This window comes from Lactuca serriola, chromosome 2 (assembly GCF_051521515.1).
Source record: "Lactuca serriola cultivar US96UC23 chromosome 2, Lser_US96UC23_V15, whole genome shotgun sequence".
NCBI lineage: Eukaryota > Viridiplantae > Streptophyta > Magnoliopsida > Asterales > Asteraceae > Lactuca > Lactuca serriola.
In genome coordinates this window covers 15,444,903-15,516,991 of record NC_136409.1, presented here as the reverse complement: position 1 = coordinate 15,516,991, position 72,089 = coordinate 15,444,903, and the positions used below count along the sequence as shown (strand labels likewise).

General features: G+C 35.6%; 3 protein-coding genes and 1 long non-coding RNA gene across 8 annotated transcripts; 2 read left to right on the top strand and 2 right to left on the bottom strand.

Annotated features, from left to right (window-relative positions):
• The first annotated feature begins 9,235 nt into the window (after positions 1–9,235).
• On the top strand, positions 9,236–11,046 carry LOC145085986 (uncharacterized). The gene is made up of 2 exons (XM_079023699.1): positions 9,236–9,428; positions 10,288–11,046. Exons 1-2 carry the CDS (start codon positions 9,314–9,316, stop codon positions 10,839–10,841), a joined length of 669 nt encoding a protein of 222 aa, XP_078879825.1. The 5' UTR covers positions 9,236–9,313; the 3' UTR covers positions 10,842–11,046.
• A 2,652-nt stretch (positions 11,047–13,698) lies between these two features.
• Positions 13,699–16,571, bottom strand: LOC145085985 (uncharacterized). 5 transcript variants are annotated; one of them, XR_013700262.1, is made up of 7 exons: positions 16,223–16,571; positions 15,291–16,023; positions 15,154–15,211; positions 14,616–14,668; positions 14,255–14,317; positions 14,115–14,173; positions 13,699–14,022 (listed from the first exon to the last, which is right to left on the bottom strand). It is a non-coding gene; the product is annotated as an uncharacterized LOC145085985 (long non-coding RNA). The 5 variants fall into 5 exon arrangements; XR_013700263.1 differs by having other exon boundaries at positions 15,154–15,552; positions 15,945–16,023; XR_013700264.1 differs by having other exon boundaries at positions 15,154–15,549; positions 15,945–16,023.
• Positions 16,572–20,042: 3,471 nt separating this feature from the next.
• Positions 20,043–24,262, top strand: LOC145085984 (small nuclear ribonucleoprotein SmD3b-like). The gene is made up of 5 exons (XM_079023697.1): positions 20,043–20,330; positions 22,183–22,235; positions 22,352–22,418; positions 22,521–22,577; positions 23,975–24,262. Exons 1-5 carry the CDS (start codon positions 20,172–20,174, stop codon positions 24,023–24,025), a joined length of 387 nt encoding a protein of 128 aa, XP_078879823.1. The 5' UTR covers positions 20,043–20,171; the 3' UTR covers positions 24,026–24,262.
• An 11,717-nt stretch (positions 24,263–35,979) lies between these two features.
• Positions 35,980–42,450, bottom strand: LOC145085983 (disease resistance protein UNI-like). The gene is made up of 3 exons (XM_079023696.1): positions 39,850–42,450; positions 39,139–39,659; positions 35,980–36,323 (listed from the first exon to the last, which is right to left on the bottom strand). Exons 1-3 carry the CDS (start codon positions 42,424–42,426, stop codon positions 36,245–36,247), a joined length of 3,177 nt encoding a protein of 1,058 aa, XP_078879822.1. The 5' UTR covers positions 42,427–42,450; the 3' UTR covers positions 35,980–36,244.
• Between the last annotated feature and the right edge of the window lie 29,639 nt (positions 42,451–72,089).

The window sequence follows — 72,089 nt, the reverse complement described above, 5'->3', positions numbered from 1 at the left end:
AGCACCAATAGTATGAATGCCTCAAATGGAAATCACAAATCACCACAAACTTGGAACTTTGAGAGAATAGTCACTACTATCTTGAAATCGGCCCTCTTACTTTACTCACCTCAACAAGTGTCAACTAGTGGTGATTTCAAGAACCAAAGCCTCATTTATATAGTGTGGTGGATTAGGGTTACATCCATGTAAACCCTAATACCCATGTCTCTTCATTTCCATGAGATCCATGGGTTAAAGCTCCATGGAGTATCCATGGACTTTCCCATGCAAGCCTAGCCCATTCCAAATAAGCATTAGCCCACACTATATAAATATAGAAGCCCATATTTAATTAGTAATATCTTTGATCTCTAAATTAATCCTAGATTAATTATAGATCAATACTAATTAAATAATATGATCTTATATTAATATATTAGAACTTATAATATATTAATAAATCATAACTTGTACTATTCTCAAAAGATTATCCATAAATTGTTCGGGTGAAGTGCAACCTAAATGGACCATGTCGGGTCAGGTCAAGTACATACCAAATACAGTTATGGACTTAGACACTATATCCAACATAATCCTCCTTATGACTCCGAAAGTTACATGTCAGTTTTAATACCGTAATCAAACGTTTAGAAATCTGAACACATAAAATTTCCAGATCCGGTCGGCAACAGACCATAGATCCGATCAAACGATAACATCATAAAACATCAAATCATTTAGCACATAAAGCAATTTAGGCATCTTCCTTAAATGAGCTGGTGCTCATGTCTATTTAGGTGTACTTTCCTAAAATTTATTAGACACACTCCTCACCATCATTGCTTAGCATTCTAAGTTTAAGTCTAGAATAAATCCATATTCCTAGTTCGCTTAAACTAATGCTCTGATACCAACTATGAAATCCCCATTTTGACGGCCCAAAATGACCGATTTTTGTTTATGCTTTATAAAAATTAGAGTACCTCTTTTAATAAAAATGTTGTGGAATATGTTCCCAGTAAAACATGATAAATATGTTATCAAAGCATTTCCAAAGAAAAGTATTTTTATTCATTTTAAAACATTTGGGATGTCATCGTCGATACAGTAACATAAGCATAAATAGAACTTACATTCATTATCACTACTGATTTATATCTCCTTAATCTCTCAGTGTAATGTGACTTCATATCAACACATGTGATATAAATAAACTGAGTGGGTCGGGTTGGGAAACCTGGGGAGTACATAGGGTTTTCAACCCACAATAATATAATTATTATGTTAAACATCAAACAATCAACCGAATTACTCATCCCCGTTATCTTCTTTACTCTTAAGGATCTACCCTAAGATTCAACTATTCCTTGTTTATTCATTCCTAAGGAGTATCCTAAGGAATCGGCACTAAGTCTGCATAGTCGCCAGGGTTTATCTCGTTTATTGACAGTATCGTTTTTGAGAGTCCACTCGCAATACCTGTCAATGGGTTTTTAGAGTACACCGAGTGAACACATCGCTCACAACACCTACAAGTTGCGAGCCTGCTAGTATTCCACTAAAATGTCTAGAATAGTCTGTGGTTGTCATCCATACTCTGCTAGATGACGGGGCCATCGCTTGGGTCATCGTTTTGGCTCATCGTTTTGACTCATCACTTTGGCTCATCGTTTTGGCTCATCACTTTGCACCATATTTTATCACTCATATATCATCGCTCATCATTCATATCATCTTTCATCGCTCATCATTTATCTCATCTTTCATCGCTCATCATTTATCTCACCTCTAATCTACCCATGTTTTACCCAACAAATTTTGTAGATATAAAATACATATACAGTTTAGATCATTTAAGAACATGTATAAAACGTTTCATCCAGCATAGACAACAAGTATTCAGATAATATACACACATAGCATGTAATTTATATAAAATACGTCATATCTATGTGTAAGATGAAAGTAACTATGCACTCACTTGGTAAGGTGGTGATTCCGAACTCAGACAACGCTTCGTTACTCTTAAAACAATTTCCTTCAACAAAACCTAGTATCAATACCACTAGGGTTTAGTTTAACATTAACCGCGACTAATTAATAATCTAGCTATTATTACTATTATATAAGCATTAAACAACACTATTATATAAATCATAATAATATCCCAAATAATTATTTTAAGGTCCTAATAATGTTACTACAATTAATTAGAAACTATATTAAAAATAGCGTAGGCGTAACTCACTTACAGTGAATTTTTATTAAAAAAAGGGCTTCGCTGGAGCAGCGTTTCCGAGCCGAAAGCTTTTCTTCTCGGAGCCGTCAGGTGCTCCGAGGCTTCCTTCTCGTGCTAGGGAGGTTCCATAGACTTGGGAGGGGTTTAAGCAGGCTATAGAGAAGTTAGAGAGAGAAAGAAAGGTTATGGTGTGAAGAAATTATGAATGATTCATCCTTTATTTATAGAGATTTTATCGTAGAGTAGCCCCTAAGCTTCGTCCATATCTTCCACGTACGAGCTTCGTTTTCTACGTTCTTTATATCCACGCGTTGGTATTTACGAGTACTACAATTTTCATTTAGATCTAGTCGGCTAATTCTCGTTCTATCTCCGATTTGCAAAACTGTATCGAATTAATCGCGCTCGAAGAGTAGGGACTAAGTTTCATCCATATCTTTCGCAGACAAGCTTTATTATTGACGTTCTTTATATCCACGCATTGGTATTTACGAGTACTACAACTTTCATTTAAATCCCGTCGGCTAATTCTCACTCTATATTAGATTTACAAAACTGTATCGAATTCGACGCGCTCGAAGAGTAGGGACTAAGCTTCGTCCATATCTTTCGTATACGAGCTCCGTTTTCGACTGTCTTTTTATCGTTTAACTCCTATTAATGATATATTTATTTCTTGTTTAGATTATTTTGGCTAAAAATCGACCGATCTAAAATTCAAATTTTGGGTTGTGCACTACTATGCTAAATCTTAGAAAAAAATCATAACTTCCTTATACGAAGTTAGATTTAGATGTTCTTTTTATGCACACTCTCGTTTTAACATATACTATGAATTTCATTTAGATCACTAAGGCTAAAAAGTATTTTATCGTAAATTCACTTTTTACGATTCCGGAGTCGTGCCGGTTTAGCTGTAAAAATTCGACGGGTCATAATTTCTTTGTTATAACTCGGATTTCAATGTTCTTTATATGTACGGAACCCTTGTGACATATACTATAACTTGGTCAAGATTATTTATTCTAAATTATCTTATATAAAAATGTCATTTTTGACGCTCATTGTCTCTAAATTGACTAGCCCGAATCTGCGGGCGTTATACATAGATAGACATTTCCTTAAGCATTGTTAATAATTGGTTTTTTGTTGCATCAAAATCGATATAATTAAAGCATTTAGCTACCTATTCTCAATAGATTCACATGCATATCCTACAACAAAAATGCTCTACACCAAGTCTTAGGTCTGTTAGACATATGATAGTCATATTTGGCTTAACTTGCTTATTACTTCTATTTCTCTTTTGAAATCACCTTCTACATAACTCATGGAAGATTCTCAAAACAATTTCTTGAACTCCAAACTAGAATTGGATTTCCTAAATTTGGCATAAATATGCTTAGCACATTGCATGAACATGTGGAAAAATGTATGTAACTAAGTGCAACACACATTAAGAAAATATATAAATTGTAGCTAATGCTTTTTCATATAATAATAAATATAAAGGACTACGTTGTGCTAGTATGCTATCTGTCTACAACTCTTGTATTATCAGAGTCTCAAAGTATAGTTAATGATCATAAACCACGACATAGTCTTTTAAGCAGAATTTAAGTTGGATAGGGGACTAAAACATACCATTAACTATGGGCTTAATCTTGTTCTATTTAGTTGTAGGATCATGAATTTAATACTTAACTTCACTCCCATTTTTTACTTTGGCAATCACCACAATGATATATTACAACTTTAAAATCATCGACCATATTAAAGAATCTTTGTAGAAGTTGTCATCGTTTAGTAAAATGTTCAAAAGTATATCCTTACACTTGTTGAATGTCGTAATGAACTCTTCTTTGACTGATACACATATATCCCAATCCAAGTCTACTTCATTTAATCTAACCAATGGCATAGTTAATCCAAAAAAATACATCGTGGAAATCGCCATATGATGAAAGCAATTGCTATCACTTACAAATCATGTAATACAATTATATTTCTTCTAAATTTGATGAACTCTAACTATCAATGCACCAAAACTGAATAAAATAAGTTTTTGTAAGTCACTTTTCTTCCCATACGTTTTTTCTTAAAAAGATCAACTATTCTTACTTGGATTACTCAAAGCTTTTAGTTTCTTCTTAAACCCTATTTCGTAATGATTAAACTCCACTACCTAAGAAATCCAACATCTTTAGTATAGAGTTAATATGAGTTGATGTTTATGCCTTCTCAAGGTCTATGTGGGGAAGGATCTGCTATAGCCACAAATCTCCTACATGCCATCACCGCAGTGGTTAACCTGTTGTTAGGGTGAAGATGTCCTTCATGTCTAGAGGAATTTGTGGCGTCTGCACCTCTTACTCCGCTTCTAAAACCTGACAATGGAATCCGTCCTATTGTCGTGGGCACTATATGGAGGCGTTTGGTCTAGAAGGTTGCTATGAAAGGAGTTGGTAAAGAAATGGCGCAATACCTTAATGACTTTCAATTTGGAGTAGGTGTGTCGGGTGGTGCTGAATCTATTCTTCATAGTGTTAATAGGGTGTTGAGTGCACAAAATGATGACGGATCTCTTGCAATGCTTACTGTGGATTTCTCAAATGCCTTCAATTTAGTGGATAGATCTGTCTTACTTCACGAGGTCAGGATGAGGTGACCTTCCATTTCCTTATGGGACGAATTCTCATATGGCCATGCAGCAAGGTTGTATTTGGGAGATAAGCATATTTGGTCCACTACTGAGGTCCAACAAGGTGACCCTTTGGGACCACTTCTTTTTTCTCTTGTAGTGCACCCACTTATACATCAAATTAGAGACAATGTAAGCTTCTTCTTCATGCTTGGTACCTTGATGACGGGACAGTCATTGGAGATTCAGAGGAGGTGGCTAGCTTATTGGACATCATTAGGGTGGTAGGCCCAGGATTGGGGCTTGAGCTGAATATCAAGAAAACTGAGCTATTTTGGCCTTCATGCAATGGAAGGAAGCTTCATTCAGGTTTATTCCCTACAGACATTGGCCGACCGTCAGTGGGGGTGAAGCTTCTTGGGGGAGCTGTTAGTAGAGACGTGAGTTTTATTAGCGGGTTAGCCATGAAGAGGGCTGCCAAGGCTGTTGATTTGATGCACCTTCTACCACAGTTACATGACCCCCAAAGTGAGCTTCTTTTGCTTCGATCTTGCATGGGCATCGCCAAACTTTTCTTTGGTCTGAGAATGTGCCAACCCGCTCACATGGAAGAGGCTGCTCTGTGTTTTGATAAAGGGTTACGTGAGTCGATTGAAGATATTGTGGTTTGTGGGGGTCCGTTCTTTGGGGACCTTCAATGGTGACTGGCTTCGTTACCAATTAAATTTGGTGGTTTGGGGTTGTACTCAGAAGTAGAGGCTTCCTCATATGCTTTTGTTGCCTCACGGGCTCAATCGTGGGTGTTACAAGACCACATCTTACGAAATAGTGGCATATGTGGTATGGATTCAGATTATGTTTGTGCTTTGGCCTGTCTTCATGATACGATTCCGGGCTTTGACTTTAGCGGTTTCACTAATAAGGACACCGCCCCTTCAAAAGCCCACCATTCATTGGCGAGTGCCCTTTTTAGTAAAATTGTCCAAGACATGGAATTTCACTTCGACATGACGATTAGGTAGAAAGCTATTTTTGAGTGTCTAAGGGCCCCACATGCTCAGGATTTTCTTATGACTATTCCTATTGACGGTCTCGGCCAGCTTATGTCGCCAGTGGAGTATCGTGCCATCCTCAAGTATCGCCTTATGATCCCTTTATTTCCGGCTGACGATACTTGCCCTGTTTTTCGTAAAGCGTGTTTGGACTCGTTTGGGGAGCATGCAGTTCATTGTAAAGAGCTCTCGGGTTTCAAGTACTAACACAATCTGGTTAGGGATGTTCTATTTGACATGTTTAGACGCGCTGGGGTTTCAGCCAAGAAAGAGGCACCTGTGAACTTTCTGACTGACCGATTGGAAGGAAGATCAACACTTAGACTAGCTGATGTTTTAGTATTTGGATGGGCTGGAGGAAAACATGCATGTGTGGATCTAACAGGGGTCTCCCTTCTTGTGGGCTTGGGGAGTGGAGTTTTCATAGTGGGGCAAGCTGCTTTAAAAGTTGCATCAAGCAAAGTGGCAAAACATGAGAAAGCGTGCATGGAAAATCAACACACGTTTATACCCTTTGCATTTGATACTTTCGGTTTCCTTGCGCCAGAAGCTGTGGAGTTACTCAATAGAGTCCAACGGGTCATGCATTGTAATGTTATGACTCCAAGATCTATAGATGTTGTTTTTAAAAGAATTAGTTTTATCATCCAAAAGGGGGTTGCGACACAGCTTGTTGCTCGTTTACCCGCTATGTCTATGTAATTTTCAAGTAAAAACATTTAAATATGATAAAAATCTCACAAAGGTCTAATGAACGGAAAATGGAGTGGGCTAAATTCACTTTTGTAAAAATAAGCCTCTAAAGTTTAGAGTATAAACACACAAAACAAATTTTTGATGGGATAATGACTTGATAGGGTAAGATATTTTTTGAAATGTATACATTTAGTCCTTATTCTTTTTTTCTTGTAAAATAAACCCTTATACTTTGTTAATATGTACACATTAGGTCATTTTCACAGGATTCTACAGGTTTTGCTGACGTGGAAGAGTTTATTTTACAAAAAAAAGACTAAATGTGTACATTTCAAAAAGTATCTTACCCTATCAAGTCATTTTCCCTTTCTTTTATTTTGTTGAAATGAAATACCCAGGTGGTATCCACATATCCACAATGAGATTTTTCCAACTTTTATTCATCATGAAAAAGAGGGAGAACACTGATCTCCGACGACTCCTTTGTGTGTTCCTACACATCACTAGTAGCAAGGAGGAATGATGACAAAAACAACAAGGTCGACGGGGGAGACAGGAGGAAGTAGAGACGGTAGTTGGCTGCGAGGAGCTGCTCTGGTAGCCCCCTCGTCGGTTATTTCTTCTTTTTCTGGCAACATATCTCAAAGATGGAGGCAACGAGAGACAGATCGGAGAAACACAATATGTAACAAAGTAAATTTTAAAACAAAATTTTCATTTTTGCAAACATCAAAAACCATCATTTAATATTCCAAATTCAAACGTGAACAATGTTATCATAACAAAATACATCCCATGATCATAAAAACAGTTTCTCCGACAATGTGTACAATCAAAGGCTTCCACAACTAAACTTTACCCCTTATCATCATTCCTCAGATGGTAAAAGACCATTTTACCCTTCCTTGACCCAAAGTCTTCATGTTGACCAAAACCCTAAAAGTCAACAAAAGTCAACCTTGTGAGTACGCGGGGCGTACATCGCCAACCCATGGATCGGGGTCTCCACCCAGTACGATGCGCGTACTGGGAGTTACGCCTAGCGTAACCATCAGACTTTAACATACTTCATTTCTGGTCTTAATCGGTTAAGCCAATACTCCAACTTCTAGATCCGACTCTGTTTATGCGTCTATACCCATAAAGTCGAGACCTTTAAGCCTTGGCATGGCTATAAAGGCTCCAACACTTCTTAACATCATTCTATTCCAACTCAAGGACCTAGATCTCATGCATGGTGCAGCATTCACGTCCAAGATATCATTTTTATGAATCTACAACTCCAATAGACCAGAAATATGATGGATCTAAGCTTATGGAGACCATTTGCACAAAAAGTCTCCACCTTTGGGACTAAAACCCTAGAAAATGGTACTTGAAGCATATAACATGAACCATATGTCAAGATCCGAACTTTTTACCTGATAATGAAGCTTCAACCTTTGCAAAGCTCAGATCCACACTTGAACACCACTTCTAGCCTTCCCAATGAGCTCTTCTTCTCCTTTGCTACCTTGGAATGACACCACCAAGCTTAGAATACTCACAAAATGGCCTAAGAACGAATGCACACTCTCTTTAGGGTTTCTCTCTGAGGTATGGTGGCTGAGAAGTCCAGCCACACATTCCTTTTATAGCCCTCCAAAAGAATTAGGGTTTTTAGGTCTGGACCGGTTACGCCCAACGTAACCTTGGGTACGCCCAGCGTACCCGAGGGTAAACGCGTCCAAAAGAAGCACACGAGTACGCGCAGCGTACTCCTGGTACGCCCAGCGTACTCGCCTAACATGCAAACCCTAAAATGGCAATATATCAAAGATGCAGGGCTAAATAGAAGGATACCTGGATTTCGGGCTGTTACACAATAGGTAAAGGGTGTTTGGCTGTTGTTGTTCGACCGGAAGGAAGAGAGACAAGAAAGAGAAGGGTCGCCGCCCTTTTCTTGTTGTTGGATGATCACCCACCTCCGATGACTAAGCTAATTAATTGCTATTTAGTGCCACTTGTGCTTCCACATCAGCAAAACTTGTAGAATCCGGTGAAAATGACCTAATGTGTACATATTAATAAAGTATAAGGGTTTATTTTACAAAAAAAGAATAAAGACTAAATGTGTACATTTCAAAAACTATCTTACCCTATGAAGTCATTTTCCTTAAAAGAAAACTCGTATATGATCGGTATACCGAGTATAGCCGGTCACAAGGACTGCATTGTTACAAAAAATAAAGTATAAGAGTTTATTTTACAAGAAAAAAAGAATAAAAACTAAATGTGTACATTTCAAAAAATATCTTACCCTATCAAGTCATTATCCCATTTTTGATTGAGTAAAACGTTAAAATCTTGTAAACTATAGGGTTTTTGTCTCATTCCCCCATAATAAACTCCTCTAAGCCGATAAAACCAAGAACTAAATCGTTATAGATTGACTATGATATACTTTTTAAACTGCCAAGAAAACTCAATGGATCACACCTGGAGATTAATGATAGTCTAGGGACCATCACCAAATACGTAATATAGGTTCTAAAATACAAAGTTATCGAATATTTTAGACCGTTGGATCAAGATATATGACCGTTAAGTCAGACGCTCCTCCTTTTCATCCCTCTTAAAAGACTCCAAAATTTTTGAAACTGCAAACCGCATAATCACACAACAAAGGCCAAATCTTTATCCTCAGTGTCTCTGTCTCTCAACATGTCAAAGATGATGCGCTCAGATCGGAAACCACCGCTGGCGTTAAGATCTCCGGTGAGGCTTCGTCCCCGCCGCCCTCTTCAGTCAACTGCAAATAATCTTCAAACCCCGTCAGGTATTTTTCAGCAAATATCTTCCTTTCATCGATTTTATGTTGAGATTGATTGTTTGGTTGTTAGAGGATTCTAGTTTTTTGAAATGAACGAAATCCATCTAGATTTTTCTGAAAATGTCCAGATGAACTTTTCTCTCTTTTAAGGAGAAATAAATTCGTTTGGTTAATATAAAAGACCTATTCACAGTTCTTGAATCAAGATTCTTTCTCATATTCATCAGTTTTTCGGTCGAGGTTTGTTATATTACGAAATACGAATCCCTTCCAGGTGATTGTGACAAATGTGTCTAGGTATTCTTTCCCAAAAAAATTGTCTAGGTGAACGTTTGTCTCTCTTTTAAAAGAAAAAGTTGCCAAGAATTCATTTGTTTTGGCATAAAAAAATTCCTTTAACAGCTTCATGAATGGTGAAAAGCTGTTCGTTTTCATGGCCTTTATGTTAAACATCGGTTGATTGACATTAGAGATGTATGGGGTTTGTGAAAATGTCCAGGCTACCCTTTTCCTTCCCTTTTATAAACAAACATATACCAAGAATTACTAAAACTTGCTCATCTGCATTGATTAATTGCTAGAGATTTCTGGGCTTTCAGTATAAAAATCTATAATCATGAGAAAGAAAGTATTATGTAAAATGCAGAAATTGGCCTATGCAATATTAAAGACACTTTAATTTGTATTCTACTCCCTCCTACCCATCAAAATGGCAATATTAAAAGATTTAATACTATAAAACCACCTCTTCATACGTCACTGATTCATGATGCTAATTGCTTTCGATCAATAAGATTATTACTTTCAAACCACAATCTTTAATGTATTTGGAAACTAAAGTAAGTATCTTTTCTTGATTCTATAGGTTTTTCAACAAAATCCCGTGTGCCCAAACAATCGATCAAGACAGAAGAATCTGAACTCCGCCCAGAATACCACACAATTTCTTCTGAACTAAAAGCTCTAACAAAAATGGTTCAAGAAAATCTAAGGGGGTCCACTGATACAAATCAAGTTTCAAATGCTGCTTATCATGAAAGTCCTTTATTTGAAAGGGGAAAGTTGTATGAAGAGTATTCTGCAAGAAGAAACGAAAGGCTAAAAAGAAAAAGAGGCGAATCTGAGGTTGAGAAAAATACCCCGTGTAAACAATATCTTGGGGTTAGGAATGAGTCAGCAAAGAAAACAGAAGTCAAGAAATTTGAGAGTTCAAGGAAGATGACAACCCCATTGGTGGATAAGAAAGAAGTGGGGTCCACAATGAAGAAAGAAGTGGGGTCCACAATGAGGTATTCATTGAGAAGTAATTGCAAAGAGAATAAGAAACCGCCTTTGGGTATGAGTTTTGATAGATCGATGGAAGGAACTGTGGAAAAGAAAACTATTACAGTTAGAAGAACTGCAAGAAAAGGGTATTAGCGATTCGTTTGTGTATCGATATCAGTATCTGTGTTGTGTTATTGTTACTGTTATTGTAATGGGTTTGAGAAATGGGTTTGTGAAGTTGCAATGATTGATTGATGTTGGTAGAGTTGAGAAAGAAATAGAGTATTTGATGTCATTAACTTTTGAAAACATGTGGTTTTCGACTTTATGAAAGGATTTGGTTTGAACTTTGAAGGTATATGTGATTTGTGTTTTGGTAGCAGTTCCATTTTAAATTAATGGTTGTCAAGATTAGAAGATTAGAAGAACATCATGTTACAAATGTAAAAAAGATAAATACATTACAAAACTGAACGAATGAGACGAAAGCCATTTTTCATCATGTTAGACATACATAACATGGGGATTTTTATTGGCACACCCACGTTGACTACTTTGACGAAAGAAAAAGTCTTGTTTCTAATTAATTTTTCAGTTTTAATCATTTTATTGATATAACATCCTTTAAAATATAATGTTACATATATAGTCCTTTTTTAAAAGTTGATTAAAAAAACTATCAAATATCATATAACTTCAAAATCGCAAGTATCGGATTTTAAATATTAATTAATTGTTTTAAAAACGGATCATAAAAAATATATAAACAATGTTTAAAATATATATATGATGAAAATTGAAAGTAAGCTATATAAATATAATATTTGAACATATAATAATGACATGCACAAAAACCTTAACACAATTCAATAACACATCATTGTGAAACAACACAATTCAACCACACATAATACAATGTGTTTAACCCGAATCATACTGTATGTAATATGTTTCTTATAAATAAACTCCTTCAATCTATTTAATTTGATTGTACTGTATGTAATTATATTTGTTTCATACTCAAAAACATAGATACACAAACTTTTTGATAGAGATATATTTTGATAAATAACTTGTGTAAAAACATATTTTAAGTCAAACAAACCAACTACTATATGTAGTATAAAATTATATAAAATATCTCATTTCACCTGTTAAATCATTAGATAATTAAACATATTTTGATTACCTATTATTAGGCCTCTCGGAATCTTATTATTAGGCCTCTCGGAGTCGGCGGTGGTTTCAAAAATGGAATGAGGCGGTGCCTCACAGAGGATGGTACCTAGCACCAACGGGTTTAGCGGTTTTATGGGTTTAATACTTTCAAACAGGTTGGTGAACCCGTGAGTATTGAATGTCTTGTATTGCATACATGTGACTTTGCAATCAACAATTGAATGCATGGACATATAATTGATGGGAAATGATTCGTACACAACAGTTTTTTACCATACACAACAATTTATGCATTATAGAGTTATACAGTACAACATTTTAAAACATCAATTGGTGTGTATGGAGAAAAATTGTTGTGTACAAATCATCTCCCATAATTGATTCTTTTTATTTTTTGGAAAGGGAACTTCCCTAACGAGGGTTTCCGGGCTAGCTTTCGCGCACCGACTAATCCCCCGCTGCAAACATAAAGCTTTGCCTCATGCCCTGGAGTCACTGCAGGCGAACCTCCATGGCCACAAGGGCTGAGTGGTGCCAGGATTTGAACATGGGTCAATAGGTTATCCACCATATCTTCCGCATGCCTTACCAAGTCACCACAACCCAAGTGGTTCCATAATTGATTCTTCTACCAACTTTATTTTGAATGCATTTGACCTTTGACCATATTGACACGACTTCCTTTATTTATTTATTTATTTTTATAGGTTTATAAAGATTAATACACATTTCACTCATTTATAGCGTGTTTTCTCTGAAAAATTTATAATTCGGTCAATTTTTTCAGTTATCTTCAAAGCATTCCTGAGAAAAAGCTAAACAAATCGGTTCTAACCAAAGACCCAAATCCACATAAGATTCAAGTCAAGATATTCCATTTTCTTTCTCCAAATTTTCAAAATCCAAAATATCAGCAATACCAAAACTACCTACAACAATATTACCCAGTGTAACAATCTTACAACTGATTTAGGCTTGAGAAAAATCAGATTCATAGTCTATGGAATAAGTTTTCTCAAATGGTTCCAGAAACTCAATTCCAATCTTCTCAGCCCGAGAATTTCCAATTTTGTGGTGCTCAGAACGTAGAATATGACAGTTCTAGTGACGACCTGGCTCCCGAAAGAAACAAAAAAGAAACCAACGAGGAGTTGCAACCCCTTGCTGAGAAAAAACGCAACTATACACACCGCTAGAAGCGAAAGAAATGGGTCCAACACGAAGACTAAGCTTTGGTCAATGTTTCTAAACATAAAGAACACATAAATCAACAAAGGTTGGATGCTTTATTAGGAGAGGGTTCTAGAGCATTTTAATGTTCAAATGGGAGGATCATATCGATCACGACACCAAGTAAACTTAAAATGTAAAGACCTCCAAAAGAAATGTAACGCTTTCAACTGAATCTATAACCATGAGATGAACAGTGTGACTAGCGGGAGATCTGTGGTTGATGTTTTACAATCTTCACTAAGCGAGTATCGGAGGACTACTAATCATAAAGATTTTCCTCATTAGCAAGCTTGGGAGTGGTTGAATGACAATGCGAAATGGGCACTGGTTACAAAAGTCGGTGAAGACTCCCCACCTCCATTTACAACACAAACCAAACATCTTCATCTAACACTTACACAACATCTTCTTATGCATAGTATCCTTCTGGATTCCCCCAAGAATAAGAACAGTCATTTAATGTTGAAAACTCACCGCCTCAGAGAAAAAGAAAATGAAAGAAAGCGACATCGACATTGTTAACACAAAATGAAATATTTGATCTCGTCAAACAAATTATCGACATCAACACTGCAACCAACACATAGGCAGAATAGAATGGTACCGGGAACAAAAATTACGCATTTTAGAAGCTAATGAAGAACATAAAGCTCAACTGATGAACCAGGAGATACAGAACCAAGATATGAAGTATTTTCTTCGACTAAATTAAAATAAGAAGATATTAAATAGATTACAGAGTAAAGATATCTAAAATCTTTCAAGATTGTTTAAAGCAGCACAAAAAGTATGTTTTCTTCCATGTATTCCAAAATTTGACCTTTTTACCCCTACATGGCTATTCTGGTGTGATGTTGTTTTAGTGTCCTTGTTTGAAGTTTTCTTCCAATGGATTTTTTTTGTTTGACACATGTTCTTTGCCCTTAAAAAAAATTAAGAAAATAACAAAACAAAAAATAAAAACTGTCATTTCCCCAATTCAGACACATGTGTTAAAAAGATGTTGAACTGTACCCTTTAATTTACTAGCAGATATCAACTTTGATGTTGCTTCATCATATACATGCTCCAACCTATATCAACAATAAAACTTAAGATTAAAAGCAACACTCTACTCATACTTTTGCATGGCATAATGTAAATCACAATGGTACCTCTTCATAAAAACTACCCTAATATCTTCTTCTAATTCTCAACTTCCATTGATGCTCTTCCAACTTTATCCAACAAGAAAAGGAAAACTTTAAGTTAACGATTCCACTTTATCCAACATCAAAACAGATATGGGAATGGAAATATAGCAAAAAAATAGACACAGTAGATCCAGATCCATATAAAACAATGTTCAATAAATGTGAACTTCTCAATTTCATATAAATGCAACAATGCTCAAAGAGTGGACGATGTGTGTAAGGGTGGGGGAGGTTCTTTCTCATAAGAGTAACAATCAACGACGATCTCGGTACCAGCGAATATTATTAATAAAAGTAAAACATCAGCAATTGCTAATCATACCTTATTCTATTTCAACTTTTCCCCAACTTTCATCTTCGTGTTTCTCATTTCCCCTATCAAAGATCTCAACTTGTAAGTAATTTAATAGTGAAAAAAATGAGATTTCAATCAATAAACACTCATTAAAAACGATTTACAACCAACTTAGTAGTGAAAAAAATGTATTTTGAATCAATCAAACGAGGAAGACAATAATTTAATACTTGAAAGCATTTAACAATGGGCCAGTAGAAGAACTTTAACTGTTATTTAAAGTAAAGTTGGTAGCTACCTAGAGGCATAACCAAACCAATGAGAAAACCATAAATCAAATCAAAATAAAGTAATCCAACCACAACCTTGTTATGACCTATCATCCCACATTAATGATAAAGCAGCGTAAGTGATTAAAAACACATTTAAAACAAAGTAAACCCCATTACTCTAGAGAGTTCCCGCACCAAAACAAAAAAAAAACATAAAATATGCACCCAACTTGGAATTCATAGTAAAAATTTAGAAAGTAATATCTCAGTAGACAAAAAACATAGAAATATACCCAATGCAGAATAAGTGATGTATTTCTGTTGTTCTATGAACATAAGCTCTAAGAGAACCTTCAAACAACAATTTTACAGTTAACATCCAATTCTAACTGAAAAATTATACATGGTTTTAAACTCTAAAATACCTTACCCCTAACAAACATTTCATCGAACAGCTGACATACACTCTTAAAGTATCAAGACTGACTGATAAGAATCTATAGAAAATTTGTTAAAACCAATCACCTAAGCAGTTGAAAATCTAAGAACAAAAATTCCATTTGTTACTGCAGCTAGTGCTCTTGAATTTCCTGCTTTTTACAAGAGTCGATCATTCAACCACCCCAAAATAGAAAACAAAAAATTATACCAATAATCTTGCTTCTAGAGAACCAGCTGCATGCAGACACCTTCTAAAATCAAACAAAAGACCAAAATCAGAACAAAACAATGACAAAATAAACGTTTCGAATGGGAAAAGAAACCTGAAGAGTCCCTTTACAAATTCTCAAATAGTGAAGTCGTAGATGAGAGAAGATTGAGGAAACTGGTATCAGTTCATCGAACCCACTATCAATTCCCAAAAATATGAAATAACCTTTATATTGAAACCAGATAACATTTTGATTGAGAGAAAGGGATTTATATTTAAACCAGATGACACTGTTCAATTGAGAGAAAGGGATAAGACAATTTCATACTTACTTTTCGTGTTCACAATCACAAAGAAGAGGAGGGGAAATATAGGGGAAGGGAGACGATATATGGACCGAAGATAATTAAAAAAGAAAAAGAAACTGGATACCTGGACTGTTAGTGGCAAATTGCCTTCTCTCTATTATAGAACAATATGTCTATCACTTTCTGCATTTCTTCCACTGAATCTGTAAATAGTATATGAATGAAACAAATAGAATCACCAAAAAAAACCCTAGTGGTTAAGGCGTTTTCTTTGATATCTCTTTCAAATCAAAACCCTAAATTAGAAAAAACCACAGTACAGATCTGAATAATAGAAATCATTTACAGTCATAACCATTTACTTTTAAAGCAAAATAATTAGGTTTAGAAGAAATGCATTACCTTTTTTAGTGAGGACCATAACAGGGATGCTCAAAACTTGGGCACCTGTTGGTAGCGGAAGTGGGGCAGCGGCGATGGTGGTGTCGGTGACGATGAGTGTTGGTAGCATTGGAGAGTGAGATTAGGTATAAAGAGAAAGAGAGGCAGCGATGGATCATTGTGTGGAATCATTATCGAAAAACTGGTGCGAAGGCAGATAAATGTTGGAGATGATGGTTAGATACGATGGGTGGTGGAGGTTGGAGAGTATATTATGGTTCACTGGTGCGATCGTAGTCTGGGGAGAGAGAGAGAGAGGCAACGAGATAGGGGTGATGGACACCAGTGGTAACGACCATAGGAGATTTAAGCTCAACATGTATAAGGTAATACCGTAATACATGTAGGGCCGCATTCATTGAGATTTTAAGCTTAATATGATCGTACATTATGTTCAAATATTTATAAATCTTAAAATTCAAGAAAAGTTGAATATCCTTAATAATATAGTTAATATATATATATATATATATATATATATATATATATATATATATATATATATATATATATATATATATATATATGTTTGTTTATTTCACTTTCTTTTTATCTTTTCTCTCTTTCCAAAACGAATCCAAACGTTTGGAAAATAGTAATAGAAGGTAATTGTAACATCCCGTATGAAGTAGAGTAATTAAATAAATAAATAGACAAGATAATGAATAAATAGTAGAACCAAATACTGAATTTGAACAAAAATAGGAACAAAAATAGTAATTAAATAAATAAATCCCGTTTGAAGTAGAGTAATTAAATAAATAAATAGAAAAAAACACGTACATAAAAGTAAGCACGAAAACATAAAAAAAATTATGTCGAAATATAGACGAAGTCAAATCTATACTGATACGTAAAAAATGTAAAAAAAGAGTTACGTGTAAACATAGACAAACTCTAATATAATACATTTTTTAAGTTAACGAACGAAAGTTATATATCTTACTCGAATGTTACTTAGGAATATACATAAAATTAAACACAAAAATGTAAAAAAAAATACATTGAAATGTAGACAAACTCGAATATAAGATGTTTTTTAAAATTTAACAGATGAACCCGTCTCATACGTAGGAAACGTACATAAAGTTAAGCACAAAAACGTAAAAAGAATAAAAAACTACGTTAAAACATAGACAAACTCGAATTTTAACCGACAAGTTTATAAAAAAACCATGTAAATTTTTTAAAAATTTAACGAAAAAAACTTCTAAATTAAAGTCGAAACGTTGACTATCTAGAACTATACCGAAAAATATATCAAATAAACATGTAAAAACAGTTTTTTTAGGTTAACGAACAAAAATTATTAATGAAAATCAACTTATATATAATATGTGCTTAAATACGAAAAATTTAGAAAATAGTGGGTGAACGTAATATTTTTCAAAGTTTAAAGTGAAGGGTTCAAAATGATATTTTAAAAAGTAAATGAGTGGAAAAGTCACAAACTAATAAAAATACAGATATAGAAAAAATTACATAAATGGTCTCATGGTTTATCCCTAGTCACAAACTCAGTCACTGTATTTGAAAAAACCAAAATACACTCACACTAACAAATAAATAGTAACGACGTCAATAAAAAGGTCATTCATGCAAGTTTTGAAAACCAAAGGGACAATGTTCGTCAAAAAAGTTAACTAGGACTGAGTTTGTGACATATGATGAACAACATGGACAATTTTTAGACTAAGAGAAGTGGTAACATTCATAAGACATTGCCACATCAGCTTTTTGAATGTCATCTCATTTTTCTCTATTTAACACATATTCATAGCATTTAATCGGAAATGATAACACTTCGTGAAACAAAACAAAAGGTCAATAAATTAGCGGTCAAATGTCTATGGACCAATCAAATTAAACCAACACACTCTCTCTCGTCTAGCCAAAATGGTATGAGAAGTGATTTATATACAACAGTTTTTTGCTATACACAACAATTTATGCATTATATAGGTGTACAATACAACATTTTAAAGCACCAATTGTTGTGTTTGGACAAAACTTATTGTGTATGGATCAGCTCCCAAATGGTATTAGCGAACCCTTTAGGGGCCGTAACACTCTTAGGTAGTGTTTGTTTTTTGTCTGCAGATCTGCGTGACCTCTTCTGTTTACGCCGCGCAGACATTAGCCTTTGCAGACTGTTTGTTTTTTTGAAGACTGCAGACCTAAAAATGTATGCGCGCCTTCTTCTTGGTGCAGATGTGGACCAGAGTCTTTTAAGATCTTCAGACATCTTCTAGCCTAAAAAACATATATATATATATATATATATATATATATATATATATATATATATATATATATATATATATCTTTATTTTTTTAAGTTTTTTTTTTTTTTTTAATTTATATTTTTTCCAACTTTATTAATGATAAACAATTTGAAAAAAAAGTAAATTACACGAATGGTCCTTATGGTTTGGGGTAATTTGCGTGTTTGGTCCCTAACTTATTTTTTTAACTCGGAAAGTCCCTAATGTTTGTTTTTGTTATACGTTTGGTCCCTACTGTTTGTTTTTGTTACGCGATTAGTCACTGTCTTATCTAAAAAAAACTGTTATTTAAATAGGAAAAATTGTAGGATAGCTAGGGTAAAGTGAGGGGGGTTGGGGTTGGGGTGTGTTTATTTAAATATTTTTAAAAATCAAGGGCAAAATAGTTTTTTTAGGTAAGAAAGGGACCAAGCGTGTAACAAAAACAAACAGTAGAGACCTTCCGAGTTAAAAAAATAAGTTAGAGACCAAACGCACAAATTATCCTAAACCATAGGGACCATTCGTGTAATTTACTCAAAAAAAAATTACAAAACTTAAAAAAAAAACATTCGACGATACAAACATGATATTTTTGACAAATTTATAAATAAAAATTTATAATAGTCGTTGAAGTTTTTTATATAAATATGAAAAAAATCATAATATATTCTTATATTTTTTTGCCAAATTTTGTAAATATTATTTAATACAGTATCGTCAATTTCTTGAGAAAATATTTATGGTATGTTTTTAATGGATTTAATTGAAAAAATCGAAGTTTATTTCCATCCATTTATGTATCAAAATTTTTTTGATCACTAATTATAATGTTTAGTTATAACTTTGCAACCAAAATTATTGGTTTTTATCAAATATATACGTTAATTCATACTATTTTTATTTTTATTTTTTATATAATAATACATAAAAGTTGATATAGATTCGTTAATTATTTATAACAAAGTCATAAAAAATATTAAAAAAATCACTTTGAAGTTTAAAAAAAATCAGTTTATTTGGATTTTAGTTTATTTTAGTAGCTCGCAGATGTTAAAAAAACAAACAGTCTTCTTTTTTCAGACTGCAGATGTTTGGTCCATCTCTTCTACTGCAGAGGTCTACAGATGTGATCCGCAGACTGCAGACATTTTGTCTTAGAAAAAACAAACAACACCTTAGCGATCATAACAAACCTTTCTAACACTCCCACTCCACTTAGTCTTAATAGTTTTGTCGATTTAAAATTAAAGTAGTTACTTCCTTCCGTCTCAATATTATTGTTCACAGACAAAAAATATACAGATTAAGAAAAAACATTAATTACCACTAACTTTATATAATAAAATGATAGTTTTGTCATTACTTTGCATTTAATGTTCCATTAAATGTTTAGTTGGTTAAGTAATAATGAGCGAGTATTTTGGTAAAAATATTATTATTTTAGAATATTTAATTTGACACTATGCATCCAAAAATAATTTCCTCGGAACAAAATTAAAAGTCTCAAGTGCCCTCTATCTTGGTGTTTTTGTTTTGGAAACACCCTTCGAGTTCAGGACAGATTCTCTCTCACTAGTCACTACAGAGATTCTAGAGAGAGAAAGGTAAGGAGAGGAAAGAGAACAGGTTCGGGTCGGGTCGTGATGAGTCGGAGCTTAGGGATACCGGTGAAGCTGCTACACGAAGCCGCCGGTCACATTGTAACGGTAGAACTCAAAAGCGGAGAAGTGTACAGAGGAAGTTTGGTCGAATGCGAAGACAATTGGAACTGTCAAGTCGAAAACGTTACCTTCACCGCCAAGGTTACTACCATTTCCCCAATTAATTTCAAGTTTTTACTTTCCGTGATTCGGTCTATTTTGTTGAATTTGGTTTTCCATTGATCTTGTGCATAAACTATAACGAATCAATGACATTATATGAAAACTCTAAATGATAAATCCATGTCTCTCTTCGTTTATAGTTCTCGTAATCTGATGTGAAAATCATAGGAAGCAACCAAACGCTGAACTAATAGGGTTATATTCCTAAACCCTAAACCCTAAGTGTTAGGTCAAAAATGTGTTATTTTTCTCTAAAAGAAGATTTACTGTTGACATTAGTTAATGTCTTGAGACATGGTTTATCTTTCTTGTTTGGTGATTTTATACTAAATATTTCCAGTTGCCTCTAACTATAAAAGTTGAAGGTGGGTAAAATTTTTGTAGCAGTTAACAACTGATTCAGATGAAATAAAACCACAGGATAGAGCAAATCATTAAACTTCAGTTTTTCATGCTCTAGTTTTGTATGATTTAATCTGCAACTTAGAGTTTAGTCCATGATCTAAGTTTGCACATCTCTCAAGAGCCACATTCTTTTGCTCCAAAATCCATACTTAGCACTTTAACGACACTGTCAAAACTCAAAACTTACTGTATACAGTAATCCCTGAAAAACTTGATTAAAAGTTCCTGCTTTATAAATTCTGTAAGCTAGTATTTACAAAACCTTTTGCTGCACATCTCATAGATTGGTAGATTAAAGAAAACACATGATTTTTTATGGTAAAAACACATTATTTTTTGTTCTGTAGGAAAATGCAGAAAGAACGACTTAATGCAGACTGAAAGACTGTATACCTGGATCTAGAATCTGAACCTTGGTCATGATTCTTAAAAAGTGTATGCTGCTGTTTCTTTTTGATGTAATGGACTTAACGAGGGCATGATAAAATCTGGTTAGGTATATATGAGTTTATTTTATTTAATGCAGAAAGAGCGGGGAAATATCAACCCATTTATGTGAAAATAGGCCATGTGGGTTGTATTATATTGTCATGGGTAATTTTAGAGAAAATCTACTAAAAATGGAACATGTCGAACGGGTTAAAATTTGCTCAAGGCATAATCAAGTGTTTACAACCTCCTAAAATCATTTTATCTAAAAAATTTGAATCATTATTCTAATAATAGTTTTTGAAATTTTGTTTAATATATTAATTATTTATTAACAAAATACATGACCATCAGGGATTTACTAACTTGCTATTAAGCAACCTTAACGTATTTAATCCTCGTAGCTTATAAAAATTTAGAAAATTCAGAAAACCAAAAACTATCATTAAAATTCACAATATTAATCCACCTCCAGTCCCCTCTTTTGTTTGTGTGTGTGTGTTTATGGTGTAATAGGAGTCAGGGGAATGAAAGAGATCAGTGCTCTCTTTCTCTCTTATTTATATACTTACCAATCCTTGAAGTGAAATACCAAAGATACCTCTTATTACGTTCCCTTGAAGTTTCCATTTTATAGTGAAGTACTTTGATAACATTCCACAACTTCCATGTTAACCACTGAACTCCCCCCAAATCTTATAAGTAATTTATTAACAGCACTCCTGAAATGGACCTTTCCCGAAATAACAGCAATCTACTTTGGCCTCTGTTTATGAATTTAATTTTCCTAACCATTAATTATAAAAATTAATTTAGCTTATTTATAAACTTAATGAATGAATTTAATTTTCCCTAAGTTTGTACAACTTTGCCCTCATTTATTTTTCTTTTCCATTTCTCCAAGTGCGCCTTGTTTTCTCAAATGTTTTTTTTTAACATCATTTTGTTCTTTCCCTGGAAACAATGAAACCATGATGCTGGTGTGTTGATATGGCAGGATGGAAAGGTCTCACAACTTGAACATGTCTTCATTCGAGGCAGCAAAGTTAGGTGGGTGTGTGTGTCTCATTATCCTCCAAAATGATTACTTTTCATTTCATTTCCATTTCAACAATAACAATAACAATAACCATTACAGTAACAGTAAATGTGAACAATTGTTGCAGGTTTATGATCATACCAGACATGCTTAAGAACGCTCCTATGTTCAAGCGATTGGAAGCTAGAATTAAGGTTCCTTTCCGTTTCTGAGCGCTCTCATGTCGTCTATTTTCTATTTGAATTCTTTATTTTTTTGTTTTATTTTTTAAATAATGAAAAATTTCTTGCTTAAAGGGTAAAAGTTCAGCACTTGGTGTTGGTCGAGGCCGTGCTGTTGCCATGCGAGCTCGGGTAAGCATCTGTATTCGAAATTTTGGATACGGATTCGGATAATGAAACTGGATGTCCGAAACAAAAACATTAATTTATTCACTAGTTACAACAAATTGTATACAAACTAAATTAACATTTTAACATAAACATAAACAATAGTAAATCCAACTAAAATAATAACTAACAATAAACTTTAAAAAAGTAAATTTAACATATCGTAATTCATCAAGTGAATAGTTACAACTTGTAGGTGCGAATGTAGGAAATAATGCGTTAACCGAAGCATAAATATGTTACCACCTTTGTTGAACATAAACATGTACAAGAATAGGAATATGCTCCACAAAACAGAATCATATATAATTAGAATAAACAGAACATGTATACAATCATGTACAAATGTACATAAGCATTTGGATTAATACATAATCATAAGTCATTACCTTTTTGGGTTATAATTAAGGGATTACTTCTCCTCCTTTGTGGATAGAAAGCATCCAAACATTAGTATAAAATATGAAAAACATCAATAAGTATATATAACAGACTAAAGTCTTCCTCCTTTTCATTCACAACTAATAAAAAATATATATAATTAAATATAAAAAAATAATTTTTAGGATATCGGATATTCGAAATATCCGGAATTTCTCAAATCACTATCTGAATCCAAATCCAAGAAATCAATATCCGAAAATCCAGGTATCCAAAATTAATTTTGGATCGGATTTCCGGATGGGATATTTGGATTCGAATATTTTTGAACACCCCTGTTGGTTATACGACTATCTTCACTGGGTGACCCAAAGGTCCCAAACCAACCCAACACAACTGTTTGTTAAAAAAAATGTTCTCTCTCTCAGTCAACCCAAAAATTTCAAATTTCAAATGTTTTTGGTGTAGTAGCATCCCAAACAAACCAAATGTTTTATTAAATGTCATTTTTATTTATAACCAACTTTTTTTTAATATTTAAGATTATATAAATAGATAAACAATTAATTTTACTTTTTAAAAAAAAAAAAGATATTATTAGTTTTGTGAGCAGGTGGGTGGATTTTTTATTTTTGAAAATAAAGTATAAGTTATAATTTATAAAGTTTGGTTGTGAAAAAAAAAAGCTAAGAGCAAATGAGATGGTGACGTGTGGCATGACCATATGTTTTTATGGGACACAACATAGGATTGCATAATCATATTGTTTTTCTTATTATTATTATTATTATTATTATTATTATTATTTTTTATCTTTCTTGGTGAACGGTTCATCGAAGTATACCAATGAGGATAGTTATAAAGAGCTTGAAAAGAAAGTGGTTTGTTTTAATATTTTTACGTGTTCTTCAATGAGCAAATAAAGGCTATCAAATTTAAGAATTTTAAAGAAAGGTTATTTCTCTTGATGCTGTGTGCAGGCTCAGGCAGCTGGTCGTGGAGCTGCTGCCCCTCCTCTTAGGGGGAGATGAATTGATCATTAAATTAGTTTCTTTCTTGTTTAGATTTATGTTTTGAGATGCAAACCTTGAAAGTTGAAACTAAATATGAATGTAATGGACTGGAATCAATAGTTTTAGTGTTGATCATACATGCTACAATGGTGGTGATCGTGTTTTTAGCTCTTTATTTTGGTAATTTGATACAAAATGTGTCAGAAACTTGGTTTTAAAAGTATTAAATACAAAAAGATGCACTGCAATTGATTAGTTTATCATAGCATTATGCTTTCATTTATTCTTATTAGAACATTTTGCCTTAAAAAATCTACCTAATTATGGCAAATACATCAATTACTGAAATGATCTTTTGGTTTGTTAAGTTGTACTTTGAGACCAAGTTCAAAAACCTGGCACCATGACTATGGTTACGATTCTTGCAAGGTTTATTTGTTTGATTATATCTTTACTTTTCTTGCAAGGTTTATTTGGTCAATATTACATCTGTTAATTGATTTGTTTGTTTGATTTCAGATCAGTTTTGGTTTTTATTCTTGCAAGGTTTATTTGGTCAAGATTATATCTTTTAATTGATTTATTTGTATGATTTCGGATTGGTTTTGGTTAACAAAAAAGAAGAGAAAAAAAAAACAAAAACAAAATAAACTCTTAGTTCCCCCTAGAACGTTGAACATGTGTGTGAATAAATTAACTTTACACTTTTTTTTTTAAAAGCATTTTGATAAAAATATAATAATATTGTTTGTTAGTTATGATTTTTATGCAAACCATGAATGAAAAAATAAAAAGTTGTTGAGTATATAAGATATGTTTTATATTTTGACCACACTAAAAATATAATTTTAATGATATAAAAGTTATAATATGTAGACAAAATTGCAAAAATGGTCCAGTGGAATGTATTTTTTTTGGGTTTTAATTAAAACCTTTATTTTTTTGGATTAGTGGTTATTTTAAGCTAGTTTTGTTGTGGATTTAATGTCCTTTTATTTAATTTTTATGTTTTTTTTAATTTAATTTAAATGAAAAAGAAAATAATTAATTAATTTGGGCCTATATCTCTTTATATATATATATATATATATATATATATATATATATATATATATATATATATATATATATATATATATATATATATATATATATATATATATATATACACACACACGATACTAAAATAGTAAAATGCAGTTCTTCATAATCCCAATATTTCATTTACATACCCAAATTCAAACACCCTTAAATCATCTTCTTCATTCAGCATAACATCTTCATCTTCTTTTTCAACACCTTCATCTTCTTCAAAAATCCAAACCTAGCTCATCTATTACCCATTTTCTCCTCACATACGTATATACATATACCACACAATTGGAGATTTGGTTCCCAGTTTACAAATCCAGAAGTTTGCAGAACCATCTCCATCTACGCACCAACCATCACCTCAATTACCCTCATGTATCAACCTCCATCGTTTCTACAAACCTTACACCACCAGGCATCACCTCCTGCATCATCATCTTCACATAGCCACCTCCATTACCTTGTTCTTGATTCGTTTTTTAGACTTGTTAATCGATTAAAAGAGTGGGAATAATAGAGCGTAACACGCCACCAGGTTCTGCAACGATTGCAAAAAAGATGAGGGGATGAGCAGATCTATTTTTTCTCTCTGTATACACTTTGACGGAAAAAATTCTATGTCGTTAATCAATCGCTAGGACCGGTTCTAGATTTTTTTTGGGTTTGGAAGGCTAGAAGTCAATTACTCAGAGATTCAAACAAAGGATGGGTCATACAACTTTCAAATCAGATGGGAATTTCACTATAGTTGTTTGATGGGTGAAGAAGAAGAGATTCATCACACGGCTTGTTTTTTCCTGATGCATACCATCTGCTTCTTCCCAAAGTTGAAATTACTCAGTCAATTAACTTCCTTCTTGGAGGAATTAATCAACAAGCCACATACGATACCAATTTAGAGGGGTGGTGCAGATCTAGTTTTTTCCCTTTGATTCGTCATCCTTAATCTGGAAAGGCAGCAACTTTTCTAGGTTCAAATGCAGAGATTTATTATTTTTTAATTATTTTTTTAGATAAAAAATGAAAGAAAAATAAAAAATAAATGCCCAAGGGCATTACAGTCATTTCACTATTTGAAAGGATAAAAAACACAATGAAACTAGCTCAAAATGACTACGAAGCTAAAAAGAGTCGAGATTTAGACTAAAATCCCAAAAAAATACTTACCACAGGGACATTCTTGCAATTTTGTCTAATATGTATTATTCGTAACTTAGTTTTAATAAATAAAACAACAAAGGTTTGAAAATTGAAATGAAAAAGAAGGAATTACAAGGTTTAACATGAATTTTATAGAAATAAAGGGTGTCTAAATGATAATTATTATAATTAGGGTGTGAATAACTGCCCCTATTATCATTTTCTGTCCTTCGTTTTCGATGCATCCTGACTAGGGATGTTCGTTTGGATGGATCGGTTTGATCCGATCCAATCAAGTAAATTCAAATTGATTTCGGTTTTCAAAACATGGATCCGAATTGTCCAAACTAAATTCAAATCCAATCCGATCCGATCCAATTACAATTCGGTTGGATCGTTTTTTATAATTCGGTTTTAAAAAACCGAAACATTTTAAAACAACATACAATTATAATATTACCAAACTTTACACAAGAAGCAAAAACAAATCATTTAGTTTTGATTTGAAATTTATAAACAATTAATAAGAAGATATATTATAATTAAATATTTTATAGATACAAAACTTTCGATAGAAAATGAATATAATGTTTTTTTATTGAGTGAAACGTTTTGAACCTATTTGAAAAAATAAATTACAAAATTAATAAATAATTATATATATATATATATATATATATATATATATATATATATATATATATATATATTATAAAGAGATAAATAAGAAATGTTTATTTGGTTTTTTTGGACTATTCGGTTCTTATTTTCTAAACTAAAACCAATCCGAAATCCAAAATACTAATTCGATTTTGTTGAAAACCAATCCAAAAATCCGAATATCCGAACCAAATAGTCCAATCTAAATTGTCGAATTGGATAATTCGGTTTTATCCGAACAGTCAACAGCCCTAATCTTGACCACAATAAGGGCTTGTTTGTTGTAGTCTGACTGGGACCGAGTCAACGATTTGGGCTGACTCGGTCAGACGGAAATGTGTTTGATAATCGCTTTCTCACTCAGCAATGTCTGGCCCATATAATTTCTCGGTAAGACATTGAGATGTTGTTGACTGAAAAACTGACTTTCATACCCTCTCTTTTCTTTCTTCCCATCGTGACCTAGAAGAGAAACAACAACGAAATTGGCGGCCATCAACAGCTCCCTCTATCGTCGTCGTTCCTCCCTCTTTCGCCGCCATCGACTACCGGCCTCACTCTTCCCTCTGATTCGAGCTCCCGCGAGAAAGACATCAAACATGGTAGGTCCTCGTTTTTTTTTTTTTTTTTTCTGTGAAATCAGAAAATTGTCTTTCTCCTCCTCGTTTTTTTTGTCTGTGAAATCAAAATATTGTTTTTCCTTCTCCTTTGTATATGATTTGTGAAATCATAAATCAGAAATTGGCTTTGAAATCAGTGAACTTCATCAATTTCAAAACCATGATCATGTTCTTCAATGTGCTTAATCCCATCTCTAACCTTTTTCCTATTATCACCATATCTTGTGTCTCCCTTTCCCAAGTTATCATCATATCTCAAGCAAGTTCTGGGAGGGTAGTTTTTAGATATTCTTTTGGAACAGAATTATGCCGTAAGTTTATATACGTGAACAGTTTTATATTAAAAAGGATACACAAGATATGATTGTGGTCAAGAGTCTTTTTAGATAATAATTAGTTTTGTGGTTATCTTGTATGGTGTATATCCGATAGTTAGTTTTGAAGGTAGATAATTATCCTGTATTGTATACCCTATATATGTACTTGTTAGTTATGTGAATAATAAGCAGAAAAACCCTTCATACGTATTCTGAGTCTGTATGGTATCAGAGCATACCGTTTGAAACCCACATCAAAAACAAATCGAAGCACGAATAACCTCGAATCGCAATGACTGATAAGGATACCACCGCTCCTCAAGAACCTCGTCTCATCGTCCAAGATGCTCCTTTTCCGACGGGGATCATTCTGGTCGAAACCAATTATCAGTTGTGGTCCCAACTGATGGAGATGAGGATTGGCGCTCGAAACAAACTTGGGTTCTTGACGGGAACCTCCAAGAAACCTGAATCCGGCGCGAAACAGATCGAAACCTGGCTAATGGATAATAATCGAGTCAAGAGTTGGCTCATCGATTCCATGAGTCCAACCTTGATCTCGACGTTTATCCGGTTGAAGACGGCAAAAGAAATCTGGGACGCCGTGGCGAAAACCTTCTACGATGGAACGGATGAAACGCAGTTGTTCGAGTTAAATCGGAGATCGTTCAGCACGAAGCAAAATGGACGGCCACTCGCAGCATACTATAACGAATTGGTTGGAATTTTTCAGGAGATTGATACCCGACTAATGGGTCATGAAGATGAAGTTGATCAGATCGTATCCTTGAAAAAAATCTTGGGACGACTCCGAGTGCACATCTTCCTCGCGGGATTGGACGCTGAATTCAATCAAGCGAAGGGAGAGATCTTGCGTAAGGACCCTCCAATGGACCTAGAAGCTTGCTATGCTTTCGTTCGCAAAGATCAGCAACAACGATCTACAATGGAGGACGTGAAACGCGAGACCGACAGTGTCGTGAACTTGGCTACTCGGAGTCGCACCGTGAAGGAGAAAGAAAAGGAGAAGAGTTCCAACAATAAGAAGAATAATTTTGTGTGTACCCACTGTGGTGAAGAGGGACACTCAAAACAAAGGTGCTATGAACTAGTTGGGTACCCCGAATGGTGGGACTTCTCAAAGAGGCCACGAAGGAAGGTGGGACAGACATCCATGGCTACAACAAAAGGTGATGATGGGACTTCGGTTGCGGCACATACCGAGTCATTTAGTGATCACGGTAAGCCTACTATATCCCGATTTTTTAGTCATGAATGGGTCATTGATTCCGGCGCTACGGATCACATGACAAACGATCCTTCTATATTGGAAATTAAAACCCAACCAACACAAAGTTTAATTAAAACGGCAAACGGAGGATCGGCTGATGTAATTTCCGAAGGTTCAGCAAAAATTTCGGAATCAATGAATCTTGAATCAATCCTTGTTGTCCCATCCTTATCTTCAAGTTTGTTATCTGTTAGCCAAGTTATTGACCAACTCAATTGTTATGTCTCGTTTTGGCCAAATAAATGTTTCTTTCAGGATATCGCGACAGATCAGATTCTTGGCTATGGTACTAGGAGGGGCAGGTTGTACTATCTCGAAGAAGAAAGATTAGCGGAGGCGTATAACGTAGAAGGAAGAAACGAGTTAGCGTGGTTATGGCACCGTAGATTAGGACATTTGTCGTTTGGATATTTAAAAAGATTAAAACCTGAATTATTTTTGAATAATAAAACATTTGATTCTAGTTGTGATATTTGTGAATTGGCTAAGCATCATAGAGTCTCATATCTTCCCAGTGAAAACAAAACAACAATTCCATTCATGAAGATCCACTCGGATGTTTGGGGTCCGGCTAAAATTGCAACCCCAAGTGGGTATCGTTATTTTGTAACTTTTATCGATGAATTCTCACGTATGATTTGGGTGTCATTATTGAAAAACAAGAGTGAAGTACCGCATGTGTTCAAGGAACTATATCAGATAATTAAATCTCAATTTAAATGTGAGATCAAAGTGCTCCAATCCGATAATGGAGGTGAGTATGTTAATCAGGAAATGGAGGCATTTTGTAAGGCAAACTCCATTCGACATCAAACATCATGCGCCAATACTCCTCAACAAAATGGGCTCGCGGAAAGACGGAATAAACAAATACTCGAGATTGTAAGAGCATCTCTTTTCGACATGAAGGTACCCCGTCAATATTGGGGAGAAGCTGTGCGGAGTGCGGCATACCTAATGAATCGGACTCCTTCAAGAGTCCTCAATTTCAAAACACCTTTACAAGTAGTACACGAAAAACTGGAATTAATCATCGGACCCAATCTCGAACCAAGAGTATTCGGGTGTTCGGCCTATGTGCATAGTAATGATGGAAAATTGGAACCACGGGCCAAAAAATGCATGTTCATTGGATATGCTGATTACAAGAAGGGGTACAGATGTGTTGATCCGAAAAGTGGGAAGGTTTATGTTACTCGTGATGTTAGCTTCCATGAAAAAATTCCATATTTTACACCTGAATATTTCCCTCAGGGGGAGAAATCTAATGAGGGAAATATACAGCCCAATGAGTTGGGTCCATCCGGAAATGCGATTTATGAAGATGGACTAAGCGAGAATGGGCCGAACGACATAGGTAATGGCGGATCCGATTCAGGGGGAGATGGGCAAAACGGTAGTGAAGCCCAAACAGGTAGTACACCAATAGATAGTACAACGAGCCCGATACCAAGCGAGTCTGATCCAAGCGAGCCTGTTAACGAGCCTCATCCAAGCGAGTCTGATCCAAACACGTCGCAAGGTATGCTTTTTAATGAGAACTCTAACGTGTATGGTGAAGTTGTGGGTGAACAGGAACATGAGACACCTGCGTCTAGGTATCCAGTTAGATGTAATAGAGGGGTACCACGTAAACAATATCAACCGGATCTAACATCGAAGTCTCGATATCCGATCAATAACTTTGTCTCGACGGCCAAGCTAGCCGACACTCAACGTTGCATGGTGGAAGAGTTATCATCCGTGGTGATTCCGAAAAACATACAAGACGCAATGAAACACCCTGAATGGAGAAAAGCGGTGTCTGAAGAGGTTGACGCTCTCAAAAGAAATCAAACGTGGGAAGAGGTGTTACTCCCAACTGGAAAGAAAACCGTAGGGTGTAGATGGGTGTTCACTGTGAAGCTCGATTCAAATGGAAAGGTAGCTCGGTACAAAGCAAGGTTAGTTGCAAAGGGTTACACGCAAAAGTTCGGTATTGATTATGAAGATACCTTTGCACCAGTGGCTAAAATTAATACTATTAGAGTCCTTGTGTCAATTGCGGCAAATCAAGACTGGCCACTTAAGCAGTTCGACGTGAAAAATGCTTTCCTCAATGGTTATCTAGAAGAGGAAGTGTTTATGGATCCTCCTCCTGGAATGAATTATGGCGGCAAGATGTGTAAATTGAACAAAGCACTATATGGGCTGAAGCAATCCCCTAGCGCGTGGTTCGGAAGATTTTCAAAGTTCATGAGAAAGATCGGGTATAAACAATCAGACGCAGATCACACTTTGTTTGTGAAGAGTTACGGTGATAAGGTCACATCCCTAATCGTGTATGTGGATGATATGGTTGTTACGGGCAACGATCCAGACGAGATTAACACACTACAAGGTTTGTTGAGTCGCGAGTTTGAATTGAAGGATCTCGGGGACTTACGGTATTTCTTGGGAATTGAAGTTGCTAGATCTAAGCATGGGATAGTAATGTGTCAACGAAAATATGTTTTAGACCTTCTTGCAGAAACGGGAATGTTGGAGTGTCAACCGATTGATACTCCTATAGAAGTGAATCATAAGCTTACAGAATCGACAGGTCAAGTTCCAACCAATAGAGAGAGGTATCAAAAATTGGTCGGAAAATTAATCTATCTTGCACATACACGACCGGATATTGCATATGCGGTTAGCATTGTAAACCGTTTTATGCATGCTCCTAGTGAGAGTCACATGAAGGCTGTTTTCCGGATTCTACGTTATTTGAAGTCGTCGCCGGGTAAGGGTTTGTTCTTTGGCAGAAATGGAAGCGTAGAAGTTAAAGGGTATACGGATTCTGATTGGGCAGGAGACAAGTCTGACGGTAAGTCCACGTCAGGTTATTTTGTATTTGTTGGTGGTAATCTTGTAACGTGGCGTAGTAAGAAACAGAAGTTTGTGTCGCGCTCGAGTGCGGAGGCAGAGTTTCGAGGTATGGTTCACGGTGTATGCGAGTTACTTTGGGTCAAACGGGTGTTAAAGGATCTGGGCATAAATGTGAAGGGTACTATGGAGTTATTTTGTGATAATCAAGCGGCTGTGAAGATAGCGAGTAATCCAGTTCAACACGATCGGACTAAACATGTTGAATTGGACCGGCATTTCATTAAAGATCATCTTGAGAAAAAGACGATTAGTTTACCGTATGTGAATTCGAATGAGCAGTTAGCTGACATGTTAACCAAGGCTGTGTGTGTGCGAATATTCAACGACTCTTTGGACAAGCTTCGAATGATCGATATACATTCATCAGCTTGAGGGGGAGTGTGGTCAAGAGTCTTTTTAGATAATAATTAGTTTTGTGGTTATCTTGTATGGTGTATATCCGATAGTTAGTTTTGAAGGTAGATAATTATCCTGTATTGTATACCCTATATATGTACTTGTTAGTTATGTGAATAATAAGCAGAAAAACCCTTCATACGTATTCTGAGTCTGTAATGATAACATTTCTAGATTATATGTATATGAGTGAAAGAATACTACAATATGCAAGGGTAAAGAGACCCTTATCCTTAACATAAAAGTCTTTTTTATATATAAAATACAAAATACTTATGTTGGAAACACTCTTTCTTTGTTCTTGAATTTGACATAAATATTGCACCATAGCCTCCTGGAACAATGTTACCTCTATACCCCATATCCTCAGTGAACTTCCCAAACACCAAAAAATAGAAACAAAAAGAATGAAATCTGAAAGTTGTGATGATATTGTTGGCATGGAACGAAATCTGAATATATATATATATATATATATATATATATATATATTTGTGTATAAGTTATGTTGGCAATGTTGTGATTTTTTTTGTTTATAAGCTATGAAATCTGATTTTTTTTTTTTTTTTTTGGTGTATAAGCTATGTCGGCAATGTTGACCTTAATTGTTCTATTATTATTTATGATGATGTTAATTTCAATGATAGATAAATTGCTTTAAATATAACAGAAGGGTAAAATAGTCATTTTTCATCACTAAGCACATTCAGTCAGATGTACAATCAAACAACAACATTTCTTACTCAGTCAGGATTTCTTACCCAGACAGACCTTTCCCAGTCAGCACTTTCTCAGTCAGCAACTATTGGAACTCAGGTTGTTTGGTTCCTTCTTCTCACTCACGTTATGCACAATCGCCGGTTTTCTCCACTCACAACCATTCAATCGGTTTCTCAACCTCTTCCAGAGCTCACAGTACCCCATGACTTCGTCTTCAACCTCTTCCACGATTATTTAACTTGCTCTGCTACTTCGATCAATTCTTTTCCACGTTATTGTAAACCTTCTAAGCGGCTCCCATAGTAGACTATATAATCACAGGTAGACAACCATATCAAAGATTATTCTACTTCTAAATTGTAGGTCTTCTCACTCTCTCTCTCTCTCTCTCTCTCTCTCTCTCTCACACACACACACACACACGGCCTCCCGCGACACTCACAAAAGCATGAGGTTTTACCGTTCAATTTGGGATTCGAGCTTGAATTTTTACCGGATGAACAATATCAAAGGCTCTGATTATGTATGAGGCCTCCAGCTCCATAGCCTTTACATCAAGAGTATCCCGTTAAGAATTATGTAATTTGTTTGATCTTTTAGTTCAAATAATTCACTAATCAATACGAATTGAACTATCTGATAGTTTGTTTTGTCTATCATTTTTTTTTTCACAATTGGGTGTACTTGAATTGAATCATACAACTTACTATGTAAGGAGTTCATGAGAAAGGCTGTCCTTTACTCTCAATGAAGCTTGATATTACTTAAATTCCATTTTTGTTTTTTCATGGAGTTATCTTATGTTTGTAACATTCTTGCTTTAGATCTTGAAAATGACAGTAGTTTTGTTCTTCTTTCCAATCTTTAGTGGTGTAATGTGGAATGATGTGAGAGAGTAGAGAAGGGAAATGAAAAGTAAAGATGTTTGTAAGGAACCTAGGTTAATTTAGTTGGATTCAGGTGAAAGGAAGTGTGCATTATTTTTTTTGTTGATGATATTTCACATCCCCAAAATAACAACTTTACATGAAGCTGCATGCCTTAATGAAATAGATGATACAACTTCCAAAGGAGCATGCTGCATTCTTCACATAATGTAGGTCATTAATGGAGTTATCTAATATTTTTTTTACTATAGTTATGTGGATCTATTCAAATTGATTACTTTTAGGTACATTCATAATTTCAACTGATAATTTATAACTTCCTTGTTTTTTTTTTCATTGCAATTTTGGAGCAGCCAAAGTTGGTAATAAACAATATTGAAGTCTTGAAATGCTGCTTTAGTGGATGATTCATTAGTCTCTTGATAAATATACCATGATAGTCTGCCATGGAGAATAACAGTTGTATGTGCAAATGAGATGAGTGTGAATGTTATTTTCATAACTTCTAATAAACAGTCTTACATATATTTAATCTTTTTGGCTCTAATAAGTTAAAATCATATAGGATATTGAAAACATTGAAGCATGTGAACAAATTTTGCCAAATCCTCCAATACATTTTGTAATTTTTGTGGTTGATGAATTCTTTCGCAAAATTGGATGAACAGTGTTACTGTGAAGTTCAACCTGGAATCATGGATTATTTCCTGTTGGTCGTTTGATAACTCACAATAAAGGCATCAAATGTAATCATTATAAGATAACTCACTAATACATTTTCTAATTTTTAGGGTGGTTATTTCATAGCTTTGCTTTCTTGATAAGATACAGTTTTTTTGAAGTGCAGATGAAGATGACTGGTCTCATGGTGGTTCTTCGATAAGTCACACTAAAGGCATCAAGTGTAATTGTGGCATTTTAAGAAAAACTTTGTGACTCATAGGGCTTCATTAAACTGTTGGTGAGTTAAAATATAATCATGTTATTTATGCAATATATAATCATTTTAAGTATTTTTTTAATTATAATTTAATTTGTGGATTTAATTATAATTCATGTTGCATCCCCCACCCCACCTCCGAAAATTTTCCATTCCCCCGCGTCTTAAATTTCCAACCTCCCCACCCCCGAATTCCTAGGGTACCCTCGCTCCTGCCCCCGATTGATTTTAGGATATTTGTTTATTGGGCTAAAAGAAGTTTTTTGAGCTTAAAAAACTATTTTTTTGGGTTAAAAATAGTTATCTATAATGTAATTTTCCTTGTTAAAAAACAAAAATGTTATCACATTTCAAAAACGTTATACCAACAAATTAAAAATATGATTTTTTGTTGAATTTTAGAAGCTCAAAATCATTGCTATTATTATTATATTTATATAATTAATATATATATATTAATGGGGTCCCCATTGGAGGTTTGGGATGGGACGAGGCTACCCACTCTTATCACTGCCACAAAAATTAAAACGGGAGTTAACCTTGCTCTTGCCGCAGACCCCACCCTTGCCTTCGAATTTTTAACAAATATCCCTATATGGAATCGGGACATTACGGGTTCAGGGTCACACGAGGCTTTTTTACATCCTAGTGTATGTACTGTAATTGTCCCAACTCTCCCTAGTTGGGTTTTTCTTTTTAGTTGTACATTTTCAGCCTTTAAAAAAAAGGTCCTTGACAAAACCCAAGTTGTATTATTTATCTTATTGACAACTAGCAACCCTTGAATTTAAAAATACATTTTTTTTCTTGCATTTATCGGTAATCAAAGGGTAAGATAATGGAGAGGTAGTTGGTTTCACCAAAGGTTTAAATCTTTAATTGTATAATACTACGAAATAAAATAAAATATCCATATTTCAAGTAATTATTGTTTATTAGTCACCATGTAATGCATCATCAAATATACATACAATTATATATGCAAATAATTAATGATTCTTCATTTATCGGTGAACCCATTCACTGAACGAGTATTAAACTAATTGATAATTGGATGTTAAGTCCTGCACTAGTAGCTTCCAATAAGAGTACAAATTGGTTATATGGGGGTTCATTGTACATGATCATACAGCACATTAATAATTTAAAAATTAATACATATAATTACTTTATTTTTGGATGTTTGGGGATGCTACAGCACCCCAATTGTCCAACATAGCTCCGCCTCTGATTGGAAGTCATTCATCTGCTGTTGATCTCTTTAGTTTCAAGTACCTTTCACTTGTTCTACTGCATTTGATGGAATAGTACTTGACGATGCAGCACTGTCTAACATTTGTATCTCTCTAGAATATTAATTGGCAGGGCAACACAAGAAAAATTAAGTCAAAATCAAACTATATAACAAAGATTAATTATTTGTTACCAACATACATAATTACAAAGACACTGCTTTCATATAGGAAATTCAATTCAACTAAAACTAATGTTGGGATTATAAAACATATGTTTAACACAAATCAACGAGGTGGATTATAAAACATATGTTTAACACAAACTTTGAAATAATTCATATTTAAAATGTGCCATTATAACTTTAGCAGATATTTGGTTAAAATCATAGCTGCAAAAGAAAAATGATCCAAAAATAACAAATTAGATGCAATATTTTGACATGAAAAACATATTTGATTAAGATCGATGTTTGTTTACCGGAAAGTAGAAAGGATATCCCGTTTCCATAAAATAGCAAAACCTAGAATGCTTAAAAAAGGTGAGTATCGTGGGCAGAAATTGAATCAAAGCTTGGTAAACTCAATATAAAAAAATATATATGTATTTATGTTATTATATATTTAAAATAATGATAAAGTTTTATAAAAACTTAATATAAAAATTATAATTTCAAAGTTAATGATAACAGAATAATTATTTTTAATAATATTTATTTGTTAAATATTTTTTATTAGTCACATTCCTGTCATTGTAAATTTTTTATACAACTCAAGTCCATATACTTATTTATAAGGTTGTTATTTGGTCGGTTTTTTTTAGTTTTCGTTTTACCGGTTTTTTAATGTAGTAAAAATAACCATAATCAAACGGAATAAGATTCGGTTTAATTGATTTTATTTTATTCGGTTCGGTTTACCAATTAAATCGAATAAAATTTCATGGAAAAAAACATACTAACTTTTACCAAATGAAAAACATATTATATTGAAAAACATATTATATTGAGTTTTTTACAATATTTTGTTTTGAATTGTGATTACCAAATGAAAAACATATTATATTGAGTTTTTTACAATATTTTGTTTTGACGTGTGATACAACTACTTAAGTTGTACACATATATTAGTATAAATCTAATCGTATATAAAAAGAAAAGAAAATAACAAATGTTAATTGACATTTAGCTCATTGAATGTTTCTTTTTAATACAAAATATAAAACAATTATAAATTTATAATGGCTAATAATTAAATAAGGAGTTATAAAGACCTTTTTAATAACTAATGTTATAAAATGTTAATTTATAGATATATACTACAAAAATATATATTAATTATAGCTTATTTGATGTTTTGTCTTCAGTTTAACTAAATAAAATTTTTTAACCAAAACCAAACCCGATAAAATATTCTTGTTGGTTAACCAAACCGAATTAACAAAAAAATGAATAACCTAAACCAATAAATCAAATATTAATTGGTTCGGTTTTAGTTTTTACCTATGCTTATAATATCAACATTATGACTCGTTAAAGCACTTGTTTTAGTATTAACATGGTATCTATATGTACACCTTATCAAAATTAAAATGAAAAGATGGACGGATTCAAACTTAGGCATCATTAAAAGAAAAACAATTGCTTGTAGCATTTTCTATTGATTTGTTTAGGGGATGGGATGTCAAAGAATCTTTATCGTCTAAAGACATAGGATGAACTTTCTCACTATACATTGTTCTTTCCGTTTGTCAAACTATACAATTTCACTTTATAGATATAAACTATTACAAAAACGTTTTTTATTCATTTGCAAAAAACTTTGGAAAATAAAATAGGTGGTCTTATGAAATGCCAATTTTATGTTAGTTAAAGTGTTAAAACAACGTCCGTTATATGGCTTCTTTCAGTATCGTATTTTTAGAAGTTGACAACTTTTTGTTGTTAAAAAATAGGGTAAATAGAGAAAAACATAAATAATTATATATGTATGTATAATAAAACTTTTACATTATTTTTATATTTGTAAAAGTCCTTATATTAATATCGACATTTTTCACACACAATCGAGCAAATATATAAAGCTACGCAAAATGGTCCGTGACTTGTTCCGTATTATGAGATGACACCCTCATCTTATGCATGAACACCATTTCCTATGGCCGGTGAGTGTGTAGTGATGGTGGAGTTACGATTGGTGATAAAGGAGAGAGAAGACCTCCTCTGTTTATCTTTCTCTTCTTCCCCTCTGTTTTCTCTCTTCCCCTCCCTTTCTCACTTTTTCTTGCGATGTAACCACCAATTCAGGTGGAGAATGGAGTTGATATTTTGGATGATGTGGAATGGTGTTGTGTAAGGTGGCACGCCTTCAGGTGTTATACATAACCACTAACCTAAAAATTTTTTGTCGGTCTTATCTCTTAAAAATCTAAAATTTTGTTTTATTTGAAAGACTAGTATTATTATAAGAGTTTTTTTTAACATGAAAGAAATATAAGTGTTGTCTAAATATACATGTATAATTGGTTATTTTTTTTGTACTTTACACTAAAACATATTAAATTGTTGCAAGTAGAATAAAATTTTATGATTAGTTACATTTATAGCGGTTTATAAACTGAATTTTTACTGAAAAACTAGTTACGTTTTAAAGATTATATAAGCTAATTAAATACAAATTGGTTTATTATAAGAAATAATGTTTTGTGCCATTAATAATAAAAATATTAGTTATTGTACATTATACAATGCACGCATTGCAACATTAATTCAAGAAAGGATTTATAGCGAATTAATTAGTGGTTAGTAATGTTGTTTTCTTATTATGATGCATGTGCACATCAACCTCTTATTTGAAGTGTACAGGTGGAAGTCACATTTACGTGCAAACGCTTAATTAATTAAGTAGAAAGTAAAATTGAAAGCCATACCTCTCCACCAAATCATTGTTTGTCCAATTTTCTCCGCATTTAGATATCGAGATCTTCATGTGGGGCATAAGTGCTTTCAGATCAAAAGTGGTAGGGGTTAAAACATTTATAAACCTTGTGCAGTCACTTATTATTACGCTTTCAACAGCTAGAAAGCGATGCATTAGTAGAGGAGCCTTATTTTCATCTGTTATCCTCCACACCTCCGTTAGATTCCCTAATTCCTTCACCTGGATGCTTCTCAAGCTGCTGCTGACTCCTTCTGGTTCAATTTTATCAGCACTTTCCATGCCCATGTTGAATAGCACTTTAATCGAACCACATTTTTCGACTTTAAGCTCCTTAAGATGATGAAGATATGGCAGGGGATTGCTTGGAAACAGATTCACAAGCTTATTACAACCACTCACTTCAATCTCTGTCAACTTAACCTCCTCAATCCTACTAAATCTAGAAGGCCATATGTCCTCCAGATCCTCCATATGTTTGATATGTAATTTCTCCAACTTAGGAATCACAACCTGAAAAAGTATCAAAGCTTTCTTTATCAATTAGCATCCAAACAATAACTCATGCAATCAAAATAAAAGTATGTTATTTTAGAATTCCGCAAGTTATTTAACAGTAAGGATAACGTGAGAGTGCAACTTTTTTTTTTTTTTAATTGAAAATATTATCTGAATTGTATGAGCATAAAACATATAATATTACCTGTTCCTTCAAGATACAAGATGTTGGCAATTTATCCTTGGGAAAAATGCTTGTGAAGTTTGGTAGCCCATGCAAATATAGAAACTTCAGCTTAGGGAATGTAATTTTCTTGTCTCCACCATCCTCAATCTTTATGAGTTCTTTCATATTAGGGCATGCCTCAATGTGAAGATGCTCAAGCTTTGACAAACCCTTTGCAACACCATGTGTGAAAAGGTATTTCAACTTTTCACAACTGGAAAAAACAAGGACTCTTAAATTAACAAACGAAGAGAATGGAGAAGGTTGTGAAGACACCTCAACATCTTCAAGATTATTCATATCACCCACACTTAAACAAAGCACCTGTGTTTTCTTAAACAACTCATTCATTTTAGATTCCCGTACTCCTTGTACGTTGGTATCCAATTGCAAATTGTTTTCGTATGAATGCCTGCTCGTACTGAAATCTCTATCTAAAGAACGTCCCATTGAGATTTTGAATCGTTCAAGGTTCCCAAAGCACATGTTCTTTGCTTGCGCATTGTTTCCAAAGAACTGAAATTCTAATGCAGTAAGCTTTTTTGAACGTTCTTCCATTTCACTGCAGTTATCATCTGTGAACATAATTCCACATTGACCACCAGCTACTGTGTAAAGCTCTTCAAGTTTAAACAAATTTGATAAGACCCCCTCATCTATACGAATAGCATCACAATCTGTCAAATCCAATAGCTTTAGTTTCTTCAGACCCCCAATTGTGGAAGGTAACCAGTCAATGCTCGAACTAGCAAAGCTGAGCACTTCCAGGCTCCACAACTTTCCAATAGAAGAGCAATCAAACTTCTGAGTGCATTGATGGAGATGAAGCACTCGGAGTTCGGTGGAGTATTTAGGTGATGAGGGAAGCAAGGGAGGGCACTTCATGTGATCAAATGATATAACCTGAAGCTTCTTCATTTCTTTATAGACGTTTTCATGAAACGGCAGGTTATCTGATCCATGCATAAGTCTTAAAATCGTGAGGTTTGGATAACTCAAATGTCGGGGAAAATCTGGCATACCCTCGCATGTTAATGAAATCCATTTCCAATATTTGACATCCTTTTCATTCTCAGGCCATTTTGTACTACCATGGTTAACAATTGCAGCATGTTCAGGTTTGGAAAACATATCCAGAACCAAAGCCCCCATCAAATCGTGCATCTTGACACTCCCATCATCACTTCCCATCAACAGTGTTTTATGCATGAGCTCTTCAATACAGGCGTACAGCCTGTTTCTTGCATCTTTTATAGTATTCACTTTATTAAATAGCTGCAAGCCCCATCCATACCTTATCAGCTCCTCTGTAAGAATATCCTCCTTTTCAAGTAACAATCCACAAAGCAAAAAGATGGATTTAATCTCCTCGTTTTTTAGATTATTGTAGCTAATTTCAAAGCCAGTGGACGCAATGTTGTGAATCTCATGGTTCTCTAAACGATAAAGTGTATCTTTCCATGTCTCCTTGGTTTTTTCTTTAAGACATTGGGCAATGTTTTTTATAGCAGCAGGTAAACCGCAACACTTCCTTACAATATCTTTTCCTATCTCCTTCAGATCCGGATCATCATGATAAGAACTTTCTAAAATTCGGGCAAATAAACTTTGTGCTTCTGCTTCTGCCAAGACTTCTACTTGGAAAACTGATTCAGTTTCTGCTCCCATCCTGGTGCAAACACTTCTGTCTCGTGATGCCAACAAAACCTTGAAGTCAACATTCTGATTTGGTGAAAGACTTAAACCAATATCATTAAGATCAACCGTCTCCCATACATTGTCTAATATGACTAGGAACTTAGTCTCACCTCCATTTGAATTGGCCACGAACCAGTCACCAAGCCTCTTAGCCCTTCCTTGTTTAGTTCCTCCTCCTAGATTTATATTGAGATAATATGCTACACCCTCCTGGACAGCAATGGGATCCGTTTCCCCTATATCTACCTCAACCATAAATTTAAACATTTGTTTTCCCTCGACAACCTTCTTCAGCTTTTTGATCATCATAGACTTCCCCACTCCACCCATCCCCCATAAGGCTATCACCTTGAATTTGTGGTCTGGTTCAAGTGCTTTTAGTACTTTGGTGAAAGTCTGCTCTCTCGACGGGAAGTCATCGTGGTCACTTGATGATCTAGAGGTAGATGAATTCATTGGATCAACTTCTCCTAGAGGAATGGGATCATCAGTCCAATTGATACGTCCCCGGATGACAGAGTTAATTTCTTCAATTATCTTGCTGGCTTTGCTTCCGACCTTGTACCGACTCTTGAGACTGCAACTAACGACATCTCTATTAAGGGTTTCCACTTTTACATCGATCGCTGTTACTTGGTCCAACCAAATCTCGACTTCTTTTGGAGTCCTACAACGTTTATTTTTGTCGCGGTTGACGTGTTGTTGTACTTCAAAGCTTGCATTATGCAATATGTTTACATTTTCATACATTTTTTGCACAATTGTTTTGCTGGAAATCAGGTAGCGTACGTGGTCCGCGACTCGACCAATGCAAGCCCCAACAATTGGTTCAATAATGGCATTAATGATAGCATCCATAGCTCAATATTCTTACTTATGATGCCACCTACATAACAATATAGTAGCCAATATTTAAACGAAATTCGATCCAGCAATTACATGCATCTTAGATTCATTGCACCCAGTAAGCTTGTAATACTTAATTTTGGGCGATAAAACGATAAGGTAATCCATTAAAAAGTACATGTCATAATCTAAAACAAAATTAAGAGGGTGTTTGGCTTAGCTTTTGTGGGGCAAAAGTCATTTTTATAAAAGGACTTTTACAGGTTTTTTACAAAAGTTGTTTTTTAAAATGTATTTGGATTAGCTTTTGAATGGAAAATATCAAAATTTAAAGTGTTTGGTTTAATTTTTACATGCAAAATAACTAAAAATGACATGTTTACATATTTATTGGGGGTACATGGAGATATAAAAGTAATTTTAATGTTTTACACTGTTGAAAAGTTGGAAAAATCATGATTTCGTGACTTTTCAAAAAGACCAAATTTACTCTATTAGAAAAGTCATTTTCAAAAGTTATTCTTATCTTCTCAAACATTATTTTGACTTTTAGAAAAAGTTAAAAGTCATTTTAGAAGTTAAATCAAATACCGTCTAAAGACAAGTTACCTATTAAGAATTATAAAGATGATAATAATAATAGAAATTCAGAATTTTTTCCTTTGATTAGTTATATAGAACAATAAAATATGATCATGATTAAGTTTCAACGTCGCTTTCTTATTCAAATGATTATGATTATGTTTCAACGTCACTTTCTTTATGATTATGTTTCAACATCACTTTCTTTGAACAGAAACTAATATTCAAAATTATAATTAAGCTTCTATCTAATTAGACCGGAGGGTGTGAGAGGATGTTTTCCTTACTTTTTGTGGGTCACACCACCTTTTTTTTTACTTTTCTTTTCCTCACTTAAAACCTAAGAAATGGGTAGGAAGCTCCCCTCACTATTTGTTTATATTTTTTTGAAATATATTTCATACATATATTATATTCACTTTGTAGAGAATTAAAAACCATGAAATTTGATATATTTTTTATATTTTTTTAGTAGGTATATAATTTTATAAATATTAAAAGGGTTTAAAAAAAAGAAAAAAAAGTTGCCCAATAGAATGAGGAGAGAGAGTGCGGCACCCCCTCCCCCCACCAGTTTCCCACGGGAAGCTCCCCTCAGCTACGGTGTGGTGTTCCAAAGTGAGGGAAGGTCGCCCGCTCCCATTTCCCGCTCCACTCCGTCCGGCATTATAGAGCAGTATATATATATATATATATATATATATATATATATATATATATATATATATATATATATATATATATATATATATATATATATAATATTTCATAATAAAATTAATTAAACTTTAATAATCAAAATTTATAATTATTAATCAATTATTTTAAATAAATTATTAATTAGGGATATATCAAAATTTTAAAGTTATTATAAATTCAAATTTAACATATAACTAGAAAATATAAATTTAAATTTTAAAATGAGTTGCCTATATATCTAAATGACACATGACATAATATTAATAAGGAGTTGTATTAAAATGACACTTGACAAATAAAGATGAAAACTATTCATTTATTATATATATATATATATATATATATATATATATATATATATATATATATATATATATATATATATATATATATATATATATATATATATATATGGTAGGTTGCAATAAGATCCGAATAAACAAAAGAGATTAGATTTACAAAGATAATCTACACACATTCGAATATACTGCTAATAGCCCCCGCAATTTGAGAGGGAGGTATATAGACGCTCAAACCAAATCTAAATTTGTAAAAAGGTTGGCGTGGGAGTCCTTTTATGAAGATATCGGCATATTGGTATGTGGACGGAATGTGAAGAACTCTGATGTGCCCAACAAGCGACTTTTCCTGGTATAAATGTATATCCATCTAGATATTTTTTTTTCATTGGTGTTGGACGAGATTTTCAGACAAGTAAACAACTAAAAGTTTGTCACAGTAGACGAATATAGCATGGTTAATGGGTGAGTGTCGTTCAAGTGGTAGGTTCCATATGCAACATTTTCAACGACTGCATCAGCACACCACAATATTCTACTTCGGGTTGGAGCGAGATAAGGTTGTTTGGTGATTTGCAGAGCCCGGAATGAACTCATTTTTAGTGGGTAAAATGATGTTGTGAGGATGATATCATCTACATAGATTAACAAGTATGTTTGGTTGGGGACACACCGATAAATAAAAAGTTTCATGTCGCTATTGCTAAATGTGAAGCCCATTTTAAGAAGTTGTAGAGCAATTCTTTGATATTAATCCCCAAGGGCATGTTTTAAACCGTAAAGTGACTTTTGTAATATGCAATAAAACTGAGATTAGCAGTATTGGAGAATCGCATCAGTTTTTTCATATACAGGGCTTCATAGTGGATATTATGTAGAAATATGTTTTTGACATCCAACTGATGGACGAGCTAATCTCAACCCATAGCAAGACTAAGAAGAGTTTATATGGTGGTGGGCTTTGTTGGCGACTATCTAAGTCCAATATTGTAACACCCAGGATTTTGAAAGCCAAGAAAGTAAAGGAAACCCTAAATTTAAGAGGGACTCGACGAGTCAAAGGAAGGACTCGGCGAGTCGGAGCGGGATCCGGGTCGATAAGAAAGTGACCAACTCGACGAGTCGGCCAAGTGGACTCGGCGAGTCTGGTCTGTGCGAGGAAAACCCTAAATCCGGGGCTTGGAGCCTATTTAAGCATCTTAATCTTCTTCCTAGGGCTCCTTTACAGCCTCTTGCACCCAGAACGCCGCACCTTAAGCCCCCATTGTGTTCATTCAAGCTTCTAGCCATTTTTGAGTGGGTTTAAGGAAGAAGAAGGAGTGGGAATCCTTGAAGCATCAGGGAGTGGCTTTGGATCTGAAGTTTGGGAAGCATTTCAGAGCATTGGAAGGTATCAATTCGTTTCTCTCCTCCATATTTTTCCTTGGTTATGAGTTTTGGGGCTTTTAAGCCATGTTTAAGACCAATCTTGAGCTTGAGGTCCAAATCTGAGGTTGCTACCTCAGATCCATGTTTATTTTGGTATGTAATCCCATAAAGTATCAGCCATTGGGTGGAAATTGGAGTCTCTTGGTCCTAAACCCTAGCTATGGGTGTATTTTGCCTAGATCTCACTCTCTACACGTAAAGGTTGCAACTTTACGTGGGAAATAGGCTTGGGGAGGGTAGATCTATAGTTTGGAGCTCATGCATGACTCGGAAGTCCTCTGCATGTAAGTGGATCTTAGTGGACTCGACGAGTCCTTCGAGTGGACTCGGCGAGTAGCTTGAAGATGAGGAGGAACTCGACGAGTGGGATGAACAGCTCGTCGAGTCGGATGAAGATGGGCATGAACTCGGCGAGTTGGATGAACAACTCGTCGAGTTGGATGAAGTTTGTCGTGTGCTCGGCGAGTCTGTTCTTAGACTCGGCGAGTCAGGTCGAGTGGTCCCAAACCCTTCGAGTTAAGACTCGAGTCAGCGAGTCGAGCCGGGAATCAGTGAGTTGGACAGGACAGGAATCGAGAATCAATAAACTCGGCGAGTCAGGGGCTGACTCGGCGAGTAGAGCCGCGAGTGGAAGGACTCTGGATTTATGCACTCGGCGAGTCAGTAGGGTGACTCGGCGAGTAGGGTTGACCTGGAGGGTTGACTTTGACCAGGACATCGACTTTGACCAGAGTTGACTTGGTTAACCTTTGGAGGTCAGTTAGACTAAGTGTTGGGTTGTTATTGGTAGCTCGGGGAGCTAGCAGAGCAGCAGTTCAGAGTTAGCGGTCAGGTAGCGGTCAAAGGGGTTAGCAGCAGCAGTTCAGCAGTATCAGGTGAGTCTCCCTTTGTATGAATGGGTCTACGGCCACAATGCCGGCCCATGTAGTTATGATTAGAAGACCCGGGGGTTAGCCCTAGGCACAGTATGCTAGTATGATATTTGGACGAGGTCCAATGACAGAGGGCGGGTGCCCAAGGAGCGGTTTATGTAATAGTTTATACTTGTTGTCTGTGTGATACTTGTATGTGCCTGGTAGGGAGGTGAGAGAGGGCGAGGTCCCGTATCTCACCAATAGCAGAGTGTGGATGGTGTTCCATATCTCAGTAGCAGCAGAGCAGGGGCGAGGCCCAAGTTAGGAAAGGAGTGAGGGTGGGCTGGGCTCGAACCTCACTATCAGCAGGAGTATGGACGAGGTTCCATGACTCATCAGTAGCAGAACTCGGGCGGGGCCCAGAGATAGGCGAGGCCTTAGAGCAAGGGTTGTTAGTATATGTTTAGCTTATGCAATGTTACGTGATACGTTTATGTGCTATTATATGTTAGTGGGCGAGGCCCTGTGACAGGCGAGGCCTAAGTGAAACAGATCTGTATCCGAGCGAGGCTCGAAGCCAGGCGGGGCCTGGAGCGGCGGGGCCGTTGTAGCGGGCGAGGCCCGAAGTAGGGGGCGAGGCCCCGGATAGCGGGCGTGGCCCAGTATGTGCAGTATGTGGTTATGCATGGTATGTGGTAAGGTGGGGAACTCACTAAGCTTCGTGCTTACGGTTTTCAGTTTTGTTTTCAGGTACTTCCGGTAGCGGAGGGAGGAGCTCGGAGTGATCGCATGACACACACCATAGATTAGTCAGCCTGGGAATGTTTACTCTGATAATAAACAAGTGTTTTGAAAACTTATACTCAGATGATGTTTTGGAATGATGTCTTTGTTTAAAGTAATGTTTTATTATAAAAAAAAAAATTTTTCTGGTCTTGAATTTTGGGATGTTACAAGTTGGTATCAGAGCCTTGGTTTGAGGGATTCGGGCATTCTCCCAGGGGTGCCTGAACTCAAACTGAGGGGTCGGATAAAAAGTTTTCAAAAGTGAAAAGACAGTTTTGTAAAAAGAATTTTGAGAACGAAAAACAGTTTTAGAAAAACAAAAAGAATTCAAAAGAAAAGAAATTTGAAAAGAGAAAAGAGGTGTGGTGCATGCAATCAACCGAGCTCGAGTAAGTACCCCAAAATACCCATACAAGTTTATGTTATGATTATCAGTTGATAGAACAGCATGCTAGAATAGGACTAAGGATCTAGGGATGATGCCTTATGTGCCTGTTATTTGTGCTTTTGAGTTGCATGATAGTGCTGATTAGACAGTAGTAGGATAGCCTGTTAGGGTTATGCCTGAGTTTATGAGTTTGTGTTGCATGCTAGTTCAGATTCTTGCTATGTGGATATGATTGCTTGAGTATGTGGTGGTTAGATTTTCCCTTGGCCGAATGTTGCTTGCTTTGTGCATTGTGGGATTCTGAGTGATAGGAGTTAGCCATTAGGTGGATACGTTACGTCACATGTGATCAGGGTTGAATAATCTCAGAGTACTGGAATTGACCCTATTGCGCAGCTCTCGTTTGAGTCTAACCGTTGTAGGGACGAGTCCTTTACTTGAAGGATTATTCGAGCCTCGTCGCATGTGATGGTATCCAGGTGACGTCTAATTGGCATCACAAGGAGACCTTCAGCAGCTGAGGACTGGTTTGAGTTGAGTTAGAGGTTTCCCTAGGGTAAGCCTAGGATGAGATAGAGTTGGGAGCAGTATTAGCGGATAAGGGACCTGGTGGAGTCAAAGCAATTCCTGAGGAAAGTACGGATAGATGTGGAAGGTAGTATGGGCCCGTACTACTGAAAGCAGAGGATCCGTACTCGATTTAGGAAGGGCAGAGGCTAGACTGGGAACCTGGTAGGGTATGGTTGGTCTCGTATCAGTGATGAGTATTCTGATAGTGGTTGTGGTATATTTTTTTTCAGCATGGTGACATTGCGAGAGAGACCAGCGGGCGGATCAGGCGCCGGAGAGGGATCAGGCTCGGGTTCAGGGACCGAGCAGCTCGAGGAGCGGATGAGAGAGTTGATATCAGCTGAGGTTACGCGCAGTATTCTAGCTCAGACTCCTGTGATCTTTGGCACAGTCAAGGAGGGCATACTGGAGATCTTGGAGGAGAGGCTGGGAGCCTTCCGTACTGAGATGATGGCATTGATGGGAGCGCGTACCTTGACATTTCGAGAGTTCAGAGCCTGCGGGGCACCAGACTATCATGGGGCTAGGGACCCCATTGCTAGCAGCAGATGGTTGGCTGATGTTGCCAACGCTTTTCGTACGAGCAAGTGTCCCGAGGGGGACAAGGTTAGACTCGCCTCCTGTCTTCTGAAGGACAGAGCGAGGGATTGGTGGGAGGAGATTGGTCATGCTTTGGGGGATGATTCCGCGTTGGACGCGATGACTTGGAGCGATTTCTCGGCCAGGTTCAGGGCGGAGTTTTCGCCGATTATTGAGGTGCAGCAGCTGGCACGAGAGTTTCAGGATTTGACGCAGACTACTGAGACTGTGGCGGAGATCACCGCCAAGTTCAGGGAAAGGGCTCTTCTTGTACCGCAGTATGTAGCGGATGAGGAGATGAAGAAGGCTCGGTACCATGAGATGTTGAGGGACGACATCAGGGAGTTCGTGAGCAGGTCCAGCTATAAGACGCTGGAAGATATGATTTCTCGGGCTAGGGAAAGGGAAATTGATTTGGAGCAGATCCGGAAGAGGAAGCCGGATGAGGTTCGGGCATCAGCGGGTTCGGGCAAAAGGCCCAAGGGATCGGATTCGAGATCGAGGGATCGTCAGGACCGCAGTCGATGCGGAAAGTGTGGCAGGGCGCACGGGGGGGCGTGCAGGAGTGGTAGCGGTGGTGAGTCTGGCTGCTTCAAGTGCGGTCGGACTGGTCATTTTAGCAGGGATTGTACTGCTACCGCCGCGCAGGGATCAGACATGATATGTTTTCATTGCAACCAGCGGGGCCACAAGAAGGCCCAGTGCCCCAGTTTGTCTTCAGCAGGACGGGTGATGGCACCCGCCCCTGCAACCTTGAGGATCGCAGATGGCCGTCAGGGCCGGGTAGAGGCACCTGCAGCAGGGAGCAGGGCTTTCCAGATGACGACTTTGGAGACGCGAGCATCGCCGGATGTTGCAGGTATGCAATTTCCATTCTCAGTTCTTTTATTTTGTGCATGATTTCATTGTTATGGTTCTGCATCAGTATCGGTATGAGTATTTTATTTTGATTGGTTGATGGTGATCGAGTTATATGCCATCTGCATACCTTGGATATTTGTATGGTAGTTAGGGGGATGTGCTCTATTGAAGAAGGTTTCGAAGGATGCAGTATCTGTAGCATGCTTGGGAGGGATTTGGTTCGTTTCGTCAGTTCAGAGTGGTGTAGTGATTGTGATGGATTGGCTAAAGCCCTAGCTATGGCGGGCTTGGGTTCCTCAGTGGATGGGTTATGGAATGGTAGCAAGGATCGGGATTTCTTTGAATATTGAGCAGCAAGGGGTAAGCAGGATCGAAGTGGGGGAGAATCCTCCAGATGTGCCCAGAGGGGAGCACGCAGACCCAGAACGAGTACGTGACCTCCGAGAGGGAAGAGAAGTAGTTCAACGTTTGATGGATTGAGGATTCCAGGGTTGGGAGTTTGAGAAACTCCATATCAGCTAGCGCGTGGGATGGTATGGTTGGTTATGATTGAGAATTCAGATTGTGGATCGCCTGAAGGACTCGCGGGAGTCGGAATAAGGATCTTGAGAAGTCGATGGCACGTGGGTGCCTTCGTATTAGCAGTCAGTGGTAGGGAGTGTTGTAAGACTACGGGGCAGCCGTAGCATTCACTAGCAGTCGACAATGGTTGGTGATGTAAGACTACGGGTAAGCCGTAGCATTCCTTAGTAGTTTCGTTAGCGGAGTCGGGGCGAGGCCCTTATCTCCTAGTGATCAGGTAGGGATCAGGAATGGTAGTGGATGAGAGTAGTAGGGAGTTGCCTGTATAGCTCTAGGGAGGTGAGACCTTGGGAGAGGCCGCTCCAGTATATAATTGGGTGAGACCCGTGGGCGAGGCCGAGCGAGAGTGACTAGACTAGTGCAACTAGAAGGATAGAGGCGGGTGAGACCTGTGGGCAAGGCCCGTGAGTTTTTAGCAGCGCAGGTGGGACCTGGTCGGGATCTTAGTGTCAGGTTAAGGGATCGGGGATCCCAGGTTTGTAGTGCCTGGATGGCAGGACTGATTGAGCAGTTATAGATGGTCGAGGTATCCTTGGAAGTCGCTGAGAGCGACCAGTGATGGTGTTGGGACTAGCTACCGGTGGGAACCGGTAACCCAGTCATTGATAGGTTGGTAGGGACCAGGGCGGTCCCGGTTTATCAGGAAGTCAGTCGGGGAATAATTGAATTGCCAGTCGGTGGCAGTGCGAGTATGCAGCGTATGGTGGACTTCAGTTAGTTGAGTCGAGGGGTGCTCGACACCAAGTGTTGGCAGGAAGGAGTGTCGGTGAGTGCTGACGGCGATGCCCCGTCCTGGAAATAGCAGGGAGATGATGGAGTTAGTGAAGGATAGGACCTTCACAGTGTCAAAGGAAAAGTCGGAAATGAGACTTTGCCTTGGGAAGGCAAGGGATTTGCGCAAGGAAAGAAGTGGAGAACCCCTGTGGGTTCAGTGCAGTATTCGGTGGAAGGCCAGCGCAGGTAGGCGGCTGGTGTTGGGTATTGGAGGCAGATCGCAGGCGGTGGGCCATGGTAGACTTCGAGGACGAAGTTCAGTTTAAGTGGGGGAGAGTTGTAACACCCAGGATTTTGAAAGCCAAGAAAGTAAAGGAAACCCTAAATTTAAGAGGGACTCGACGAGTCAAAGGAAGGACTCGGCGAGTCGGAGCGGGATCCGGGTCGATAAGAAAGTGACCAACTCGACGAGTCGGCCAAGTGGACTCGGCGAGTCTGGTCTGTGCGAGGAAAACCCTAAATCCGGGGCTTGGAGCCTATTTAAGCATCTTAATCTTCTTCCTAGGGCTCCTTTACAGCCTCTTGCACCCAGAACGCCGCACCTTAAGCCCCCATTGTGTTCATTCAAGCTTCTAGCCATTTTTGAGTGGGTTTAAGGAAGAAGAAGGAGTGGGAATCCTTGAAGCATCAGGGAGTGGCTTTGGATCTGAAGTTTGGGAAGCATTTCAGAGCATTGGAAGGTATCAATTCGTTTCTCTCCTCCATATTTTTCCTTGGTTATGAGTTTTGGGGCTTTTAAGCCATGTTTAAGACCAATCTTGAGCTTGAGGTCCAAATCTGAGGTTGCTACCTCAGATCCATGTTTATTTTGGTATGTAATCCCATAAAGTATCAGCCATTGGGTGGAAATTGGAGTCTCTTGGTCCTAAACCCTAGCTATGGGTGTATTTTGCCTAGATCTCACTCTCTACACGTAAAGGTTGCAACTTTACGTGGGAAATAGGCTTGGGGAGGGTAGATCTATAGTTTGGAGCTCATGCATGACTCGGAAGTCCTCTGCATGTAAGTGGATCTTAGTGGACTCGACGAGTCCTTCGAGTGGACTCGGCGAGTAGCTTGAAGATGAGGAGGAACTCGACGAGTGGGATGAACAGCTCGTCGAGTCGGATGAAGATGGGCATGAACTCGGCGAGTTGGATGAACAACTCGTCGAGTTGGATGAAGTTTGTCGTGTGCTCGGCGAGTCTGTTCTTAGACTCGGCGAGTCAGGTCGAGTGGTCCCAAACCCTTCGAGTTAAGACTCGAGTCAGCGAGTCGAGCCGGGAATCAGTGAGTTGGACAGGACAGGAATCGAGAATCAATAAACTCGGCGAGTCAGGGGCTGACTCGGCGAGTAGAGCCGCGAGTGGAAGGACTCTGGATTTATGCACTCGGCGAGTCAGTAGGGTGACTCGGCGAGTAGGGTTGACCTGGAGGGTTGACTTTGACCAGGACATCGACTTTGACCAGAGTTGACTTGGTTAACCTTTGGAGGTCAGTTAGACTAAGTGTTGGGTTGTTATTGGTAGCTCGGGGAGCTAGCAGAGCAGCAGTTCAGAGTTAGCGGTCAGGTAGCGGTCAAAGGGGTTAGCAGCAGCAGTTCAGCAGTATCAGGTGAGTCTCCCTTTGTATGAATGGGTCTACGGCCACAATGCCGGCCCATGTAGTTATGATTAGAAGACCCGGGGGTTAGCCCTAGGCACAGTATGCTAGTATGATATTTGGACGAGGTCCAATGACAGAGGGCGGGTGCCCAAGGAGCGGTTTATGTAATAGTTTATACTTGTTGTCTGTGTGATACTTGTATGTGCCTGGTAGGGAGGTGAGAGAGGGCGAGGTCCCGTATCTCACCAATAGCAGAGTGTGGATGGTGTTCCATATCTCAGTAGCAGCAGAGCAGGGGCGAGGCCCAAGTTAGGAAAGGAGTGAGGGTGGGCTGGGCTCGAACCTCACTATCAGCAGGAGTATGGACGAGGTTCCATGACTCATCAGTAGCAGAACTCGGGCGGGGCCCAGAGATAGGCGAGGCCTTAGAGCAAGGGTTGTTAGTATATGTTTAGCTTATGCAATGTTACGTGATACGTTTATGTGCTATTATATGTTAGTGGGCGAGGCCCTGTGACAGGCGAGGCCTAAGTGAAACAGATCTGTATCCGAGCGAGGCTCGAAGCCAGGCGGGGCCTGGAGCGGCGGGGCCGTTGTAGCGGGCGAGGCCCGAAGTAGGGGGCGAGGCCCCGGATAGCGGGCGTGGCCCAGTATGTGCAGTATGTGGTTATGCATGGTATGTGGTAAGGTGGGGAACTCACTAAGCTTCGTGCTTACGGTTTTCAGTTTTGTTTTCAGGTACTTCCGGTAGCGGAGGGAGGAGCTCGGAGTGATCGCATGACACACACCATAGATTAGTCAGCCTGGGAATGTTTACTCTGATAATAAACAAGTGTTTTGAAAACTTATACTCAGATGATGTTTTGGAATGATGTCTTTGTTTAAAGTAATGTTTTATTATAAAAAAAAAAAATTTTCTGGTCTTGAATTTTGGGATGTTACAAATATGGCATTCCATGTGTGTTTGGTCCAGATCACAATTCCTTGAAGCGATGTCCAAGTTCTAGAGTCCTTGAGTCATAAGGAAACATATATTAGGAAAGTGTAGATGTTCCTATAATAGAATCCTAGTTATATTCTATTAGGTCTTGTGTAGTATATAATAAGATAGGATCCTGTATTCAATTTTTTTAGAGATTTTGAAGTTTTGAGTGAGTTTTTACTTCAATAAAGTTCCTACGAATTATGAAATTCATCTTTCCTGTCTTTTTGTTTTATCATTAATTGGTATAAGAGTAGAAGAATAGAAGGATAGAAGGAACCTATATTGTGGATTTCTTCAAGAAAGTTCCTACGAGTTATGAAATTCATTTTTCCTATTTTTTTTTTATCTTTAATTGGTATCAGAGCAGAAGAATGGAAGGAACCTATGTTGTGGATTTCTACAATGGTGAAAACCATCTATGTTCCATGTTCTTATTCTGCTTAAGTTTGGAGCAGGTATTGTTCGTGTGGAGAGTTACGAGTGCAACACATTTATTGTTTTCATTAACCTGTTTTCATTAACCTGTGACAGACAAGGTAACATCAGGAAAGCATGTGGAAAATAAGCAAGTGATTGTTGAGCATGTCTCGGGAGACATGCAATAAGCAAATCCACTTATGAAGGCCTTAGAGTATATAAGGTTCACAAAGATGAGAACATTGCTTGGTGTGCAAGAATTACCCTCGATGCAAAAATTAATAGGGGTGATTTATGGGGAATATCTGAGTCCAATATGGCATTCCATGCGTGTTTGGTCCAGATCACAATTCCTTGGAGTGTAGTCCAACTAACTTGGAGTGGTCTCCAATTTCTAGAGTCCTTAAGTCATAAGGAAACGTATATTTGGAAAGTGTAGATGCTCCTATAACAAAATCCTAGTTACATTCTATTATATATTGTGTAGTCTATAATTAGAAAGGATCCAGTATTCAGTTTATTTAGAGATTTTGAAGTTTTCAATGATTTTTTACTTCAATAAAGTTCCTGTGAGTTATGCAATTCATCTTTCTTGTTTTTCAAATTACAGATTTGAAGGATTAAATCCTCCAGAATCGATTGAAACAACAATCCTTTCACGATGTTGTTCTTCTTTATGTCATCTAGTCTGAGATTGATCAGATCCCTGATGCCTTGGATCTCAAGTAGCACCTCCATGTGCATCCTCCATATTGTGTAGTTCATCGATGTTAAATTCGGGCATTGGAATGTAAACGACGTGTGTTCCTTAACCGGTGGTTGTGACATTTATCCTCCCGACATCTTCGGTTGACTTCTTATTCCTCCACACGAATTAAGAATATATATATATATATATATATATATATATATATAATTGAATTAAAGCCAATCAGATTTTTTTTATTGAATTGGGTCAAGTAGAAACCTAGAAGTCAAACACTAATCTGAACAAGGTCCCAAAAGTCAAACAAGTATGAACAATTGTATATGATTAGGTTTACACAATCTCAAAATAATAAGGGGCATACGTAAACACTGAAGTTTGGAGTTTCTAAATGGATTTCACTAACAGGAAAATGAGAACGTGCACGAACAGGACACAAAAATTCACTATTCCGATTAGGTTTTCTTCTTCATATCTCCACATGGGGTCTCTCTCTATCTCATGTATACCATACAAGAACCACAAGGATCAAAAGTTTCTGCACACAAACTCCTTCTCTAAAATCACAGGTTCATGAAAACAAAAAAACTGTTGCACTCGTAACTCTCAACATAAACAAGACATGCTTCAAACTTAAGGAGAACAAGAACATGGAACACATATGGCGTTCACCACAGCTGAAATTCACAACATAGGTTCCTTCACCAATTCAAGAAATTGATGACATTTCAATTTGAAATGTCGGGCCTTGGTGAACTAACTTGCTACTTGGATAATATATGAGTCCAACATGACATTCCATCGTGTTTGGTCCAGATCACAATTCCTTGGAGTGTAGTGTAGTCCAAGTAACTTGGAGCGGTCTCCAAGTTCTTGAGCCCTTGAGTCATAAGGAAACATATATTAGGAAAGTGTAGATGTTACCATAACAGAATCCTAGTGTAGCATTCGGGATTTTTTCCAAGTATTATGAGTATTTGCCTTAATAAATTTATGGGTTGTTTGGTTGGGCTTTGACTTTGGGCCCTTAAGAGTGGGCTGAGGAACCTCGCACACGGGGCGTACATTGCTATGTACGCTCAGCGTACTCAGGAAAAGGAAACGCGAAATCCATGCACGTACGCCCAACGTACCAGGAGTATGCTCATCATACGTATGCATATCCTTAAACCCTAAAAATTAGAGTTTTCTCCCTATATAAAGAACATAACCCCTGTTGGTTCAGCCTCCCTTTACTCTTACCCAGCCACCACGAAAACCCTAGCTCCCTTTGTGTGCCTTTGTGTTCTAGAAGCCATTTGAGAGTGTTTGTGTGTGTCTGTTTTAGTGAGAAAAGAAGAAAAGAGCTTGAAGAAGAAGAAAGGATCCACCAAGAGCTTGTAGATCTAGAGGATTGATACTATTTCTAGATCTTTTGAGGTATCAAGCTCCATACTTGACCATTGTATGCTTAGATTTGTTTATTTGGGGGGGTTTTTATGTCCTTTTTGGACCCCATTGTTGGGAGTGTTTGAGTATTGTTGGTTCCAGAGCTTAAGAGCTATCCTTTTGGACTCTTAGAAGCACCTAGGGTAATAAAAATCAGATCTTGGTGGTTAAGCCAAAACCATGCAAGGGTTAGATGGTCTTAAAGTTGTTATAATGGACCAAAATCATGTTTTGACCCCAACCATCCATGCAAGCACCTAAAGTTTGTAACTTTATGGCTTGGGAGGCCTTAAAGGACCTGTATCTACATTTTTGACGTAAAGATTTAATGGATTAAGTAAGAAGTGAAGTCCCAAGGAAACTAGGTAGTACGCTAAGCGTAAACCCTGGTACACTGCATGAACGGGGGTGGTTCACGGTCCGTTACCGTTCACGGTCAGTTACCGTTTACGGTCAACCTCTATTTGCGGCCAAGAGTACGCTGGGCGTACTTGCCAGGTACGTCGCGCGTACGTGTGCAGAATGGAAGCCATGGGCTTTTGGGCCTTAAGGATCTGGGCCTAGGCTTGGGGCCCTATGGCCCACTAAGAAGTACTAGTTTGGACTTAGAAATCTGGAACTAGAGCATTAGGCGTATTGGGCCAAGATTGGACCCTTGGAGTTGTTACCTTTGGACTTGGAGCTTTTGGGCCCAATTAGGGGGATGGGGCCCAATTCAGGAATTGGGCAATTAGTGGGCCTTAAGGAGTCTTTAATAGGCCAATGGAGGGCCGGGCTTAATAGATGAGAATTGGGACTCCTAAATGTCCCAATTAGACCAAGGGGTAAAATGGTCATTTTACCATAAGTTATGTTATAGACTTTGATCGGGTGTTAATGTGTTATGTTAGTTGGGAGTCTTCAGAGTAGCTGTTAGAAACTACTTTCTGCGAGATTCAGCACACAATTTTCGAGGTGAGTTACCCTTCAGTAGAAGTGGGTCTAAGGCACCAAGGTCGACCCATTAGTAGTTGATTACAGTTAAGATGATTGTCTTTGTGACAATCATCTGGTTTGCTATTGCTTGACGCGTTCTATGTGCCGGTATGATATCTTCTATGTGATAGTGGTAGTAGGAGGGGAATAGTCCCCCGATTCGGTCGTTAGGACTAAAGGGTAGGTTGGACACCCCGATATGTCTGACAGCATGTTTATGATATGTTATTATGTGATAGTAGTAGGGGGTGAAATAGTCCTCGAGACCAGGTGAGATAGACCGGAGGGTAGGCATGCACCCCAAAATGGTCTGACACAGGTAGGTTAGCACCCCAGAATGGTTTGACATGGGCAGGTCAGCATCCCAAAATGGCTTGACATGGGCAGGTTGGGCACCCTAAAATTGCCCGACAGTATGTATGATTATATGGTATGTGGTATGATGGGGGAACTCACTAAGCTTCGTGCTTACAGTTTACAGTTTTGGTTTCAGGTGCCTCTTCAGCTAAGGGGAAGGATCCGGCAGGGTAGCAGCGCATTGCACCCACATGGTTTCCGCCTTGAGAACCCTGGGATTATACTCTGATATTTTACTATTTGATGTTATGGTTTTTAAGACTTGTGATTTGTGATTTGATGTTTTGAAATGATGTTTCCGTAAACTATTTTTATAAGTAATATAATTAAACAAAATTTTTTTGGGTCTTGATTTTGGGATGTTACACCTAGTTATATTTTATTATATCTAGTGTATTATATAGTAAGATAAGATCTTGTATTTAATTTTTTTTTAAAGATTTTGAATTTTTGAGTGAGTTTTTTACTTCAATAATATTCCTTCAAGTTATGCAATTCATCTTTCATGTTTTTCTATTTTGTCTTTAGGCTTGACCACCAGACTAAATGTTTAATCATAGTCTACTCCATCATGTTGGGTTTTTTTTTATTAATTATGAGACGTTCCCTATATCGTTCGTGTGAACCATCAACACAAAATTTGTGTCGAAACAACCAATGGCACCTAATGATGTTCGCACATATAGGACGTAGAACTAGATCCCAAGTTTTTTGTGTAAGGACTTGGCAATATTTTAGTTTTGTTCTAGCATGGGAGATTTGGGATTAGAAGGAATGAATAATATGGGTTGCATGTAGATAGTAAACATATGATTTGGTGTCATAAGCCACTATTCAAACGTGTTTTCATGGGGTGAGGGCGTGTAAAAGGTGATGATGTTGGAGTAGGTTACGATGAAGGTGGGAGAGTTAGGGTTATAGTGGTAGGTAGATATGAATTTTATTAATTATATTGATGAAGGATTGGGTAATAGGTTCAAGGTGTTGTATGATGGATTCAATGTAATAGGCCAAGAGAGACGAGCTGGAGAGTGTAGGTAAGTGGGTTATAAGGTGAGGGATGGAGTAGTGGGTTGAGGCAATTGGGTCATTATAGTTGGGTAAGTAGCAAAAGAATAAGGGCGAGGTGTAGAAAAGGGTGGTGTCACCGGTTGATTATACATGATGAATTTGATACACAAGTTGAATATACATTGATAATCTGATACATAAGTTGAAAATAAATGGAGAACTTGATACACAATTTGAATATATATGGATAATACACACGTTGAATATATTCAACATTAAAATGGGTGAGCCCTACGAGTTACATCCATCCAATCACTTACATAATCCCCAATCCATTAAGATCTAGTTAGAAATTAAATATTGGTAAGAAATTTTAGAATTAATCATGACACTTAATAAAATTCATCGGATGGATGTGACTCATAAGGGTCACCCATTTTGCAACCAATTGTAACCAACTAACCATTCATTTAATCTTAACTGTTAATTTTTTTTCATTCAAGAGTCGAGAGTGTTTCTCGCATTTCTAATCAATATTTAATTTCTCATATAATTCCAATTATATATATATATATATATATATATATATATATATATATATATATATATATATAAAAGAGAGAACTGGGAAACTTTTTATTGATATTAAAATTTTGACACCAAAATTTACATGTGTTAAGTATGATTGGTCTAAGAGTAACGCAAAAAAATGTGCAGGAACATATGTTTTTCTTAGGGAAAATTGCAAGAAAGTCACTATATTACTATAAATTTTTTATTTTGACATTGCGTTTTATTTTTTTCTCAATTATGTCACTATATTAAAAATTTTGTTGCAATATCAACCAAGTGACCGGTTCTCCATGTTCTCCTAGTAACCATTTTTTCCGAGTTGCAATAAAATCATTAAGTTTATCAAAAATTTGATTTTTGACACTATTATTTTTTTCAATTTTTACACTATATTTTATTTTCTCAATTATGTCATTACATTTAAAATTTTGTTGCAATGCCAACTAATTAACTAGTTACCATTGATCTAACAGGTTATGAAATAAATAACATGATAACATTGTTATGTGGAAGTCACGATAGATCTTAAATGGTAGGATTGAGTTTTAAATGTAAGGTTTGCATCAAACCCAATTTCACATATCTTTTTAGATTGATCTAATGGTTTAAACTCACTTAAAAGTTAGCTAAAAGTCAAATTGATGCTATAAGACCTTGTTGTTCTAAGTACATGAAAATGATTGAAATTTAGTATTTATATGTTATATTGATATAAAAATAATACTTAAATTGTAAAAAAATTAAGCATACGTTTTATTCATAAATGAATTACCAATATATTGTAATAAAAATATGATGTATTTTTATTCACTTATAAATAACACAAGTTGAAACTATGATTTATCTTTTGTTTTATATTAAAACTATATCAATGTAGATGTCTATTTATAGAGATTAAAAAATTATGAATTTTGATATATTTAAAATCGTTTTTTTTATAAAAATAGCTTCTTAAAAATTAAAAAAGAAAAAAAATCTTTATATATATATATATATATATATATATATATATATATATATATATATATATTAAGGTAATGATTAGCACAGTAAATATTTTATAAGTTTGTTTGAAATAACATACATGTAGGTTACCATTTAAATGAGTGGTTGAAAATAATTTCCTAATTTTCAAATTTTTTTCCTCTCTCTCTCTCTCTCTCTCTATATATATATATATATATATATATATATATATATATATATATATATATATATATATATATAGAGAGAGAGAGAGAGAGAGAGAGAGAAGTACTACATATAATGGCTGTCAACTCAAAATCTTACCTAGAATCAAGTTTGTTAAGATCCGACTAGATATAATATTTTTTTAAGGTTGCAGGCGTGTTCGACAACACGTTTTTAGCTAAAAAAATATTGTTTTGGGAGTGTAATGTATAAAACACTTATTTTAAACATAAAACTATGGATTCAAAAATTATTTCAACTTATAATTTAAGAAAAACTCTTTCATATTTTGAAAAATTCACTAGAGTATCTTTAATAATTGATAAGGTTTTTCTAAATGTTGTATCCGTTCGATGAAAATCTAAATGTCGTTATTATAGGACTGTTCAGTATACGGATATAACCGAATTGTTCAATTGAATAATTTGGATTAGATTATGTGGTTCGGATATTCAGATTTTTGGACAAGTTGTCAATATAACTGAATTATTAGTATGTATTTCAGATTGGTTTTGGTTAGTGAAACCGAGTAGTCGAAAAAACCGAATAATACTTTATTATTTATTTATTTATATACTTTTGTTTTCAATATACATCTTTTAATTATTTATTATTTTACTAAATTGTATTTTTAGATAAACTAAAATGTATTATCCAATAAAATACTATAATATGTACTTCTCAAAGTTTTTATATCTATAAAATAATAGATATAATACATTTTTAAATAGTTGTTCATAAATTTTAATTCCTTACCAAACAGTTTTTTTATTTAGAGTTGACTAATATTCATATTATATATAGTTTTTCAAATGACCTGCGTCTTGGAAAACGAAGTTATAAACACCGATTCAAACAAACTATGATTTGGATGACTCAGATTAAATTTGAATTTAGTTTTGACTATTCAGATTCATATTTTGAAAACAAAAATCAAATTGTATTAACTTAATTGGATCAGATGGAACTGATCCATCCAAATGAACAACCCTAGTCGTTAACTTATCAAGTTATAAATTTCATGTATAATTTGTAAAAGCTTTATCTCAGTTACCTAGTGTACACCTTTGTAAACCTTTATGCCACTTAACAAAGTATAAACTTATGTTTAAACTAAATTACATGAATCTTTTTTCGTGTAGGTACAAAAATAGACATTCAGTCTTTATTTTAAAAATTAAATTGGACTATCCCTATATAATTTATTTTTCACTTAGGTTGTCCCTACATATCTAAAATGATTATTTTGCATTTAATAAATTCTTTTTTAATTTTCTTTATTCGTTTATCATTTTTAAATTAAAAAAACCAAAATAAATATCTCCAACCTCTTCTATTTTTCTAAAAATTAATTGTAAGAAAAATAAAATAAATCAAAAAAAAAAAAAGAGAGAATAGTTATTTCATCTCTCTCAAATGATGAAAAGTGCAAATTTAAACTAATAAGATATGATATGTGTAACTCTTGAGCAAACGATAGATGAGTTAAATTATGAAAATAAGGATTGAATGTGTTTTTGACACCTAACGAATCATTCGTATAATTTACTATTTTGTTTATGTGCTTGAATAGTTATATCAATGGTTTTCACTCCTCAATCTTATTTGCTATGTAGGTAACCATCATTTTTTTGGAAAGAAAGGTAAACCATTTTAATTGTCTTAAAACATAAAATATACTATTTATGATTTTCTTAATATTTGTAAATAAAAATATTATTATCTCTGTTAGAGACATATAATGAAAACGTTTACATTTATTTTTGTCAGACATTAATATACAAATAAAATCTATAACTTATGGATTTTATCTCCATCATACCACTTGGATATTTAAACTAGGTTAAGTTATTTTAGAGGGTTATTGACATAAAATCCGTTAAATTTACACAAAATAGTTAGATTATACCTAAAGTTTATTTTTTCGTTCATTAATATCCTAACATTAGGGAAAACCTATTCCTTTTTTTCCAATTAGCCGGTTTTAACGTTTTAACCTTCTCAACCAGGTAAAACAACCTATGTGATGATGGCTGGGCAAATTGCTGTTGACATGGGGCTGATTTGGACGCCACGTCAGCATACCTTTATATAGCTTCAAAATAATTCGGATAAAGCGAAAAAAGGAATGAAACACGGATTCGAAGCCTCGAACTCCGTTTATTAATGTACGTACCACCAGGACAACCACTTTTCTGTCTGCTTACTTGTTGAGAAATTCTAAACATCCTCTATAATTGAATTTATGAAGCAGGAAAAAGATAAATTATTAGATTCGAACACAGATCTTTTACAAACAACCATCACATATACCACTAGCCTAGGAAATATACTTGATTGTTAAGCTGAAAGTTTACGTATATTTATACAAGTTTCGAGGCGTTTTATTGGTTATTATTATTATTATTATTATTATTATTTTAATTATTAATATTTATTATTATTATTCATTTTAAAAGTGTGTATAAATACGTATACGATTTTTTTTTATATTTATACATTTTAAATCATACTTATACATTTTAAAAACTTACTTATGTATGTATAACGACCAACTATTATGTTTTTAAGTATGACTTTATACCTTAAAAAATGTATTTCAATCTTTAAAATCGTATTAATATATTACATATACAAATATCATATAGTTATATGTTTTATATGTTTATACCTTTAAAATAAAGATACATTTTCATCTGTAAAGACATATTAAAAAACAAAAACAGATTTTAGGTACAACCAACTATTTTGTGTAAATTTAGGGGTTTTTATGTTAATATCCCTATTTTAGGAAGCAAAATATACACGAGAACCTGAGAACCAAAAATCAAGTCAAATTATTTCCAAACCAACACCACCAAGGTACTCTAAGTAAAAAATCAAGTCAAAATATATGCGAGAATTTGAAAATGCAAATATATATATATATATATATATATATATATATATATATATATATATATATATATATATATATATATATTTGCACATTTTGAACAAAAAAATTCTTTTTTTTTTTGTTTTATTTTTTTCGTGATTTTGGACATGGGGTTGAACTTGATGAGATATCTAGGTGCCTATGAAGATGTTTTGAGATTTATTCTTTTTTTCCGAAAACTTGATTCTCAAGTTCTCACATGAATATTGGTTTTCAAAAAAACTTTGCTTATTGAACTAATATGAGATTAATAGTCCACAGTTACAAAAACTTTAGTATCAATTTTAGATGAAAAAAAAAAAAAGAAATACCAAATTAAAAGAAATGGTGAGATCCGATCACTTTATAATGTTAGGTCTAAGCTAGCTAGTAAGCCGGGCCTATTGGAATATAGATCTTGTTTTGTGTTAATGATCCTATGGTTAGATCCCAATTTTGACAACACTTATATAAATCATTAACATTTATTTATATTTTTTATATCCCTCAACCCTGTCAACACTGAGAATCCTCTGCTCAATGTTTTAAGTACAAAATCAACTTGAAAGGAAGCGGATAATTCTTAGTGGAGAATGAGAGTCTAGGGTTGGGAAGTCTTCGTACAAACAACTTGGGAAGACGTAGTTGAGAAGAAAAGGGGTCGTTGTTACGTTTGTTAATAAAAACAACATGTATTATTTTACCAAGTAACAAAACCGCAAACAGAAAAAACCAGTTGGTAAAGAAAAGCTCGTAAATAATACATGATAAAAGAGATTACCTTAATGTAATCTTCTTCGTGCAATCTCTGGAATAGAAAACAATTGGAATAGAAAATAGAGAAACACCAAACGACTATATAAGGTATTTTAATTAAAAGCAAGGAGTCCGAACTTTTTATTTGTTTATTCTTTTCAATCATATGAAGTTTTCTTTATTCTCTTTAACTCTTATATATCATTTTCTTTATTCTCTTTAAGTCTTATATATCACGTTGAAAGATTGAAATATATATATATATATATATATATATATATATATATATATATATATATATATATATATATATATATATATATATATATATATATATATATATGGGAAAAGTGAATATACCCTTAAGGGTATATAAGCTTAGGTACCCAAACACAATATAATACGTCGTTTTGTTTAATATATTTATTATAATGTGTGTAAACTTCAACTCTTAACTTGATTAACTTTCAAGATTTTCGAAATTTCACTAATATCTTTCTCTTATATCATATCTTTTTGCCGAACACTTATTAGGCTATATATATTGTAGTTGAAAATGAAAATTACGTAAGAGGAAGATTTATGTGTAATTTATAATAATCTTGGGAGTAAATCAAGTTTGAAGTTAAATTATAAGAACATTGAACAATTATAATGTATTATATGATACAAAACGACGTAGTATAGTGAGTTTGGGTACCTAAGCTTATATACCCTTAAGGGTATATTCACTTTTCCCTATATATATATATATATATATATATATATATATATATATATATATATATATATATATATATATATATATATAAGATTATGTTATTTTGTTTATAGTAACTATTGTGTGCCAGAATTCATAGATCTGGACCATCGGATGAAATATAATCAAAGGTCATGATCTGAGGGTCGATGATAGTACAATAGGGTAACATGTACCATAAAATCACACAAATTTTAGCATAAGGGTGTTGTAGTCAATTGAGACAATTTAAAAAAGGAAAAGTCAAGATTTATGGGATAATTAATGATTTTGATCTAAAAAATCTGATTTTTTTTTAATTAATTCAATTTCAAACGTAAATTGTAAACATAAACTGATTTTATTCTATCAAAATGTTATTTTGTTAGAATGATATTCTGTAATTCTGTCAGAATGGTATACAACTATAAACATAATATTATAAAAACACAGCTGTTGAACAGGCAATTGAGGGTGTTGAGCTAAACAATACTAATACTTCTACTTCATGTGCAGGTAAAGTAGCAGAGGATGAGAACAAAGAGAACACCATTGAACAAACCAACATCTCCTTGAACTCTGAATATGTTGCTTCGAACTCAGTTGTTTCTGATCAACCCGTTGTTGGTAAATACAGGCCACCAATTCATGCTAAATAGAGTGCCTGCTGTAATTGTGCTTGTGGGAACAATCAGAAACAAGGCAATGATACGCCACCAGGGGCAGGAAGAAACAACTTCACAGTGAAGAAAAAGTCTTGTTTTCACTGTGGAACACCTGGACACATTGCCCGAAACTGTCCAAATCGCGCATACGTTCCCTACTATGCACAAGGGTGGCAGAACGCGCCAAGAGGGAGATACTCCAAAAGAAACCCCTCAAGCTTACGTTCAGACAATGGCGACTGGAATGCCACGAAGGGCACGAGTTCAACTCCCAAGGCCAAGAAATTAAATCCCAAGGTCAAGAAGGGAATGTTGGCCAGGAAGTACAATCCAAGAGATGCTCCAGTGAAGCTAAGACCGGTTAGGTCAAAGTCATCTCGGCAATCGACTTTAAATTCAAAAGCAAGCGATAAGGCACCCATCGGATCGAAAAAGAAATGGGTCAAACCCGACTACAGATGGGTACCAAAGGTTCAACCTCCCAAATCTCCTAATGCTTCTAGCGTTTCTTCATCTTCTGTTTGTGATAAACAGGATATGTCTTGGGAGAGAGTTCCTTGCATTGATGACAAAGGTCAACCCAGTTTCAAAATGGACTGGGTTCCAAAGACCAACTGATCCCGCTCTGTGTCGGAGCAGCTATGGAGGCATATCATCAGACTTCGGTTTGTTAATAATGGCTGCTCCTGGCACATGATAGGGGACATCTCTCAACTGTACAACACTCAGAACTTTGTTTGAGAGTATGTGTCCTTTGCGGGAGAAAGGAATGAATGAGAGGATCACATGGGGCTTGTGCTTAACGAAGTGAAGAATTTTCGGATCTCATCTGAGATTATGCGTGCTGTTCTCAGACCTTCTGGATGCGAATTGAATCGGTGAATTACGGTTTGAGTTTTCTTCTCTATACTCCTAAGTTTATCTTACTCTGATTCGTTTTAAAGACAATTTTTTATTTTCTTATAGTTTTTCGTTAGTGATGTTTTGGGAAGTGATATCAACAAGTGATAACGGGCAATCTGAGTCTGTGTAAAGATCCAAAGCTAAATTGTCTAGGCTCTGTGTTCGATGCGCTGGTAGGCACGAAGAATTTAACGGACTTAACTAGGTGCAGATAAACTTAAGGAATCTAGAGACTTGATAAATCTTGACCTAGATAGTTCCGTTTAGCCTGAAAATACGACGCTTGGATAGGTTGAGCAGGGATATATACATGAGAATCCACCAGTCACATTAGAGAACCCGTATCTAGAATTGTGGTTTTACTTTTCCTCGATGTACGGATTCTGTCCTTAATTCCGGTATTGACGGAGCGACTGGGGAATTCCGATAAAGTAGGTCTTTAGAAAATTATTTTCTTTCTTTCTTACTGTTAGTCATATGTTGCCTCTCCCGCGTGATTGGAAGAGATCCGACCTGGACTGCAACATATGCAAATCTATTTCTCTGCATCTTATATCTATGAAATTCTTCCTATCTGTTAGTCATATGTTGTCTCCTTTGTGTGATTAACAATCTGACCTGGTACAAAGCATATGCAACCTTCTACTTCTCAATCCCTTTAAAACTATAATTAATCATAATCTAAATCTATCCTCTCTATGAATAATATTCTGCTCACCTAAAGTAAGGAGTATCTCGGAAGTTCTTGATTATTGGGGTATATCAGGAAGCGGGAAACACGTTCTAGTACATCTAAAATTAAACAATTCTAGATTGTCTGTAGATCTTGCTACTCAATTTAGGTGGACAACAATATCCTTGGTCGTCGTCAGATGAATGGTCCTTAGGAAGTTTTATTTAGGAACATAGGATCAACTTGTCTTGTCACTTGTAGCATGTCCAAAATTTGTCACAATTTTTCGTGTTTAAGTGGACCACAATACCGACAATTGACCAGATCTATTCATGAAGGTGAAGGTACTGATAAACAAGTTAAGGCAGTTTCACAACTTTGATCCCAAATATTTTTATTTTTGTTAAATTTGTTCATAGTTTTCCTATATGCACAAATTTAAGGGGAGATTTGAAAAAAGAAAATTAAAAATCCAAAAATAGTGTTATTTCTTGTTCAGAGAAATCAAAAATCCAAAAATATTTTTGTTTCTGTTTTTATTTTTCTAGAAAATATAAAAAATCCAAAAATATTGTGTGCTAAGTTTTCTTTTAGTTTTGTTTTGTCTTGAAAAGAAAGAGGAGAGGAGCATGTTCTAGAGAGAAGAATAGTGTGTGTGAGAGAATCTATGTATATGGAGCATCACTCAATTTATTGAATACATCATTAGATTCATCTTAATTCTTCTTCTCCTTCTCTTCTATTTGATCTGACATCATCCAATTGATTGGGATTCCGCACCATCAATTGGATCTGATTGATACACAAGCAATTTTGGGGACTTACACCGACCATCTTGAGCTCCCATAGTTCTTGTTCCAGCTTTTGAACTTCGCCCTTTGGGCAGTACTCTTCCAGCATTAACTCTTTTAGGTTTTCCCAACCTATTGAGTTAGCCACTAATAGGGTCAGTGACTTAACATGGTTGTTCCCCCATGTCAGGGCTCTGTTAGAGAAGGTGCAGACGGCAAACTTCACTTTGCTCCCTTCTAGGCACGAACAAATTTCGAAGACCGAATATGTTTTCTCGAACCATCACATTAGAACAATAACCCCACCATTTCCATTAAAGGAAAGGGGTTTGCAGTTCATGAAGTCTTTGTACGAACACTCCCTGGGGTGTCCGTGAGAATCACCGGGGGTGGCTAAGTGGGTACCGCTACCAGATCCGAAGGTACCACTTTCTCCGAAATGAGCTAGAGTAGTTGCCACTGCGGAGGATATCGATGCTTGGACAACAGTAGTATCAAACTGTGGTAAAGGTAGTGGCGGTTGAGTTGGAGTTATCGGAGTAGTGCATCTGATTGATTTGCGAGGAGGCATCTTTGCTAAAAGAATACAAAGATGATATGGGATAAGTCTATAGCAGTGGAGATAAGCCAAAAGTTGAAAGACAAGGTTATCCTAGTTCTGATTGTATGTGGTCCTGACTTCCACAGGGTTCTGGAAACAATTCATAAAAGAGTCTATACCAAATAAACTTTATGAATTTGAAATGGCTATTCCTCGAATGAATATCTGTTACCTGAATAACTGTTACCAGTTGCATGTAAGAAATAATCCTAACACATAATGTGAGTAGTGTTTCCACTAACTCAATAAGTTAACCAAGATTATTATTTATTAGTGTGACGCATATGACGTTCTGGTTACTCCGGTTGATCCTTCTTTGAAAGCTTCTCATGAACGTGCTCTTGTTCCCCCTTGACTCTTCTGTTGACTCCTACGAGGAAGTAGTTACATCTATCTGGGTTTGTCGTACGAGAATGGTTGTGACTAAAGAACCTATGATATTTAAGGTAACTTTATAGGGTGATCTTTAAAGAGTCCTTCTATAATTGTACAATGTATACAAGTTGTATTTAATTCAAGATTAATTAGACCTTCGAATAAGTGATCCTACTTCAAAACCACAACCAAACAAGGGACATGTAATGAAGCGTAGATCACAAATTCTAAGTCTATAAAAAACCCCAATTATATATAACCTTGGGAGTATACATTGCAAGATTATAGACCTATCTGTAAGGGTCTTTTAAGTTATCACATAAGTTATTTATATAGAGCCTAAAATAATCCTATAGTATTTTAATGTAATGTACTTAGTATGTTTCAAAGTTGTTATCGCGTTATAGTATCATAGAATACTCCTATAGTATTCTAACTCTATGTACTTGATCTAGAATTCTCTTGACTGGCGTTAGGTAAGTTTTAAGACCATTGCAACACCACATCACTCCCAAACACATGTTGGTCACATCTCGAATGAATAGAGTTGATCAGGCTATATTGATCCTAGCTATGATTACATAATTGTCCAGGTTTGACCGCGGTGTTCAATCTTTAAATACTTATGTTCTGTTCTTCTTGTGATAGTTGTTCTAGTGTATACATGTATAAGAAAGTAGGTATATTTTTATAACTTGTCGTTATACTCTTAAAATATATAATTATCCAGAGCACTTAAGCCCCATTGTATTTATAGTTGTATATCTTTTATCGGTTGATATACTTAATTCACTATAAACAATGCTCTGATACCAATCTGTCACACCCCAAAACCGGAACGGCGGAAATGTTCTGGGGTGGAAGACGTCATGTTCAGTATCACAAGACGTGCATCATAGTAAGCGATGTAATAAACAACCATTTCATTTGAAAGAAGGTGTTTACAAAGTATGTGTTCATAAAACATAGAATACATAAGCAAATAACAAAACAAGACTTGAAGCTATACTGCTCCATCTTCTGAATTCCCAGTACGTGTACCTGTCTACTAGTTACCTAAGAATACAATTTATTTTGAAAGAGTTGATCAGCAATTAACCTGGTGAGTTCATAAGATTTTAGTGATGTATGTAAGTTGTAGAAAGTTTAGTAAGATGTAGTAAGTTGTAAGTTTTCTTTAGAAAAGTTCTCCTGTTCCTCCAGAAAATCCTATATTTCCTACTTTGATGAAAGATAAGTAAAAATGAATCTACAATCCTTTCTATGAGTACTCAATGGATAAAGGTTATATAAAAACCAGAGTAAACAAACAATCGATTGGGTGTATCTGTCCTAAGCCCATAACCAAACAAGGAACATGGAATGAGGCGGATGACACACATCCTATTGTTTGTTAGATCATCGTTGTATATAACCCTGGTGTATTTACTTGGTACTCACGAAGTTAATTGCAATATTTCCTTTATATTTAAATGACAAGATCCTTTAAGAAAACCCTTATTTCTTATAATAAAATAGTGACCACAGTGGTTCCTTCTATAATCACTTAGTTTATACTAGCTGTATATAATCTAATATCGAACAGATAGTTAGTTGTATGAATCCGCCCTAAGCCCATAACCAAACAAGGAACAGGGAATGAGATGGAAGTCACACATCCAACTACCTATCAGATATTAATTATATATAACCTTTGATGTATAAATTAAGGTATCATAGAGTTAACTACCTAAGGTCCTTTAAAAAAGGTGGTTTAATAAAATGGATTAAACCCTTTACTTGGTAAGTTTCTAGTTTTGTATATCAAAAGTTCTGATTTGAAAAGTATGTTTTGTACTAGAAAATTGTGCATTGAATTAGTGTTCTATGACCTGACCCCTACCTGGTATCCCTTATGATTACTTGGTGTATATGGAATATATATATATATATATATATATATATATATATATATATATATATATATATATATATATATATATATATATAGCAAAGATCGAATACATAGTAGGCTGGGTGAAGCTGTTCCAAGCCCACAACCAAACAAGGAACAGGAAATGAAGCAGAAAGCACACATCCTACTACTTGTTGGACTCGGTTAATATATATCCCTGAATGCATACACTAAGGAATCATAAAGTTAGCATTATAGGTCCCTTTCTACTGAATGTACTAGACCCGACTGTTCTATTTGTCGTTTGAAAAGATGTAAGTTTTCACTAGTTTATAGCTATCTGACTCGAAAATAGTTTGTATTAACTTTCAAGTGGAACTGTCACTTTATGAAAGTAATGGGAAAATATAAGTACTCAGTTTTCTTATAAATTGACATCCTGACGTACTAATTACCTTAAAACATGTTTGTTTTATTAAGGTCATAATGTGAAGGCTAGTTCCCATACTATACGCTCTCCCTGTCAGAAGATTTTGGGAACCAAATGCGACCTCAGCAACCAGTTGCTAGCCGTGTAATCCACATTAAGGTTATATGATCATGTATACCCAATAAGTTATCATCTTTTGTTTAGAACAATGCATTAGTGATTATTGGTATAGTTAGATTGTGTAAGTGTTCCATGCTATAGAATCTTAGTGTGTATTGTTTCTCGTTATAGTGTTCTCTATCTGTTTCTCATTATAGTGAGTATTTTTTTTCTCATTATAGTGTTCTCTATCTGTTTCGCTTTATAGTGAGTACTGTATCTAGTATGAATTGTACCTCTAAACTATACCCCTAATAGTTTACTAGTGTTTTACTTGAACTGTTATGGAAAAGACTCATTTTACTACTAACTTATGATTGTACTATAAAAATGGAGTTTTGTTAAACTAGAAGGTAACATAACTTTGAAAGAGTTTTTAAAATGTTTTGATCACTTATAAAAGACATAAGCAACCTTTGGAAAGATGTTTATAACAAACATTTACACAATTATCATTGTGTTCAACTTGTATTCCCCCCCTTAAAACATTTAAAACAGTTTAAAGATTCATTACGGGGTATGAACTTACCTGATGTGGGTGATTCAAATGGATACTTGCACGCAAGGATGAGAAGTTCCACGAATGATGCCCTGAGACTTAACAAGTCCTAAAGGACACATAATGGCATATATTGAGATAAATATAGTGTTTAAAAGCAACCAAATGCAAGGAAACACCTCACGGGACTAGGAAACACTTGGAATGAAGTGTTGAATCAAATGTGATTCATCAAAGGAAAGTGGAATGGCACTATCATGAGTTTACGACCATGGATTTACAACCAAGGGAGTTTACAGCCTTACGGCTGTAAACTCATGGTCAAACATGCATAAGAGGGTGTTTCAAGGCTAGGGAAACATGAGGGACCATTGCTCTACACAAGGATGATAAAGACCATCATAATGGAGGCCTTTGATGAGTTTACGGCCAAGCAAGGAGCTTACGGCCGTAAACTCATGGTCCTTAGACATATGTGAGTGTTTGAAGATCCTACAACATCCAATGAGGGTTCAAGGTGTAACACCTTGATTTCCAAAAACAAAATTTTCATTTAAATAATCAATTTAATATTAAAAACACTTGTTTAAAATCTTATCCACATTCGAATTACAAAACATAGTTTCATTTTCATTATAGTAGAA

What these genes read in the sequence shown, in the direction of transcription:
- LOC145085983 (XM_079023696.1), bottom strand. Translation starts at nt 42,426, where the DNA reads ATGGATGCTATCATTAATGCCATTATTGAACCAATTGTTGGGGCTTGC. An exon ending in CTTGTATCTTGAAGGAACAG is followed by an intron (nt 39,660 to 39,849) that starts GTAATATTATAT and finishes ATACTTTTTCAG; the next exon opens with GTTGTGATTCCTAAGTTGGA. An exon ending in AACAATGATTTGGTGGAGAG is followed by an intron (nt 36,324 to 39,138) that starts GTATGGCTTTCA and finishes TTAATATTCTAG; the next exon opens with AGAGATACAAATGTTAGACA.
- LOC145085986 (XM_079023699.1), top strand. Translation starts at nt 9,314, where the DNA reads ATGTCAAAGATGATGCGCTCAGATCGGAAACCACCGCTGGCGTTAAGA. An exon ending in TAATCTTCAAACCCCGTCAG is followed by an intron (nt 9,429 to 10,287) that starts GTATTTTTCAGC and finishes TTGATTCTATAG; the next exon opens with GTTTTTCAACAAAATCCCGT.
- LOC145085984 (XM_079023697.1), top strand. Translation starts at nt 20,172, where the DNA reads ATGAGTCGGAGCTTAGGGATACCGGTGAAGCTGCTACACGAAGCCGCC. An exon ending in GATTGGAAGCTAGAATTAAG is followed by an intron (nt 22,419 to 22,520) that starts GTTCCTTTCCGT and finishes TCTTGCTTAAAG; the next exon opens with GGTAAAAGTTCAGCACTTGG. An exon ending in CTGTTGCCATGCGAGCTCGG is followed by an intron (nt 22,578 to 23,974) that starts GTAAGCATCTGT and finishes TGCTGTGTGCAG; the next exon opens with GCTCAGGCAGCTGGTCGTGG.